Here is a 72,089-nt window from a genome sequence, read left to right on the forward strand (position 1 = left end):
TGCCCAAAAATCAGCTAAGAAGGATATTGAGATGTTCTAAAGAGACGTTGACATATACTTTCAGTACCTGCACGATCATTTGAGCAACAAATAATAAGTAGACTAATGTATGCATGTATTATATTGCATAATATGATTATAGATGACGAGAAAAATATGATTTTTTTAGTACAACGAAAATGAGAATTTATCAACATTCAAAGGAGTAGGTATTGGAATGCTGGAGTACATGGTGAACAGAGGGGAATTATATGACCAAGTTGGACACCAGAACCTCCATGCTAATTTGGTTGAACATATCTTCAATACTCAAGTGAATCCCGTTGTCGACGAGTTTGAGGACGAATTGTTTGACGATATAGATGACGAATTAGACATGTTTGTAGATGATTCACGTGAGAATTATGATGACGTTATGAGCGACGATGATTAGATGTCATGTACTATTCTACTATATTTTGATTATGTGTTTTATTATTTATGTTTTTTTTGTATGTATTTTTTTAATTAATGAAGTAGTTTCCTTTTATTAATTTTATATAATTATAGTTTATTTAATTAAAACAAATCAAAAGTATGGTGGGTGTGGTACCATTTCCTATTAGCTTGTGGGGTGAAGGAGGGTGAAGAAAATGATGTGGCGTTGACGTGGTAAACCAAAAACGAGGTGAGTTGTGGTACCACATTCATCGGTCTTATACTATCATATTCAGTTTTTACATTTTAAAATAATAAGAAATAACATGTAATGTTTTACATTTTTACATGTCCGTCACTCGTAGTCTCTGCATCATAGGTGGTTGTTCGGAAGGGTTTGACAACGTAACAGACAGCTAGGCAGTTACTACGCAACACACATTGGGGTGGTGCAACAATGGAACGACTAGTAGTCTACGACTAGTGGTGTTACGGAACAACTACCCGACGAGTGGTAATAACGACAACTACAGTAGGTTTGACAGTAGCGTTAGGACGACTGGTTCTCGTAGTTGTATTGCCCTAACGCAACGACTCAAACAACTACAATTTAATTTGAAAATACTACATAAATATATGTAACTTTAACCAATTCTTAAAGAGTCTAGATTTGCTACTAAGAATCGGTTAAAGACACTCTTAAGAATTGGTTAAAGACTCTCTGTGCTGAATTGTGTTAATTAAAGAAATATTTCATCTTCATCATCGTAAAGATGATGATCTAAGAATTAGTTGATCTTCCATTGCAATCGCTGGAAAATCAGACATAAAGTTCATTAAATAAATTTCAAACAAATATTCAACTTTATAATCTAGGAAATAAAAATTATACAACAAAAATATATTAGACTTCATGACTTGAAAAATATTATTTCAAATTTCTTTTTATTTCTTCGTTGATTCTATGAAGAAGATGGTTGATTCTATGAAGAAGATGAATTGGAAAATCATGTGATAGCAGATAAAATATATCTTTTACCGATTTGTACTATAGCTATAATTGTGTTGTGGATTGATTAATTTCATAAGTGGAAATAGCAAGTCCCACTAATTAAGGATGTCATTTCTATGGTATTATAAAACATCTCTAGACACAATGTGGAAATCAAAGATCTAGTCGAGAATGTTCACTAAATCGTAGAAATCAAAAGAATCGTTAGTAATATAAGTAATACAATTTTATGATACTTATTATTTCTTTTTGTGGAACCATATTTTCTTCATCTTGACCGAATGCTCATATCATTTCTTCTTTTCCTTTAACCAGTAGAAGCTTAGTATTTGATCTTTTGATTTCGTCAACTAGTTTCTTTAGAGATTTCTAATTGTCAAAAGTTCTTCTATTCCTTTCTTACACTCAAAAAATTATTATAAAGTTTACATAATTCATATTTATTTTTTAAGAACTATACAAGTGATTCATATTTTTGTGTGTCAACATTTTTATCTTCATAAACATGATAAATTTCTTTATAAAGCTTTTCAACAAAATCAACTATTTCAAGAGCATTCCAGGATCAAGATAATCATTGAAAGACTTTTTCTCTATGAAAACTTCCCACAAGTTTACAATAAAACATTTACATACTTTTCAAAGAGTGCAACCCAAATATGAAACTTTTTATGGTTTATGAAATGGATACATGGGAGCTTTAAAGTATATAAACAGTGAAGTACTCCAAGATCTTTATACTAAAATATTTTAAAATAAATTTCCAAGAACTTTAAATTTTTATAGAATATTTCCGAGTATAATTGCAAGTGCTCCTAGCTGGAAAGATACTTAATGATAATAAAAATCTCTTATAAAATCTCTCTAACTATTCAATAAACTAAGTTAGCAACCCGTAAGTGAGGATTCATGCAAGATGATGAGAGATGTCCTTAGGACATTATTTTTCAAACAACAATATGGATCCCTCTATTTGCCTGTACATGTGAAGCTATCATCAATGTTCTATATAGCATTGAGTTTGGGACAAATGTTTATCAGTATCACCATGGATGTACGTGCGAGCATTTACTCATGTAGTATTTTACTTATTTTTCAATATGAATGATTTTAAGAGTGCTATAAGTATTTCAGAAATCCTTTACTTATTTGTTGTTTAGTTCGTGTATTTATTTATTTGATATTTATAGTCTTAAACTCAATATGTATCACTAGATTTATAGCCTAATATATTCATATGATGTTTATTGTTGGTGATTTTAGTGTGTCACCAAGACATTTTGTGTGATTGGAACTACATGTGAGCTAAGGGGCTTATCATTTGTACTATATATTATATGTTTGGTAAATGCGGAGTGCGTGCATATGTGTCGACTACTCCAAGACCACCTGAACATGAGGAAGGTGTTGATGAGACACTTGAAGAACCTAGAAGTGGCAAAATCCAAACAATGACGACTACATCTGCAAAGGTCACATCTTGAACGGTATATCTGATGCTCTATTTGATATCCGTGGTGATGCTTTAACTGCTAAGGACTTGTGGGACACCCTTGATTTGAAATACACCATTGAGGATGCTTCTAGCAAAAAGTTTCTGGTTAGTGATATTAATAACTTTAAGATGGTCGATTCAAGGTCTATCACTGACAATGGAATCCTTGGTATTTATGGTCAATTTAAACCGCACAACATAAATATAAAATGAATCAATTGTTGCGTCAAGTGTAATTGACAAACTTCTACTGAAACGTCCTAAAAATTACAATAAATTTAAACTTTTGAAAACATTTATATTTATAATAAAAAACATTAAATCCATTAATTAACCAAAATCGTTAAGTTTCAAGTATTCAAATAACATCACAAAATCAAAACATACTTTCAACAATATTAATCAATTTATAATTCAAAATAACAACGAAAAACTAATATTCTTAAAATCTCATATTAAGTGTTTCTTACAAGGACTCAATCTTCAACTGTGCTAGTGTACAATCAAGCTAAACCATCATTCGTACCTGATGTACATGTAATAATTATTTTATAAAGGAAAGGATAAGCACGAAGCTTAGTGAATTCCAACACAACATAATAATAGAAATATTACACCCTACTCCTACATTCCATTCCATCAACAAATATCCAAACATCCATATAACATTTAAACATCAATATCCTACATCTTGTGTCTACTTACGAATAAATCCCAAACAACACCGAGAAAAGGACTCGATATTCATCCGTCGAGTCCACGAACTTGGTGTTTCCGCCTTCGGTCCCCCTGACTTGGCACAACGGCCTTTGGTCAGTCGGCTCGGTTTTCAGCCATCAAGCCCAAATATATAATACATATAAATTTCACATAAAAAATACATCAAACATAACTAATGCTATAATTATTATTTAACTAGCAATCATATAGTTCCTAGTCCCATCCGACCTAACAGTAGGCATGTAATACCCTAAAGGTATGAAGGAGCAACTCAACTCCAATGGTCAAACAACCTTCAAGTAGCCCAAGACACCCTTCACACCAGGTCAACCTTCAAACTTCATAATAAAGGAAAAACATAGTTAAGTTATAGTTATTTGATACCCCAAAAATACAAATGGCTCATGGGTTAATTTTCCAGATTTTTACATAGAAGTTGTGGTCTGTTTGGGGCTTGGTTTTTTCCACCTTAAGCACCTTATTTTTAAAAATTGTTTTACATGAATGAATTTAAGGTCATCAAATTTAAAATTAGTATTCATACACCTCCGTACAATTTTTTTACAATTTTTGGTGATTTTTACAAAATAGTCTCGCAAAAAACTTCATTATGGACTAGTGGGTAAATTGTTGATTTCACCCTAGTTAGAGGCATTTCTGGACATTGGTAAAAACTAATGAATTGTATAGGACTCAAAAAGGAAACTCTGGGCTTTAGTTTTGAGTAAAAAGGGTTTCCCATGACAGATATATGATCTCTCAAATATATGAATAGATTAGGGAAAAATTTTGAAATCACAACTTTGTCTTTTTAAGGTCAATTAGCTTCTTAACCTATTAATACCTATCCAATGTGTCTTAAAGTCAGCCAAATGAGTCTTTAATAGTAGAGTACTTCATTGATACATTATTTCAAGAAAATATCAACGCATTTCCTTGAAGTTTCTTGCTGAAACATCAAAATAAAGTATGATGCCTAGATTGTAACTTTACCGATTAGGGTTTAAAATTTGACACCAAAATGACATGGAACACTACCTAAGACCTAATTGAAGTTGGAACACATTCACCCACTTCCACCATGGCAGTGGTGATTAACGGGATGCTACCATCTTCGTGATGGTGGTGATTTCGAATAAAAGAAGAGGATAAGAAGGATTGAATTGATTAAAAGTTACTTGGATGACAACCAAGCGCATCGAAACACCCTTATCTTCTCCAATACCAATCTCAGCCTCCCCTTTCCTCCCTTTCTTATTTTCCGGTTGGCAGCCTCCTTCCCTTTGCATCTCTCTCTTTTTCGCCGCAAGATACACATACACACACTTCACGTATTTTTTTATCTTCTAGGCAGGTTTATGGCTAAAAAATGGGCACGAGGCTTTAAAAAAAGAGTTGGTTCGTGAATGGATGAAAGCCTCTTCATGTCAAAAATATAAGTTTAAGTTTGTGTTTCCAGTTTACCCCCTAACATTTTCCATAATGGCAGTTTAGTCCTTCCAAACAAATATCTTTGCAACATAAGGTTTTCAAAGCTACCAAATTTTTTCCTCTCTTCAGAAAATAATTAAAAAACCTCGTTTCCCAATTATTATTATTATTATTATTATTATTATTATTATTATTACTATTATTATTATTATTATTATTATTATTATTACTATTACTATTATTATTATCATTTTTTAATTTGTATTTATACTTATTTTCCATTATTAATTATAAATCGAAAACGGGGCGTTACAACTCTCTCCCACTTGAACCAAACTTCATCCTCGAAGTCACAACTAGAAAACAACTCTAGATAATGTGCCCTTATCTCCATCTCTGGCTCTCAGGTCCAATTCCAAACCTTTATGATGCCGCCACTGGACTCTTACTAATCTTATCAATTTGATGGGTCAAAATTAACTCATCTGGCAACTCCAAGCGATACTCCACCTTCTCTACCCGAGCAATGACCTTGTAATGACCTACATACTGAGGCTCCATATTTACCCCCTTATAGAACCGCATCACCCCTTACCAAGGTGAATCTATCAACCAAATGTAGTCTTCTATGTAAAATTCTAGATCTAAATGCCTCATGTCAGTATAACCCTTCTGTCGACTCTGTATGTTCACCAACCGCTTCCATATCATCTGACTCAACTCATCTGCCTATATCACATTATTCGTGGTCCCTAGCACTCGATGAACAACATCGTCTAACACATTGGTGTGCTACACTTCTTTCCATACAATAGAACGAGTGATGATATGCCAATACAAGATTGGAAGTTATGCTAAATCGTAACTGAGTACCCATTTTACTCCCAAACTCTTTCTTAAAAGCAAGATGTGAACTGCATGTCCTTATTAAAGACCATAAAACTAGCATTATGTACCTAATGTAGATATATGTTCATTAACTCCAGTATAGGAACACAGACATGAGCATAACATGCAAGTAACCCCATATGTTCTGGTCAACAATCAGAATTACACCTAAAACTCTTGGAATTAGGCATTCTCTTCCATGAATTTCACTTCCTGCACCTATTCCAATAACTCTAATAGAGGAGTAAACAGTATCATTCGTATACAACACTACTGAATGGGCTCACTAGATGACTTTTGAATAAGTACATCAACAACTACATTCTCTTTACTAGGATAGTAAGGTATCTTTCCATAGAAATCCTAAACCATGCCTAGAGAAAAACTCTCATAAATCAAAAGTATATGGCCTAAGATTTACAATACCGACCCTCTAAGGTTGACAATCATTCCTACTCCTTCAGACACGAAACTGAGTAGTCTTTTAACAAGAAACTCTACCACTCTCAAATGAAACAATTTTTTAATCAACACCTCCTCAACATCTCATTAGGGGTATTGGTTCTAACATGCATCCATACTACTCTAATACTTTAGTTGTTTTCCTAACAAATCAATACTTTTAGTTACATGAACGAGGCATATCAAATACACTGCCTAGCGATCTTCCATCGATGCACTCAACTCACACTCTTACATTGTTTCTCTTCGTACCCAAGATCTCATACCTTGCATCGAACGGTACACCATGGTACTATTGAATTAGGTGTCTAAGCTAATAACTGAATTAGTATAATCTTGAATTATTAGAAAAGTTCTTTTTGGTTTGCCCTCATAACCAAAAATAGCTAGAAGTGATATTAGAAGAAAGAGAGATAAATAATCTGTTAATATATATGTGATTACTATATTAATTAGAAATATATAATTGATATGTTAATTTGTTATGTAATTAATAAATTAACATGATACCAATTGTTATATAATTGATTTGTTAATTTATATAATTAATAAATTAATAAGAAATCAATTAGAATTAATTAATTATTAATCAAAATTAATCTGAAATTAATTTCGGATTAATTAAAATTAATTAAAGGTGCAATGGGTGAATTGTAATTATTCAATAGTTGAATAAAAGAAACAATTATGGAATTATCTAAAGCGTGGATGGTTTTGGGAGCCTCCTTAGGGTTTCTAGAAGCCTCCTACATGCAGATAAGTAATTGATTTGAATAAGAATTAAATCTATTATTTAATTATTCAAATCTTGTTTTGTCCCTAAGTTACCTAACCTATAAATAACACCCCTTATAGCCTCAATTTCGTTCATGCTCTTCCCAAAAGGCTTAGGAACGAAAATTATACCTCTCTTCACTCTATCCTCTTCATTCTAGGGTTTTTAGTGTTTTGGGTGTGAGCCATTAGAGACACGAGATTTTTGGTGCTCGCTTTCCAAGGTTAGCGATTTGTTTACTACAACAAATTAAAAGTATGTAACCTTAATTCTTGTAATTTGATTTTACTAGGAGTTCATTAGGGTTCAAATTATTTTTATGTTCATAGAATGTTACATTCAAAGTGTTAAAGGCATAGATCCTTTAGGTTGCACATACCCTTAATCGTCAAGTGAAATTCTGCAAGCACATAGTTATGGTAATCTATAAAAACCATTAGGTGCCCGCATCAATCAATAAGCAAATACTCAGGGTAAGTAGTCTAACATAGATACAATACCAACCAATTGTAGGCTCATAACCAACCATTATGGTTTATAAGCATGTAACCATCATTCCATAACCTGTAGGTTTCCAATTAACATTCTTTTATCTCACGACACCTCATCGGTCTTGCTATCACCCCCATCGGCCTATAGGTATAATACCATAGTCCTACAACCCATAATAGTAGTAGCTAAGAATAAAATAAAGTATCAACCCTATGAAGGAACAGTACCCATTTTTTGTACCATGCCTCGAACCTCCGAGACTTTATTTGGCAATAACATGTAAATGGAGTTTCTCCCCATTTCTAAACCAAGACCTAACCAAAGTAAAAATTTCATCCCCATTAAGCAGTCCTGGCGAGCATGTCCCTTCCATTCATACGTGTCGCATTTCAACTTGCGATGCACAAACACGAGGGTTCTTCCACCCTTACCCCAGATGTTGTGGTTCTTCTAACATCCATTTCTTGGCACAACATCGACAAATTTCTCGATACTTGTCAGTAGACTCGGGCCCCACCCCCACTTTCTCTTTCCCAGTTTCATATCCAATCCAAGGTCTCTCTTTTCGAGTCATCTCAACACTCATTTTAGCAGTCTACACATCTGTAATCAGATACTTAAACCTGACAACCAACCTATCAAAGCAACTTATCATCTTCTTAGCTATCCACCAATAATGGTACCAGACAACTCCTTTAGTAAGATCTACAATAGCTACCTCAAGTCTTCCCTACCATAGTGAGGTTTTCACAGTCTCTAGACTGTTATCCTGGATGGGTTGCTCTCCTCCACTTGGAATCTAACAAACCTCTGTCGATGCCATATAATTCGGATTTGAAGTGATCAATCATATTACAAAGCTAAGTGGACCTTCTTGTTCATGTAGCTCTACTATGGAATACCCAAAATAAAACTAATACAAAACCCCACTTGATGCTTAAATGGTATCTTCAACAAATCTTCAACGGACACGTCCACGAAACTCTCTGATGACCTGCTCTTTTCTATCACTTCCTATTCTTTGTCACCAAATGTACTCTTCACAATTGCTAAATACTATACACGATAATGTAAAGGGTATCTTTGATGCTTATGGCAATACATATAGCCCTTCTTTGACTAAGTATCACCCTGAATCAATTGTTCTCCCATGGTTGGGTTTGAACCTATACTTGTTTGTTAAGACAAACAATCCCGACACCAATATGCCCATCCAACTATTTCTGTTATCACACGTAATTCCTGCATCACTAATAAACCAACCGGTAACCTCCTACTAAGGACCTCTAAAGTCCAACCTCGATAACCATAGGTAACCATCACCGTCCTGTCATCGACAATCTTAACCACAAGGGAATGGATTAGACATCAAAAAGAAAATCACGACCTAACTAATCATCAAAGCATAAGATATAAATGAGTTGAAGAACTACTATTAGTAATAACTAAGGCAACCGAGTAACAATTTTTCGATGCTACATATACCTACTCACGAAACTTCCCAAACATAGTCACACTATAACTAGTACATAGTCCATTATATATACCCAAACGTATGTAACAGATATATGATGATGGCAACATAAATCACAAATAATACATACATACCTACCTCCAAAAAAGTGCATAGACACTGGGACCTATGTCACCTCTACCTCCAAAAAAGTGCATTTGGTCCTAGTGTAACCAAGTAAAAATTTCATCCCCACTGAGCAGTCATGGCGAGCATGTTCCTTCCATTCATACATGTCACATTTGAACTTGTGGCGCACAAACACGAGGGTTCTTCCACCCTTACCCCAGATGTTGTGGTTCTTCTAACATCCCCTTCTTGGCACAACATCGAAAAATTTCTCGATACTTGTCAGCAGAGTCGGGCCCCACCCCTGCTTTCCCTTTCCCAGTTGCATATCCAATCCAAGGTCTCTCTTTTTGAGTCACCTCAACACTTATTTTAGCAGTCTGCACATCTGTAATCAGCTACTTAAACCTGACAACCAACCTATCAACGCAACTTATCACCTTATTAGCTATCCACCAATAATGGTACCAGACAACTCCTTTAGTAAGATCTACAAGACCTCGACATTAATCCAATCACTCAGTGACATTTTGTCTGAGCAAATCCCCGAACTCTCTACTCTAAGTCGCTTAGTCGTCATTCTGTTTAATATAAATAGTGCTCATCACCACATATTCAAATTGTTATCATTACAATACTCTCTACATACTATCTTACGGTTATCCCCGTCCGTCATTCCCAACTACATACAACATCACTATCATAATTATCTCAAGTATCTTATTGGCACTCTGTACAATAATACATCCCATCGTATGGATCTTGTATTCGCCATCCTAAATAAAATAGGAAGACTTAAGATTACTACAACTTAATATTACACCAATAATCATAGCAATGTTACCACTCTCATCTCCTTGGATCTCCCATGACTTCTCCTGACCTAAAAACACGGATTCTGTGCTTCAGATAGTAGCAGCTCCGCTACTATCTTTCACCCCTATGAACGTTCGTTCTGAGATCCATTCCAAACTATTCAATTTGCTCATTGCTGATGATTTCTATCATATGTATTGTCTAAACTAGCAATTTGTTTTCTTTCCCAGTGCAATGAATTCATTTCTTCTCATTCCTCTACTCTAATTCACAAGGAATCTCCTCTGAACCTAACGTGTCGTCTCGTGAATGCACAGTCATACATAATGTGAAGCGAGATAGTCAATCGAATATCAAATTCCATGCCAGAATGGTTGGACTCAAACAAGAGCCGCGCACTAGGATAAATCAGGCATTCTAAGTCTATTTAGGTCATATTGCATACAACCTAAAACATTCAATTAATGTCCTATCAGTGCTAGCATAAATTCGAAGTCGCATATAATAGGCATTCAAAATGACATGAAAGTAACAGGCTATCTAAAGTACATGCATCTTATGTTCTAGAAAGCAATAATTCACATCAAACAATTAAATCCTTTTCCTTTGGCTTCAGCTGAATGTACACGTTGTGTCCTCGATCCTTGTCACCAAAATTCCATTTTCTTTTACAAATTTTTAATGAAAATATTTCCAAGCCACAAACTGAGTTCAAACACATTGAGATGTGTCTGATTCACCGAAGTTGTGCTCTAATACCAACTTGAAACGTCCCAAAAATACAATAAATTTAAACTTTTGAAAGCATTTATATTTATAATAAAACCATTAAATCCATTAATTAACCAAAACCATTAAGTTTCAAGTATTCGAATAACATTTCAAAGGCAAAGCATATTTTCAACAATATTAATCCATTTACAATTCAAAAACACAGTGAAAAACTAATATTCTTAAAATCCTATATCAAAAGTCTGTTACAAGGACCCAATATTCAACCGTGCCAGTGTACAATCAAGCTACCCCTCATTCGTACCTGATGTTTTAACATCCAGACTCCCAGGTATATTATTTATATATTTATTTTGAGAATTAATGAGCAAATCGACGAGTTGATGCCTCAACTCGTCAAGTAGATACGTATTTGACCACGTGGGTTTTACCACCAACTCGACGAGTCGGGGAGACCAACTTGGCGAGTTGGCTGTGTGAGGAAAACCTAATTTTCCAGGGTTGAGTCCTATTTAAAGGGCATTAAGGCCTCATTTTCGCCTCACCAGCCACCCCACTCCCCTGTGTGAAACCCTAATCGATCAAATTGATTTGTGATAGAGAGAGAGAGAGAGAGGTTAAATTGAGTGTTTTTGTGTATCTTTGAAAGGAGATTTGGAGAGCTTGACGTGTAGGAACAAAGAGGGGATGTAGATCCATAGTTCTTCAGTGATTAGCTTATGTGCAAAGGTAAAAAGCTTCTATCTTTACCTTTCCTTTATAAGATCTTAGTTTAGGGAGGTTTTTAGGGTTTTATCCTATCCGTATTTGGGCAATGAGTTATTTGAGCATATCATGAGGTTGAAACCTCAGATCTGGACTGTAGGAGGACTTAAGAGCCCAAAGATCTGAGCTTTATTGAGCTAGAGGCAAGCTTTTGTGCATCTAACCCTTGTTAGAGTTTGTATTGGCATTATGAGCCTAATATGCCATGCATGAACGTAAAAGCTTGCAGCTTTACGTCACATTCGAGCTTTATGAGGCTAGATATGGAGTGTAAAGTGGTAGATTTGCATTAAAACGTATGAATGAGAAAAGAGGTTGAATGGACTCGTCGAGTCAATGAGCTGACTCGATAAGTCGGATAGGGTTTTCCCCGATGAGTCTGGACATGGGTAACTCAACGAGTTGATGAGACAAGTCGATGAGTTCAGTTGGATTTTTGCGACATTTCAGAGGAAACGAGGAGACTCGATGAGTCACATAGATGCACTCAGCAAGTCAGGTGAACATGGACTGTTGACTTCTGTTGACTTTAGGGTTTGGTCAAGACAAGGATGATGGGGACCATGGAGGGATAAAATGGTCTTTTACCCATTCCAAGAGTTTGAGAGAGAAAATAACTTAGTTTATTTTGAGTCGTGATTTAAGTGTTAACTGGAGATAATTATCCTATGTGTTAGGCGGAGGCTAGTTCAAGATTCGTGTACGAAGGTATTTTCTTGCTTGTTTACGAGGTGAGTCTTCTCATTATACTCGCCTAGAGTGGTAATCTTTGTGTGACCGGAGGGTCTTATGTGCTTACATTGAGTATTGTGATATCCTGCATTATGTATTTGTGATTTATGATGTGTATTATACTAAGCTTACTATGTCAGGACCGGAGGGTTCCACTGAGTCACATTGACCGGAGGGTCTTATTCGAGTATAGCCATGAGAGGCTAATGAGATGTGTGACATCCCCATAATTCTCGGCCAGAAAAGACAGATTTAATTTATGATTTTTAAAATAAAATCAGAGAAATCTTTTTAAAAGATGTTGCGGAATTGGTCCCCAAACAACATACGATAAAATTTTATCAAAATCCTTCATTAAGAAGGTATATATTTTCCATACATATCAAAACCTCGGGATGTCATGTTCCGATATAGATCAAAAGCGTAAACAAGACATTATAAGCCTTTCAACAGTTATTTACAACTACTAGCCTATAATCCAAAAATCTCTTGTCATCCTCTGACTATGCTCGGGGTCCACTACATGTAATCATAAAACTGAGTGGGTCAGGCTTCGGAGCCTGGTGAGCATATAGGGTTTTCAACCCATAATAATAATATACTTACTAAGTTCACCAATCAACAATAACCCTGATTACCCATTCCCGTTGTCCTCACTTCGTGTCCCTAAACACCTATCACAAGGAACCTAGCCTAAGGATTATCATCGGGATGGACACTACTGATAAGGGGATTACTCGGCAATAAATGTCCTAAAGGCAACCATGTGGGGTTGGAGTACATCTGGTGAGCACACAGTTCAAATAAACACAAAGTTCGAATAAACACCTATAGGTTGCGAGCCTGCTAGTGTTCCACTGGACTATCTAGAAAGTCTGTGGTCGTCATCTATACTCCGCTAGAGGACTAGATCATCAATATCATCTATAACGAGGCCTCTCATTATTTCATATTATCACACAGCAACTATTATATCTACCCATGTTCTACCCAACACATTTTGTAGATAAAAACATATACAGTTTAAAACTTGTATAAAACATCAATTCAACAGTCACCTCAATTAAACAATTAGTATATTTACACATAACACGTATTTCAAGGTAAATACTTCATATCTATGTGTAAATTGAAAGTAACTACACACTCACATATTTTGGTGAAAATTGGGCAGCAATTCGTTTCCTAAAACGATCGTTTCTAATAAAACCGGGAGTTTTATTGAGAAACCGGGCTCCGCAAAAGTCGGGTTTCGAAACCGAAAAGATAAATTTTCCGGGCTTCTCGAGCACTTCGTGGCGTATTCCGGGGCTTATAATCGATACTGGGGCTTCGAGGGGTGATAATATGAAAGAAATATGGAGAAAGGGGCTAAAAATGACAAGTTTTCAAAATACCCCCGAGAGGTCTCGCACCCTTCTATTTATAGGGAAGGGCTTCTGATCGGACGGCTGAGAAGGAAGTACACGTCGCAGATCCGAGGGCTCGCATGCGAAGGCTCGCATGAGGGCTGTGCGTGCGAAGAATCGCTGGCAGTCTGTGATTGGTCCGAGGCATGTGTCCGATGCGCAGGTGGTCAGCAGGTGCGAGGGTCTCAGTGGCACTCGCTGATTGGACTGCGGAGTCGTCTTACACGTGCGAGGCTCGGAACACGCGACAGCAAGGCGAAGCTTCGACTGGGGAGCTGGCTGCTTCGGATTGGGTCTCCTCCTCGGTCGAATCAGAAGAGGACACGTGGCTTCGCATGACTCAGCAGTTTCGGTGACTCAGCAGCCTGGTGACTCAGCAGCCTATAGTGACTCAGCAGGACACGTGTCACATTCTAAGCGAGGGTGACGTGGCAAAGTGTGACTATGCGAAATTTCTCGATTTTAGCGCCAAAACTTCTATAATCCATAACTTTCGCATACGAGCTCCGTTTTTGATGTTCTTTATATGCACACGTAGCTAAAATTACGATCTACATCTTCAGTTTAGACTTCGACGGCTAATTTTAACTTTAAATTTTATATTATTATTTTTAACAGACCGGGACAGGAAATCCGTTAAAAATTCATAACTTCTTCATCCGAAGTCCGTTTTCGTCAGACTTTTTGCTGTTTACTGCTACGCTGAAACTTCGAAAAATCATAACTTCCTTATACGAAGTTAGATTTGGGCGTTCTTTTTATCGAACTTCTCGGTTTAACGAATACTACGACTTTCGTTTAGATTACTAAGGCTAAAAAGTAGTTTATCGAAAATTCACTTTTTACGACATTCAGCACCGTGCCGGTTTTGTCGCGAAACTTCGACAGGTCATAACTTCTTCGTTATAACTCGGATTTTGGTATTCTTTATATCGCCGAAATCCTTGTTTCGACCACTACAACTTTATGTAAAGATATCAGACTTATCTCACACTTCATTTTTGACGCTTATTTTTATTCTTAATTAATTAAGCCCTAATAATTAAGCATAAAACACATAATTCACATAATTCCTTTTCATGTCTTCAAAATGAGTTACAAAGGTTAACCAAGACTATCAACTCAATATAAATTCCTAGGATAGAAACACGAGTGTTACAATTCTCTCCCCCTTAGGATGATTCCGTCCCCGGAATCACATATCACCAAACAACTGCGGGTAGCGACTCATCATGTCACTCTCCGTTTCCCAAGTGAGATTTGGTCCATTCGTATGTTTCCAGTGCACAAGCACTAAATCGACCATCTTGCGTCGTAAATTCATAGTCTTATGGTCAACGATCGCCTCAGGTTCCTCGATCAACCTCTTGTTTTCATCCAACCTTAACTCAAAAATCGGAATTATGTCGGGCACATCTCCTGTGAACTTTCTCAAATAACACACATGAAAGGTGTTATGAATACCCTCTAGTTCTTCCGGTAACTCTAGCTTGTAAACTTGATTCCCGATTCTCTGAAGAACTTTAAATGGTCCAATAAACCTTGGACTCAACTTTCCTCTCTTACAAAATCTTATAAGTCCCTTCCATGGCGAGACTTTAAGTAAAACCAAATCTCCAACATCGAAGGATATCGGTTGTCTTTTCTTGTCAGCATAACTCTTTTGTCGATCTTGAGCAGCTAACATCCTTTCCCTTATCACTTTCAACTTTTCAGCAGTCTCATGGACTATTTCAGGTCCCATAAACTGCTTTTCCCCAGCTTCTAGCCAGCATGATGGCCTTCGACACTTTTCCCCATACAAAGCGTGATAAGGTGCCATCTTAATGCTTGAGTGGAAACTATTATTATAGGAGAATTCTACTAAAGGTAAGTGTTCATCCCAGTTACCTTGGAATTCTAGGGTACATGCTCTCAGCATATCCTCCAATGTTTGAATCGTTCGCTCGCTCTGACCATCGGTTTGCGGATGGTAAGCTGTATTCAAACACAACTTGGTACCCAATTCCTCTTGTAGACTCCTCCAAAACCTTGAGGTAAAACGACTATCACGATCGGACACAATCGTTAACGGAACACCGTGAAGCCTCACAATTTCCTTCACATAAGAATTCGCAAGTTTATCCACAGACCATTTCTCTTTGACCGCTATGAAATGCGCACTCTTAGTGAAGCGATCAACGACCACCCAAATCATGTCGTGACTGTTCCTTGTTCTAGGTAGTTTAGTCACAAAATCCATGGTGATGTCTTCCCATTTACCCATGGGTACGGGTAAAGGTTCTAAACTCCCATACGGTTTCTGATGTTGTGCTTTAACCCTAGCACAAATTACACACTCGGCCACATACTTAGCAACATCGAGCTTCATCGTCGGCCACCAATAATAGGGTTTTAGATCCCTATACATTTTTGTACTGCCAGGATGAATTGAGTACATGGTCTTGTGAGCTTCTTCCATCAGAAGATCCCTTATTCCGCCTGTCTTAGGTACCCAAATTCTATCTTGAAATACCTTCAACCCTTGGTTGTTTGTACCGAACACTAACATTTTGCCCAAACGTTCTTCCTTTCGGTCATTTTTCTCTAAAGCTTCCTCTTGAGCTTTCTTTATACTTTCCACAATTGTCGAGACAAATTCAATTCTCAACGCTCTTGGCCTTTTCTTTTCAAGGTTTACCTTCCGACTGAGAGCATCAGCAACAACATTTGCTTTACCAGGGTGGTAAAGTATCTCACAGTCGTAGTCCTTGAGTAACTCTAGCCAGCGTCGTTGCCTCATGTTCAATTCCTTCTGATTAAAGAGATATTGAAGACTCTTATGATCAGTGAAAAGTTTACACTTTGTGCCATAAAGATAATGCCTCCATATCTTCAAGGCAAATACTACCGCTGCCAACTCCAGATCACGAGTGGGGTAGTTCTTTTCATGTTCCTTCAATTTCCTCGATGCATACGCGATCACTTTATCCCTTTGGGTTAAAACACAACCTAACCCAACTCCAGATGCATCGCTATAAACTGCGAAGTCATCAACTCCTTCAGGCAATGAAAGAATCGGTGCTTCACACAATCTCTTCTTCAACTTCTCAAAGTCTTCCTTATGCTTCTCATTCCAAGCATAAGTAGCTCCTTTGTGGGTCAAAGCTGTTAATGGAGTAGCAATCGAAGAAAAGCCTTGGATAAACCTTTGGTAATATCCAGCTAATCCTAAAAAGCTTTGAATCTCCGTGGGACTTTTTGGTTATTCCCACTTCATTACAGCTTCAATCTTTGTTGGGTCAACCATTATTCCTTCTTGGTTAACCACATGACCTAAAAATTGGACTTCTTGAATCCAAAATTCACACTTGGAGAACTTTGCATATAGCTTCTCCTTTTTCAGGACTTCTAGCACTTCACGTAGATGCTTTTCATGTTCCTGCTTGCTTTTCAAATAAATCAAGATATCGTCTATGAATACTATCACGGATTTATCTAAGAATGGTTTACAAACCCTATTCATCAAATCCATGAAAGTTGCTGGGGCATTGGTTAGTCCGAACGACATAACTAAAAATTCATAGTGTTCATATCTCGTTCTAAAAGCATTCTTTTCGATATCCTGCTCTCTCACCTTTAGTTGATGGTATCCCGACCTAAGATCGATCTTCGAGAAATAGCTCGAACCCTGGAACTGATCGAACAAGTCATCGATCCTTGGCAACGGGTACTTGTTCTTTATCGTCACTTTGTTCAACTCTCTGTAATCGATGCACATCCTCATGCTTCCGTCTTTCTTCTTTACAAATAACACAGGGGCTCCCCAGGTCGATGAACTAGGTCGAATGAAACCTTTGTCCAATAACTCCTGAAGTTGTGTCATAAGTTCTTTCATTTCGGTTGGCACTAATCGATAAGGTGCTTTTGCTATCGGCGTCATTCCTGGTAACAAGTCGATACAAAATTCTACTTGTCGATCAGGGGGCAATCCGGGAAGATCTTCGGGAAAGACTTCCGGATAATCACACACCACCGGAATATTCTACACCTCCTTCTTTTCCATCTTAGCATCGATCACGAACGCTAGATATGATGTACATCCCTTGGCCAAACACTTTCTGGCTTTCATTAGGGAAATGATTCCAAAATTTACTATGCGTTTGTCTCCAAACACCATAAATGACTCTTTCCCTGGCGGGTTTACTTTTACTATCTTCTTTCTACATAGTATTTCTGCATCATTGGCGCTAAGCCAATCCATTCCTAAAACTATGTCGAATCCATTTAACTCGGTAGGCAATAATTCCTCTTGGAACTTATTCTCATCCAAGTCAATGAGGATGTTTTTCATACGATGGCTAACAGGTACAAACGTGCCACTAGCAATCTCGACTAATAAGGCATTAACTAGCCTATCTATAGGCAAAGCTAGCTTTCTACCAAACTCATGTGATATAAAGGAGTAATTGGCTCCAGAATCAAACAAAATTTGGGCAGGCAATTCGTTTACGAGAAAGGTACCTGAAGCGACATCGACTTCTTCTTTCGCAACTTCGAGCGTCATCTGGAAGGCTCTCGCCTTCGGCTTTGGTGGTATGTTGGGCCTTCCCGCATCTTTCTTCTTTGGGCAATCCTTAGCAATATGCCCTTCTTCACGGCACTCGTAGCACACCCTCTTGTTGGTGGTGCACTCATTGGCATAGTGCCCCGTTTTCCCACACTTGTAGCAGGTTACTTCCTCGCCACATTTTCCCGAGTGCTTCTTCTTGCACTTCTCGCACCATTTAAATTCATTTCCTCCCCTGAACTTCTTTGAACCAAACTTGCTCTTTTTGTTAGGTTTAGCAGACCCTTCAAATTTCCTCTTCTCGCCAACCTCGACTTTGCCGACAGCTCTTCCCTTAATCATGTCCTCCACAGACTTGGCAGCCCAGATAGCTGCCTCCAAAGTAAGTGCCTGACGTACTGGCACCGCGTACTCCCATGGAAGTCCCTTTGCGTACCTGTCTATTTTTGCCAACTAATCTGGGACAATACGCAAAGCAAACTCCATTTTGTCTGTGAAGTTATTTGTATATTCGTCAACGATCATACTCCCCTTCTGCAACGTTAGAAATTGGTTTTCTAACTCAAGTACGTTTTGGGCCGAGCAGTACTTGCGCTTGAAGTGCACCAAGAACTTTGCCCAAATTAATTGCAGTGGCTCATTAGGGCTTAGGGTTTTCCCCAAAGTGCTCCACCAACGAGCAGCACTACCCCTGAACTGACGTACTGCAAACGTAGTTTGTAACTTGCCTTAGCAATCACAAGTCATGAAAGCCAACTCCATTTCCGAGATCCAGTCCATTACTCCGACAGGATCTTCTTTTCCATTGAAGGTCGATGGCTTGCAAGTCATAAAGTCCTTATACTTGCACCCATTTCTCTCCATTCTACCCTCGTGGTTATTCCTCCCAACCACAAGCGGTTTACTATGACCAACCGATCTACTGTTGTTCCCTTCTTCAGATCGATCGTCATTTAGTTCACATTGTTCAACAGGAACTGAAGGTTCATCCCTGTCGTTCAGCAGCATTTGCCTCAATTCCTCCCTCTGTTCAGCCAACATGGTCTGAATCATAGTTCGTACTCCAGCCATGGTGATGGGTTCGGGTGCAGCTCCTACTATAGGCACCTGTTCCACCACTTGAGGTTGAGGTTGTTGGTTTCTGTTTGCATTTCCAGCTCCACTCCGAGTTCTTGCCATTACAATCTATATACCGAATAAGGAGAATTTAGGTCTTTATCCTTGTTAGAAATTTTAATTCCCTTATCACTCCGAAACGTTTACATGTTAGTTCTAATCTCGTATTTCATACACTTAGAATCCTACACACATAAGGTTTCCAGATCCGGTCGGCAACAGACCATAAATCCGAACAAATAATGGCACACATGGCAAACACATAGCATTTAGCACATAAGGGCATTTTAGGCATCATCCCTAAAATAAACTAGTGCTCGTGTCTAACATATGGTTGACACTCATCTCACAATCATCACTTAGCATTCTAAGTTCAAGTCTAGAAATTCTACAATTTCTTAGTTCGCTTAAACTAATGCTCTGATACCAACTGTGACATCCCCATAATTCTCGGCCAGAAAAGACCGATTTAATTTATGCTTTTTAAAATAAAATCAGAGAAATCTTTTTAAAAGATGTTGCGGAATTGGTCCCCAAACAACATATGATAAAATTTTATCAAAATCCGTCATTAAGAAGGTATATATTTTCCATATATATCAAAACCTTGGGATGTCATGTTTCGATACAGATCAAAAGCATAAACAAGACATTATAAGCCTTTCAACAGTTATTTACAACTACTGGCCTATAATCCAAAAATCTCTTGTCATCCTCTGACTATGCTCGGGGTCCACTACATGTAATCATAAAACTGAGTGGGTCAGGCTTGGGAGCCTGGTGAGCATATAGGGTTTTCAACCCATAATAATAATATACTTACTAAGTTCACCAATCAACAATAACCCTGATTACCCATTCCCGTTGTCCTCACTTCGTGTCCCTAAACACCTATCACAAGGAACCTAGCCTAAGGATTATCATCGGGATGGACACTACTGCTAAGGGGATTCCTCGTCAATAAATGTCCTAAAGGCAACCATGTGGGGGGTGGAGTACATCTGGTGAGCACACAGTTCAAATAAACACAAAGTTCGAATAAACACCTACAGGTTGCGAGCCTGCTAGTGTTCCACTGGACTATCTAGAAAGTCTGTGGTCGTCATCTATACTCCGCTAGAGGAGTAGATCATCAATATCATCTATAACGAGGCCTCTCATTATTTCATATTATCACACAGCAACTATTATATCTACCCATGTTCTACCCAACACATTTTGTAGATAAAAACATATACAGTTTAAAACTTGTATAAAACATCAATTCAACAGTCACCTCAATTAAACAATTAGTATATTTACACATAACACGTATTTCAAGGTAAATACTTCATATCTATGTGTAAATTGAAAGTAACTACACACTCACATATTTTGGTGAAAATTGGGCAGCAATTCGTTTCCTAAAACGATCGTTTCTAATAAAACCGGGAGTTTTATTGAGAAACCGGGCTCCGCAAAAGTCGGGTTTCGAAACCAAAAAGATAAATTTTCCGGGCTTCTCGAGCACTTCGTGGCGTATTCCGGGGCTTATAATCGATACTGGGGCTTCGAGGGGTGATAATATGAAAGAAATATGGAGAAAGGGGCTAAAAATGACAAGTTTTCAAAATACCCCCGAGAGGTCTCGCACCCTTCTATTTATAGGGAAGGGCTTCTGATCGGACGGCTGAGAAGGAAGTACACGTCGCAGATCCGAGGGCTCGCAGGCGAAGGCTCGCACGAGGGCTGTGCGTGCGAAGAATCGCTGGCAGTCTGTGATTGGTCCGAGGCATGTGTCCGATGCGCAGGTGGTCAGCAGGTGCGAGGGTCTCAGTGGCACTCGCTGATTGGACTGCGGAGTCGTCTTACACGTGCGAGGCTCGGAACACGTGACAGCAAGGCGAAGCTTCGACTGGGGAGCTGGCTGCTTCGGATTGGGTCTCCTCCTCGGTCGAATCAGAAGAGGACACGTGGCTTCGCATGACTCAGCAGTTTCGGTGACTCAGCAGCCTGGTGACTCAGCAGCCTATAGTGACTCAGCAGGACACATGTCACATTCTAAGCGAGGGTGACGTGGCAAAGTGTGACTATGCGAAATTTCTCGATTTTAGCGCCAAAACTTCTATAATCCATAACTTTCGCATACGAGCTCCGTTTTTGATGTTCTTTATATGCACACGTAGCTAAAATTACGATCTACATCTTCCGTTTAGACTTCGACGGCTAATTTTAACTTTAAATATTATATTATTATTTTTAACAGACTGGGACAGGAAATCCGTTAAAAATTCATAACTTCTTCATCCGAAGTCCGTTTTCGTCAGACTTTTTGCTGTTTACTGCTACGCTGAAACTTCGAAAAATCATAACTTCCTTATACGAAGTCAGATTTGGGCGTTCTTTTTATCGAACTTCTCGGTTTAACGAATACTACGACTTTCGTTTAGATTACTAAGGCTAAAAAGTAGTTTATCGAAAATTCACTTTTTACGACATTCAGCACCGTGCCGGTTTTGTCGCGAAACTTCGACAGGTCATAACTTCTTCGTTATAACTCGGATTTTGGTATTCTTTATATCGCCGAAATCCTTGTTTCGACCACTACAACTTTATGTAAAGATATCAGACTTATCTCACACTTCAATTTTGACGCTTATTTTTATTCTTAATTAATTAAGCCCTAATAATTAAGCATAAAACACATAATTCACATAATTCCTTTTCATGTCTTCAAAATGAGTTACAAAGGTTAACCTAGACTATCAACTCAATATAAATTCCTAGGATAGAAACACGAGTGTTACAATTCTCTCCCCCTTAGGATGATTTCGTCCCCGGAATCACATATCACCAAACAACGGCGGGTAGCGACTCATCATGTCACTCTCCGTTTCCCAAGTGAGATTTGGTCCATTCGTATGTTTCCAGTGCACAAGCACTAAATCGACCATCTTGCGTCGTAAATTCATAGTCTTATGGTCAACGATCGCCTCAGGTTCCTCGATCAACCTCTTGTTTTCATCCAACCTTAACTCAAAAATCGGAATTATGTCGGGCACATCTCCTGTGAACTTTCTCAAATAACACACATGAAAGGTGTTATGAATACCCTCTAGTTCTTCCGGTAACTCTAGCTTGTAAACTTGATTCCCGATTCTCTGAAGAACTTTAAATGGTCCAATAAACCTTGGACTCAACTTTCCTCTCTTACAAAATCTTATAAGTCCCTTCCATGGCGAGACTTTAAGTAAAACCAAATCTCCAACATCGAAGGATATCGGTTGTCTTTTCTTGTCAGCATAACTCTTTTGTCGATCTTGAGCAGCTAACATCCTTTCCCTTATCACTTTCAACTTTTCAGCAGTCTCATGGACTATTTCAGGTCCCATAAACTGCTTTTCCCCAGCTTCTAGCCAGCATGATGGCCTTCGACACTTTTCCCCATAAAAAGCGTGATAAGGTGCCATCTTAATGCTTGAGTGGAAACTATTATTATAGGAGAATTCTACTAAAGGTAAGTGTTCATCCCAGTTACCTTGGAATTCTAGGGTACATGCTCTCAGCATATCCTCCAATGTTTGAATCGTTCGCTCGCTCTGACCATCGGTTTGCGGATGGTAAGTTGTATTCAAACACAACTTGGTACCCAATTCCTCTTGTAGACTCCTCCAAAACCTTGAGGTAAAACGACTATCACGATCGGACACAATCATTAACGGAACACCGTGAAGCCTCACAATTTCCTTCACATAAGAATTCGCAAGTTTATCCACAGATCATTTCTCTTTGACCGCTATGAAATGCGCACTCTTAGTGAAGCGATCAACGACCACCCAAATCATGTCGTGACTGTTCCTTGTTCTAGGTAGTTTAGTCACAAAATCCATGGTGATGTCTTCCCATTTACCCATGGGTACGGGTAAAGGTTCTAAACTCCCATACGGTTTCTGATATTGTGCTTTAACCCTAGCATAAATTACACACTCGGCCACATACTTAGCAACATCGAGCTTCATCGTCGGCCACCAATAATAGGGTTTTAGATCCCTATACATTTTTGTACTGCCGGGATGAATTGAGTACATGGTCTTGTGAGCTTCTTCCATCAGAAGATCCCTTATTCCGCCTGTCTTAGGTACCCAAATTCTATCTTGAAATACCTTCAACCCTTGGTTGTTTGTACCGAACACTAACATTTTGCCCAAACGTTCTTCCTTTCGGTCATTTTTCTCTAAAGCTTCCTCTTCAGCTTTCTTTATACTTTCCACAATTGTTGAGACAAATTCAATTCTCAACGCTCTTGGCCTTTTCTTTTCAAGGTTTACCTTCCGACTGAGAGCATCAGCAACAACATTTGCTTTACCAGGGTGGTAAAGTATCTCACAGTCGTAGTCCTTGAGTAACTCTAGCCAGCGTCGTTGCCTCATGTTCAATTCCTTCTTATTAAAGAGATATTGAAGACTCTTATGATCAGTGAAAAGTTTACACTTTGTGCCATAAAGATAATGCCTCCATATCTTCAAGGCAAATACTACCGCTGCCAACTCCAGATCACGAGTGGGGTAGTTCTTTTCATGTTCCTTCAATTTCCTCGATGCATATGCGATCACTTTATCCCTTTGGGTTAAAACACAACCTAACCCAACTCCAGATGCATCGCTATAAACTGCGAAGTCATCAACTCCTTCAGGCAATGAAAGAATCGGTGCTTCACACAATCTCATCTTCAACTTCTCAAAGTCTTCCTTATGCTTCTCATTCCAAGCATAAGTAGCTCCTTTGTGGGTCAAAGCTATTAATGGAGTAGCAATCGAAGAAAAGCCTTGGATAAACCTTCGGTAATATCTAGCTAATCCTAAAAAGCTTCGAATCTCCGTGGGACTTTTTGGTTATTCCCACTTCATTACAGCTTCAATCTTTGCTGGGTCAACCATTATTCCTTCTTGGTTAACCACATGACCTAAAAATTGGACTTCTTGAATCCAAAATTCACACTTGGAGAACTTTGCATATAGCTTCTCCTTTTTTAGGACTTCTAGCACTTCACGTAGATGCTTTTCATGTTCCTGCTTGCTTTTCAAATAAATCAAGATATCGTCTATGAATACTATCACGGATTTATCTAAGAATGGTTTACAAACCCTATTCATCAAATCCATGAAAGTTGCTGGGGCATTGGTTAGTCCGAACGACATAACTAAAAATTCATAGTGTTCATATCTCGTTCTAAAAGCATTCTTTTCGATATCCTGCTCTCTCACCTTTAGTTGATGGTATCCCGACCTAAGATCGATCCTCGAGAAATAGCTCGAACCCTGCAACTGATCGAACAAGTCATCGATCCTTGGCAACGGGTACTTGTTCTTTATCGTCACTTTGTTCAACTCTCTGTAATCGATGCACATCCTCATGCTTCCGTCTTTCTTCTTTACAAATAACACAGGGGCTCCCCAGGGCGATGAACTAGGTCGAATGAAACCTTTGTCCAATAACTCCTGAAGTTGTGTCATAAGTTCTTTCATTTCGGTTGGCACTAATCGATAAGGTGCTTTTGCTATCAGCGTCATTCCTGGTAACAAGTCGATACAAAATTCTACTTGTCGATCAGGGGGCAATCCGGGAAGATCTTCGGGAAAGACTTCTGGATAATCACACACCACCGGAATATTCTACACCTCCTTCTTTTTCATCTTAGCATCGATCACGAACGCTAGATATGATGTACATCCCTTGGCCAAACACTTTCTGGCTTTCATTAGGGAAATGATTCCAAAATTTACTCTGCGTTTGTCTCCAAACACCATAAATGACTCTTTCCCTGGCGGGTTTACTTTTACTATCTTCTTTCTACATAGTATTTCTGCATCATTGGCGCTAAGCCAATCCATTCCTAAAACTATGTCGAATCCATTTAACTCGGTAGGCAATAATTCCTCTTGGAACTTATTCTCATCCAAGTCAATGAGGATGTTTTTCATACGATGGCTAACAGGTACAAACGTGCCACTAGCAATCTCGACTAATAAGGCATTAACTAGCCTATCTATAGGCAAAGCTAGCTTTCTACCAAACTCATGTGATATAAAGGAGTAATTGGCTCCAGAATCAAACAAAATTTGGGCAGGCAATTCGTTTACGAGAAAGGTACCTGAAGCGACATCGACTTCTTCTTTCGCAACTTCGAGCGTCATCTGGAAGGCTCTCGCCTTCGGCTTTGGTGGTATGTTGGGCCTTCCCGCATCTTTCTTCTTTGGGCAATCCTTAGCAATATGCCCTTCTTCACGGCACTCGTAGCACACCCTCTTGTTGGTGGTGCACTCATTGGCATAGTGCCCCGTTTTCCCACACTTGTAGCAGGTTACTTCCTCGCCACATTTTCCCGAGTGCTTCTTCTTGCACTTCTCGCACCATTTAAATTCATTTCCTCCCCTGAACTTCTTTGAACCAAACTTGCTCTTTTTGTTGGGTTTAGCAGACCCTTCAAATTTCCTCTTCTCGCCAACCTCGACTTTGCCGACAGCTCTTCCCTTAATCATGTCCTCCACAGACTTGGCAGCCCAGATAGCTGCCTCCAAAGTAAGTGCCTGACGTACTGGCACCGCGTACTCCCATGGAAGTCCCTTTGCGTACCTGTCTACTTTTGCCAACTAATCTGGGACAATACGCAAAGCAAACTCCATTTTGTCTGTGAAGTTATTCGTATATTCGTCAACGGTCATACTCCCCTTCTGCAACGTTAGAAATTGGTTTTCTAACTCAAGTACGTTTTGGGCCGAGCAGTACTTGCGCTTGAAGTGCACCAAGAACTTTGCCCAAATTAATTGCAGTGGCTCATTAGGGCTTAGGGTTTTCCCCAAAGTGCTCCACTAACGAGCAACATTACCCCTGAACTGACGTACTGCAAACGTAGTTTGTAACTTGCCTTAGCAATCACAAGTCATGAAAGCCAACTCCATTTCCGAGATCCAGTCCATTACTCCGACAGGATCTTCTTTTCCATTGAAGGTCGATGGCTTGCAAGTCATAAAGTCCTTATACTTGCACCCATTTCTCTCCATTCTACCCTCGTGGTTATTCCTCCCAACCACAAGCGGTTTACTATGACCAACCGATCTACTGTTGTTCCCTTCTTCAGATCGATCGTCATTTAGTTCACATTGTTCAACAGGAACTGAAGGTTCATCCCTGTCGTTCAGCAGCATTTGCCTCAATTCCTCCCTCTGTTCAGCCAACATGGTCTGAATCATAGTTCGTACTCCAGCCATGGTGATGGGTTCGGGTGCAGCTCCTACTATAGGCACCTGTTCCACCACTTGAGGTTGAGGTTGTTGGTTTCTGTTTGCATTTCCAGCTCCACTCCGAGTTCTTGCCATTACAATCTATATACCGAATAAGGAGAATTTAGGTCTTTATCCTTGTTAGAAATTTTAATTCCCTTATCACTCCGAAACGTTTACATGTTAGTTCTAATCTCGTATTTCATACACTTAGAATCCTACACACATAAGGTTTCCAGATCCGGTCGGCAACAGACCATAAATCCGAACAAATAATGGCACACATGGCAAACACATAGCATTTAGCACATAAGGGCATTTTAGGCATCATCCCTAAAATAAACTAGTGCTCGTGTCTAACATATGGTTGACACTCATCTCACAATCATCACTTAGCATTCTAAGTTCAAGTCTAGAAATTCTACAATTTCTTAGTTCACTTAAACTAATGCTCTGATACCAACTGTGACATCCCCATAATTCTCGGCCAGAAAAGACCGATTTAATTTATGCTTTTTAAAATAAAATCAGAGAAATCTTTTTAAAAGATGTTGCGGAATTGGTCCCCAAACAACATATGATAAAATTTTATCAAAATCCGTCATTAAGAAGGTATATATTTTCCATATATATCAAAACCTTGGGATGTCATGTTTCGATACAGATCAAAAGCATAAACAAGACATTATAAGCCTTTCAACAGTTATTTACAACTACTGGCCTATAATCCAAAAATCTCTTGTCGTCCTCTGACTATGCTCGGGGTCCACTACATGTAATCATAAAACTGAGTGGGTCAGGCTTCGGAGCCTGGTGAGCATATAGGGTTTTCAACCCATAATAATAATATACTTACTAAGTTCACCAATCAACAATAACCCTGATTACCCATTCCCGTTGTCCTCACTTCGTGTCCCTAAACACCTATCACAAGGAACCTAGCCTAAGGATTATCATCGGGATGGACACTACTGCTAAGGGGATTCCTCGTCAATAAATGTCCTAAAGGCAACCATGTGGGGGGTGGAGTACACCTGGTGAGCACACAGTTCAAATAAACACAAAGTTCGAATAAACACCTACAGGTTGCGAGCCTGCTAGTGTTCCACTGGACTATCTAGAAAGTCTGTGGTCGTCATCTATACTCCGCTAGAGGACTAGATCATCAATATCATCTATAACGAGGCCTCTCATTATTTCATATTATCACACAACAACTATTATATCTACCCATGTTCTACCCAACACATTTTGTAGATAAAAACATATACAGTTTAAAACTTGTATAAAACATCAATTCAACAGTCACCTCAATTAAACAATTAGTATATTTACACATAACACGTATTTCAAGGTAAATACTTCATATCTATGTGTAAATTGAAAGTAACTACACACTCACATATTTTGGTGAAAATTGGGCAGCAATTCGTTTCCTAAAACGATCGTTTCTAATAAAACCGGGAGTTTTATTGAGAAACCGGGCTCCGCAAAAGTCGGGTTTCGAAATCGAAAAGATAAATTTTCCGGGCTTCTCGAGCACTTCGTGGCGTATTCCGGGGCTTATAATCGATACTGGGGCTTCGAGGGGTGATAATATGAAAGAAATATGGAGAAAGGGGCTAAAAATGACAAGTTTTCAAAATACCCCCGAGAGGTCTCGCACCCTTCTATTTATAGGGAAGGGCTTCTGATCGGACGGCTGAGAAGGAAGTACACGTCGCAGATCCGAGGGCTCGCAGGCGAAGGCTCGCACGAGGGCTGTGCGTGCGAAGAATCGCTGGCAGTCTGTGATTGGTCCGAGGCATGTGTCCGATGCGCAGGTGGTCAGCAGGTGCGAGGGTCTCAGTGGCACTCGCTGATTGGACTGCGGAGTCGTCTTACACGTGCGAGGCTCGGAACACACGACAGCAAGGCGAAGCTTCGACTGGGGAGCTGGCTGCTTCGGATTGGGTCTCCTCCTCGGTCGAATCAGAAGAGGACACGTGGCTTCGCATGACTCAGCAGTTTCGGTGACTCAGCAGCCTGGTGACTCAGCAGCCTATAGTGACTCAGCAGGACACATGTCACATTCTAAGCGAGGGTGACGTGGCAAAGTGTGACTATGCGAAATTTCTCGATTTTAGCGCCAAAACTTCTATAATCCATAACTTTCGCATACGAGCTCCGTTTTTGATGTTCTTTATATGCACACGTAGCTAAAATTACGATCTACATCTTCCGTTTAGACTTCGACGGCTAATTTTAAATTTAAATTTTATATTATTATTTTTAACAGACTGGGACAGGAAATCCGTTAAAAATTCATAACTTCTTCATCCGACGTCCGTTTTCGTCAGACTTTTTACCGTTGTGCTCCTAATGACGAGACCTTCAATTCTCGTTTAGGTTGTGTTGGCGAAAAATCGCTCGATCTAAAATTCGAGTTTTTAGCTGTCTACTGCTACGTTGAAACTTCGAAAAATCATAACTTCCTCATACGAAGTCAGATTTGGGCGTTCTTTTTATCGAACTTCTCGGTTTAACGAATAATACGACTTTTGTTTAGATTACTAAGGCTAAAAAGTAGTTTATCGAAAATTCACTTTTTACGACATTCAGCACCGTGCCGGTTTTGTCACGAAACTTCGACAGGTCATAACTTCTTCGTTATAACTCGGATTTTGGTATTCTTTATATCGCCGAAATCCTTGTTTCGACCACTACAACTTTATGTAAAGATATCGGGCTTATCTCGCACTTTAATTTTGACGCTTATTTTTATTCTTAATTAATTAAGCCTTAATAATTAAGCATAAAACACATAATTCACATAATATTCACATAATTCTTTTTCATTTCTTCAAAATGAGTTACAAAGGTTAACCTAGACTATCAACTCAATATAAATGCCTAGGCTAGAAACACGAGTGTTACAAGATGTGTGTGGTATTTTGGGGAACTCACTAAGCTTCGTGCTTGATTGTACACACGAGTGTTATATGTTTCAGGTACTTCTCAAGATCATGGGAAGACGCTAGCTTGATTGTACACACGAGTCGAAGATATGTTTTGGAGGATCATGGATTGTGTTTTAAACAATTTATGAACATGTGTTTTGATAATTCGATATTTATGGGGATTTCGTGATTGTGTTAATGAAATAAATGAGATTTCTAAATGAAAATTTACAGTGTTACAATTTGGTATCAGAGCCTTAGTTTGAGGGATTCAGATGTACTTTCGGGTATGTCTGGACTCAAACTGAGGATTTGAGAAAATTTTCAAAAGAAATGATTTTTCAAAAATGAGAAAGAGTTTTAAGAGAAAACGAGTTGGAGCAGTGTGTATAATACGCCAGAGCCTGAACGGTGATTTCCCAAAATACCCTTACTTATTTGTGTTATGAGATATGTATGAGATGTTAGGGATGCATGATAGAGGATAGGCTAGGTATTTCATATTTTAGGGCTAGAGTTGCCTAATTTGTGATACCTTAGCCTAGGAATTGTTGCTATCTGTTGTTTGTGTTGGAATAGTGTCTAAGGCTGTAACTATATCCGGTTGTGCATGGTCCTTTTGGGTTGCCTTCACCATAGCAACTTGATAGGATGATTTAATAAGAGAGAGTAAATATTATTAATATATTATGGGAATAATATAATGAATAATATATTGTTATTTGATTAATATAAGTCATAGAATTAATTAGAATTAATTTGGTGACTTAAAGAGATTAATTAAATAAAGGGGTATAAACTGTCAATTGTTTGATAGTTAAACTTTAAACTGTAAATCCATTTGGATATACTATGGACGGATTCTAAGAGCTTTAGGGTAGCTAAAATCGTCCATATGCTTATCTAGGAATGGATTTGGATAGCCTTAAGAGAAGATTATCTGATAGGGACTTATCTGTAATCCTTAAGGAGTCTACAAGTATAAATAGACCCCATGGCTGATTGAATTCGTGAATAAGCCTGAAGTAAGGAACCTCTGGTCGAATTCCTCCCCTCTCCTCTCTCATAAATCATCCTCCTTGCTATTGGTGTTTGTAAGCCATCAGAGGAGTGACATTTGTGACTCTAGAAGCTCCAAGACCTCAAGATCAACAAGGAACTCAAAGGTATGGTTCTAGATCTATTTCAATGTTGTTATTTAGCCTAATTAGTTATTAGAAGTCTTGGATTCAAAGCATGTTTATTAGAAAGCCTAGATCCGAGCATTAGGGTTTTGCATGCGCACATAGGAAAGTTCTTATGGCTAAAACCCATCAGTGGTATCAGAGCCTAGCTTGGTTTTCTGTAAATTGTTGCTTGATTAACTGGAACAAACCTGAAAAATTCGATTTTTAGGTTTCTGAGTCATGGACTCGGCGAGTTCCAAGGTGGACTCGGCGAGTAGGCCTGACTCGGCGAGTCCCTTTGTGCACTCGGCGAGTCCAGGCGTCAGGAATGGCCAGATTCGGGATTTCTTTGTAATTATCTTATCCAAACTTACCATAAACTAATTAGATCAATATTAATTCGTTTTTCTGATATATATAAATGTTATCTTGATCTAGTTAAAGGTAATTATCAACTAATTAAATATTTAATTTCCTTATATGATAATTAATTAATTATTTTGATTATTTTGGTAATTATCTTAAAAGAAATCTTGAATAAATCAAATATAGATAATTAGGATATTAATTGTTAATTGGAATTATTTGTTATTTGATCCTCCATGTTTTAAATGTTTAAAACTTGCCCTCAAGTTTTGAAATTTATATTTGTGATTAAAAGTTTTAATTTAGACAACTTAAATTTCAAAACCCTAGATTTTAAAAGGTTTAAAATACAACCCTATACTAATATAATATTACTAGTATAATATATATGTATAACTAAATGCTAGTCTTACCGTTAGTAGGCCTCATTCACGAAGCCAATCTATAAGGTGGGTATAAGGTTGCGGCCTATAAAATGGCGCTTAATGGGTGTACACTCACACCCACCGCTTGCTTGATTGGTGGAGGGTCGTTAGCCGAACGGGTAGGATAGGGCAACCTCATCCTCTCATTAAAAGTATAATAAGAAATAAAAAGTAACTACACATATTTTAAAATTCCCAATCTTAGTTACTTTAGGAAAAGTGAATTGATGCAATCCCATGAAATTACACTTTGCACCTTGCTAAGAAGTTAGTGGAGCGTGTGTGGTTTACCGGCACACTAATTGGTTCTAAGCGAAGGTGGCAAAGGGTGATTCATTGTTTATCATAGTTCGATGGAGCGTGTGTGGTTTACCGGCACGTCGAATAGGTGATCGTTACAATGAAGGCACCATGTGAATTTGCATGGTAATTCACACCCGCTTTGTGATCCTCGGCGTCCCAGTCACAAACTAGAGGGGCATATCGAGATTTAAACATGCCATTGAATAGTTTCAATGAATCTCATCCGAACCTAGGAATTCTCAAAAACACTTAGGACTAATAGTTTAGGTTTTTGTGATGGAGAATTAGTGAATCGTCATTCACTTACCTTTAATGTATTTGCATGTTAGATTACGGCATCCCTTTTCTAATATGTAAATGTCATTGTTGGATCCTAGCCCTAATTTTTCTAATTGGGTGATAATTAGGGATTCTTATTCTAATCTATCTTTGTCCTTTTCTAATTATAGATGTCGAACGCTAACAACGTCGCTGCTAGTTCTTTCACGTTGATGAGCCTTTGCCAAAAGGTCACCTTCGATGGAACGAACTTTAGCGAATGGATAAGATACATTCACACCATTGCTCGCTATGCGGACAAGGAGTATGTCCTTGATGAGAAGCTCGAGAAAATCAACACCGAAATCGCTACTCCAGCCGAAATCACCGCCTTTGAAACTCATGAGCGAGATGCAACGAAGGTACATTGCATCATGATCGCTACCATGAACTCCGAATTCCAAAAGTCCTACGAGGACATGTACCCGTACGAGATGCACCAAGACTTATTGGAGAGGTACCACCAAAACGCGAGACAAGAGCGGTATGAGATTTTCACTAACATGATTTCCGCGAAGATGGGTCATGGAGAATCTCTTACCGTGCACTTGCAAAAGATGCAAAGGTATGTCGACCGCCTTCGCAAGTTAAATGTTGACTTCGGGGAAGACTTGGCGATCGACATGGTGCTTCACTCTTTGCCTCCGATGTACAACCAATTTAGGATGACCTACCACATGAACAAAGAGGAGGTCACCCTAAGCAAACTCCAAGGTCTCTTGAGAGTCGCTGAGAGAAACTTCAAGGACAAGTCTGTTGCACCTACTCCCAATCCGCCCGCTTCTCCTGTCTTGGCTATTGGTCAAGGAAAGGGAAAGAAGAGGAAAGCTTCATCGAAGAACTATCGCAAGGCGAAAGCCCGAGATGGTGCCTCTTCTAGTGGGACCAAAGTTGATCCCGCTAAACCCTGTCCTAACCCGAAGGAGGCAGAGTGCCACCACTGCCACAAGATAGGACATTGGAAGAGAAGCTGCCTAGAGTACCTGCAAGCAATCAAAGAAGGAAAGATCAAGCCATCTTTCGCAGGTATATACACAATTAAATCTAACGATTCTAATCATGCTATTTCTTGGGTCCTTGATACCGGTTGTGGTTACCACATTTGTTCTAATGTGTAGGGACTAAGAAGAAGTAGGGATGTGGAGCAAGGAAGGATAAATCTAATCATGGGGAATAGAAGATCGTCGCCGGTGACCAAGATTGGAGTGTATTCTTTAGTGCTTAGGAATAGTTTGGTTTTAGATTTGAACAATTGTTGCTATTCGCCAGAAATGGCTAGAAACATCATTTCATTTCATGGTTTGTATAGACAAGGATTTAGATTTTCTTTTAATAATGAGAATGGTTCTATTTTGGCTTATCTAAATGGTGTCTTTTACTTTGAAGCTATACCATGTAATGGAATATATGAAACCGTTATGATTGTTGATAACTTAGGAAATGATGTTTTGAATATTGATTCTTCCACTAGTATGGATAAAGCATCCTTGTGGCATTGTCGTCTTGGACATGTCAACAAGAAACGCATAGCCCAACTCCAAAAGGATGGAGTGTTGGAGTCATTCGACCTTAGGGAAGATGACACATGCGAATCTTGTTTACTTGGAAAGATGACTAAGTCACCCTTCACGAGTACATGTGAAAGGGGCGAGGGTCTATTGGACCTAATACATACCGATGTATGTGGACCATTTAGATCAAACAAGAAGGATGGGAACCGCTTCTACGTGACTTTTACTGATGACTATAGTAGATATGGGTATATCTACTTAATCAAGCAAAAGTCAGAAACCTTTGAAAAGTTCAAAGAGTTCAAGAATGAAGTGGAGAATCAATTGGGCAGGAAAATCAAGATGCTTCGATCCGATCGAGGAGGAGAGTACCTAAGTCTTGAATTCTACGATTATCTCAAGGAGTGTGGAATAGTTTCGCAATTGACGCCTCCTAGGACACCGCAGTTGAATGGTGTGGCAGAAAGGCGCAATCGAACCTTATTGGATATGGTTCGCTCTATGACGAGTCGTGCTTCACTACCTATTTCTTTCTAGGGGTATGCCTTAGAGACTGCTGCCCATATCCTTAACCGAGTCCCTACCAAGAAGGTTGCCAAAACACCTCACGAGATGTGGACAGGGAAAGCTCCCTCGTTGGCACATATCAAGGTTTGGGGTTGCGAGGCTTTCATAAGACGAGATACTCACGACAAGCTTGAACCTCGAAGTGAGCGTTGTATTTTCATCGGCTACCCGCAGACATCCTTTGGATATCTCTTCTATAGACCGAAGGACAATGTGGTCTTCGTTGTGAGGAGAGGAGTTTTCCGAGAGCGAGAACTCATAAGCCAAGGAGACAGTGGGAGGCAAATCGAGCTTGAAGAGATTCAAGAGTCGATAGATGAAGGAACCTCTGCCGTTGGCACTCAACCCGAGGAGGAAACTCCGGTTGAACCAATTGACGAATCCTTACCTCTTAGACGTTCCGATAGAGTTAAAGTTGATCCCAGTATTATGGCCTTCGTATTACTACCGAAAGGGACACGTATATTTGTGATGGTACACTAATAAATCTTGATGAACCTAATAGCTATAAGGAAGCCATGGCAGGCCCGGAGTCTGCAAAATGGAAAGAGGCAATGGATAGCGAGATCCAATCCATGTATGATAACCAAGTTTGGAATTTGGTTGATTATGTGCCCGGACGTAAGACCGTTGGGTGCAAATGGATCTTCAAGAAGAAGACCGACGTGGATGGAAACGTACACACATATAAAGCGCGATTGGTTGCGAAGGGCTTTACTCAAACTCCTAGAGTTGACTATGATGAGACCTTCTCACCAGTTGCGAAGATTAAATCTATTAGAGTGATGCTAGCTATTGCCGTATTTCATGATTATGAGATTTGGCAAATGGATGTCAAGACCGCTTTTCTTAATGGGAAGTTGGCTGAGGACGTTTACATGGCTCAGCCCGAGGGGTTTGTGGATCCGAAGCATCCGAATAGAGTGTGTAAGCTTGAGAAGTCCATTTATGGACTTAAGCAAGCGTCTCGCAGATGGAATCTTTGCTTCGATGAGAAAGTCAAAGAGTTTGGATTTGTACGAAGCGAAGACGAGTCTTGTGTATATGTCAAAGCTAGTAGGAGTATAGTAAGCTTTCTCGTTCTATATGTCGATGACATATTACTCATAGGAAACGACATCCCGACTCTGCAGGAAGTTAAGTCCTGGCTCGGGAAGTGCTTCGCTATGAAGGACCTCGGAGAGGCTTCTTACATTTTGGGAATAAGGATAGTGAGAGAAAGAAGTAAGAGACTAATTGGACTTAGTCAGAACACTTACTTGGAGAAGGTACTAAAACGTTTTAGTATGGAAAACTCAAAGAAGGGAGAATTACCAATATAAAGCAATGCCAAGTTGAGTAAGACTCAAAGTCCGAGTACCGAAGCTGAGATAGCAGAAATGAGCCGAGTACCATACGCTTCCGCAGTTGGCTCAATCATGTACGCTATGACTTGTACTCGCCCTGATGTAGCCTTCGCTTTGAGCATGGTTAGCAGATATCAAGGGAATCCTGGCAAAACACATTGGATTGCGGTGAAGAATATACTTAAGTACCTTCGGAGGACGAAGGAATGGTTCTTAGTCCTCGGAGGGAGTGATGACTTGAAGGTGCGAGGGTATAGTGACGCCAGTTTTCAGACCGACAGGGACAACTACCGTTCGCAGTCGGGCTGGGTCTTTACCCTAAATGGAGGAGCAGTGACATGGAAAAGTTCCAAGAAGAAACCGTAGCTGATTCAACGTGCAAATCAGAGTACATTGCAGCGAGCGAAGCGAGGCAATATGGCTAAAGAACTTCATCAGTGATCTTGGAGTCGTACCTGCCATAAAGGAGCCCATGGAGATTTTCTGTGATAACGAAGGTGCGGTTGCCTTATCCAAGGAACCGAGGGATCATGGTAGATCAAGACATATCGACAGAAAATATCACTTCATTAGACATCGTGTAGAAGAAGGACAACTCGTAGTGAAGAGGATATCATCAGAAGATAACCCAGGAGATCCGCTTACGAAGGGACTGAGTAGGGTTAAGCACTTGCAGCATGCTAGGAGCATTGGGCTGAAGGATGATATTAGCATAGATTAGATAGTATTAGAAACGTGTAATAGATAAATGCAATTAACATTTGATGATTAAATAAAGGAGTTTTATTTATGAGTAATGTTACTGTCTTATGTTAATCGTTTAACTATTGTTTCACTTTGCATGTTTTGACTTCCAGAACAATTGAAATTATTAGGAATAATAGAATTGTTCAAATTGTCCACAATCGTTCATATGTTGGAAGTAGATATGAATGAAGATTGTCATGAACTGGTGTGTAGATTGTCTAAATGGTGTTAGACATAGCAAAGGGTTGCTGCAACGTTCATGAGTGCTTGTGAACTAGTTTTGAGCATTGGAACAAACCCGCGCTTGCTGGAATCACCTTATGGAATAAGATATAAAAGGGTGATCGCAAGACGATAATACCATATAGTCTTAAAACCTAGATATATGGTTTGTTATTTGTTAATTGGTTGTACATTGATAATGCGAAAACGCATCAGTAACTCGGTGTTATAAAACGCATTGTTGTGTATAGTTGGTTAATGAATAAGTAAATGCATATAAGTCGAAGTTTATCTGTAACTTTTATCTAAGAAGGTAAAAGCGATATCTCGGCCGCTCGATGATTTGATTTGACTTATGTGCCGGGCCCGGTCAGAACTGAATTGATGTGTTCGATTAAGTTCTATGTCAAATAAATCAGAGATCGAGAAACCTAAATGCTTGACTAACCATTCCATAGGATTGTCAGCATGATATCTAACAGAGGACTGTACGATCCCTTATCTAAAGGACAAGATTGATTAGATCAGAGTTTGACAGCGTCTTTGAGAGCTACGATTGCAAACCGAATTGTACTTGTATAGTTACTAGACTTATCCAAGTGGGAGACTGTTGGAATAGTGTCTAAGGCTGTAACTATATCCGGTTGTGCATGGTCCTTTTGGGTTGCCTTTACCATAGAAACTTGATAGGATGATTTAATAAGAGAGAGTAAATATTATTAATATATTATGGGAATAATATAATGAATAATATATTGTTATTTGATTAATATAAGTCATAGAGTTAATTAGAATTAATTTGGTGACTTAAAGAGATTAATTAAATAAAGGGGTATAAACTGTCAATTGTTTGATAGTTAAACTTTAGACTGTAAATCCATTTGGATATACTATGGACGGATTCTAAGAGCTTTAGGATAGCTAAAATCGTCCATATGCTTATCTAGGAATGGATTTGGATAGCCTTAAGAGAAGATTATCTGATAGGGACTTATCTGTAATCCTTAAGGAGTCTACAAGTATAAATAGACCCCATGGCTGATTGAATTCGTGAATAAGCCTGAAGTAAGGAACCTCTGGTCGAATTCCTCCCCTCTCCTCTCTTATAAATCATCCTCCTTGCTATTGGTGTTTGTAAGCCATCAGAGGAGTGACATTTGTGACTCTAGAAGCTCCAAGACCTCAAGATCAACAAGGAACTCAAAGGTATGGTTCTAGATCTATTTCAATGTTGTTATTTAGCCTAATTAGTTATTAGAAGTCTTGGATTCAAAGCATGTTTATTAGAAAGCCTAGATCCGAGCATTAGGGTTTTGCATGCGCACATAGGAAAGTTCTTATGGCTAAAACCCATCAGTTTGCCTTGAGTATGTGCTGAGTAGGAGCATTGAGCAGGAATCACATAGAAAGAGTTTTGAGTCGAGAGATAATCTAGGGGAGATACCTAGGTGAGCTTGTGAGAGGTCTACTGAGAGAGTTGGCTGATATTCATGAGACATAAAGTACTTGTGATTTGGAATCCTTTGAGGAGGACTTAGGGTGACTATAAGTTGGTGTGGAAGGTAGTATTGGGCCCATATTACTGAAAACACTGGATCTGTAAGCATCCCAAGTAAGAATCCTTATGATACTAAGAAGCAAGTAGGGGCGGGTAATCGAGTGTGAGTATACTCGAGTTAGTCTCTAATGTTTTTCATGTTGTGTTTCAGAGACATCATGGTGGGTACAAGACACAAACCCGAGAGTAATAGGACTAGTGACGAGGAGATCCGCACGATGATTCATGAGGAGGTGGCCGCAGCCATCCGAAAGGAGATACTGGAGATGTTTGGGTCTATGAAGACCACCCTGATTGAGACATTTGATGAGCGGTATGCTACTATTACTGAGGTTGTTTCTGCTGTAATCACCGCATCCATTTCCACTTCTAGGCCACAGGGAGGTGACTCGTTGTAGCTACAGGAGTTCAGCAACATGAAGCCACCAGAGATTGATGGGGAACACAATCCGATTTCTTCGATGATATGGATCTCCGACATTGAGGGATGTTTTTACACGTGTTCATGCCCAGATCACTTGAGAGTTCGGTTTGCGATGAACCAACTTCGCTTGGGAGCGAAGGACTGGTGGAAGTTTGTGACTTCCAGTTTACTCCTGCTGACCATGTTGCAGTGACATGGGAGAGGTTCACACAGTTGTTCCGAGATGAGTATGTTCCCCCGGTGGAGAGGGAATGTTTGTCACAGGAGTTTCTGTCTCTCAAGCAGAAGACAGAGTTAGTGACTGAGATCATGAGGATGTTCCATGAGAGGGCGTTGTTTTTCCCTGAGCACGTGTCTACTAAGTAGGCATGTGTGAGTCGATATCTGAGCATACTGAGGAGGTATATACGGGAGTTCGTGGCGAACTCGTCATACCAGACATTGGCTGAGCTTCAGACCAATGCTAGGCACAAGGAGATTGAGCTAGAGCTACATACCAGATAGGAGGAGGAGTCCCACGGTAGGGACAGGAGACCAGTGCAGTTGCAGCTAGCGACGAAGCGGGCTTAGCCCGCTGATACGAGAGTTGGGGCCGGAAGGGCTGCCCAAGTGGTAAGAGCGGAAAGAGTCATGAGGGATCATGTCGGGCGGGGATTTGCTACAAATGTGGAAAAGAGGGGAACATGGCAAAGGATTCCCCAAGGGGTTTGCAGTTTGCTTTCACTGCAACCAGACCGGCCATCAGAAGGCCGTGTGCCCTCACCTTATTCAGGGGTCAGCACAGGGATCAGCACGGGGATCTACACCTGCTGCTTTACATGCTACTGAGAGTCGGCCAGTGAAGGTCGAGACACCGAGGGTTCGTGAGAGAGCCTTTCAGCTGATAGCGGAGGAGGTCCATGCAGCACCTGATGTCGTGCCCAGTACGTGTTTTCTTATTTATATTATTTTTGAGATATGTTGTGCTTATATTGTGCTGTGTATAGGTACTTTTCTTATGATTCTGTACCTGCTTTGGTGTTATTTGACTCGGGTGTGAATCGATCTTTCGTGTCTTTAGCTTTTAGTCGTCACATCAGTATCCGACATGAGGTGTTGAGTCGACCTCTGTGGGTTTCTATAGCCAACGAGCATGCGGTTTTTGCTACTGATGTGATTCGGGGATGTGCACTGGAGATTTTTGGTGTTGAGTTCCCGATAAACCTGGTACCAATCATGATGGGTGATGTCTGTGTCATAGTGAGCATGGACTGGTTGAGTCGGTTTGGAGCTGTTATCGACTGTGAGCTTCAGATGGTGTTACACCCCCAAACCGAGATAACGGAAACATTCGGGGGCGAAGGAAGTCATGTACAGTATCATAACAATGCACAATAGTAAAAAAAGAAACAACATCCATGGCATTAATAATATAGTTAATATGTGTATGTTCTGTGTATAGCTGTATGACACCAAAAATGTATAGCAAAAATAAAAGACGAGTCTTGAACATGATCTGTCTTCCCAAAACCTGATCCTGTTTACCTGTCTACTGGTTCCCTGATAATAGAAGTTATTTTAAAAGAGAGTATCAACATTTAAGTTGGTGAGTTCATAAGTAATTTAATGTCAAGTGTTTGCATTTGATTCATGAAAATGTTTATATTTGTTTAGTGAAAATGTTTGTATACTTCCTAGAAAATCCTATATTTTCTTCTTAAATGAAAAGTAGTCTTCTTCCCAAGACCAAACTGTTTGTATGTTCTTTTCTCTTGAAAATAGTGTAAAATTTATATTTGTTCGTGAAATAGTATGAAATGTAAGTTTTCCATATTTGTAAACCATCTTTACTAGAAAAATTGGATGCATTTCTCATGTAAGAATATCACAGTATGAATGTAATGGAAAAATGAAGATTTTTAGAAGTAATGTATAAAATACACTACTGATGCATTAACTACCTTGAAACCAAACTTGTTAATTAAGGTCAAAATGTGATTAGGTTATAACCATACTTGATTGACTAGTATAAAACACGACGTTCTTCAGGCGTCCAAAATAATATGACATTTGTTACTCGTAGGCCTGCAGGCCCCACTGTAGCTAGCAGCAAGGTGTGGGATCGTCAATACAGTATAGATCTATAAACAAACTCATGCTCTCCCTCCATGAATCTATGGTTACAAAACGTGACGTAGCAAGAATATTGCTATGCCATGAATAGTATCTGACATTTTACTTATCCTGCTCTTGTTATAGTATGTAAGTTCCATTTTGTTCTTGTAAATGAATAGTATACTTTGTACTGTATAGTAATAGTATGTATGTATTGACTCATGTATGTTTCTCTGTTCTAGAAAATAGTATGTATTGATCCTCTAAACTACACCTATTATAGTTTACAAGTATGTTTGTTTGAACTGTTGCAGATTTAGAGAAAAGACTCAATTGTCTATCACATGCAACTGAGTTAAGTATGTTCTTTGAAAATGGGATTTAATATTCATGTATATATTTAGCAAGTATAATTATGATTTAGCCGACAGTCGGACTAGTGATCCTACCCTGAGTCCACAACCAAACAAGGAACATGAGTTATAGTATTTAGGAATAGTCCTAAGTCCGTTAAAGCATACTTATGTATAAATATATAAATGAATATGATTTTGATATAAACAGAATTCTAAGAATAGTTTAAAAGAGTTTTCTAAAATGATTTTGACAATATTTAAGCAATAAGAAATCCTTTTGTTTGTTTCCACATGTACAAGTAGAACATAATTAAATTATGTTCTACTTGCATCCCCCCCCCCCTAAAAGCATTTAAAAAGGTAAATTGTAAGGGTATGAACTCACCCTATGTGAGTGATTCAATTGAAGGTTCGATATAGGTAGTTATTTCCACGAGTGAAGTCTCGTAACAAAATCAAGTCTTAAACACAATTCACGAAGTATATATGTGTACAATTAGTGAATATATAAGCAAGTATGTTATGGAAACACCTTGGGATGTAATATTTACTTACAAAAGAAGTGTTAGAAACGAAATCAAGGGGCTGTTTAGAGTTTACGGCCAGCTCTTGGGTTTACGGCCCATGAAGATCTTGGTGTTCTTGGTGAAACCAAGAAGATTCAAGGGTTTTTGGTTGAAGAACCCAGAAATGGATGATGATTGATCGATGAAATGAAAAACACTTGGTGTTCTTGAGTTCACGGTTGAGTGTTCTTGAAGAAATGCAGGAGATTAAATGGTTTTCGGCCCAATGACCTTGATGAATGAAGAACACTTGAAGATCCAAGCAAGCTCCTAAGAAGATTCAAAGGATTGAAGGATGATAGTTGAGAGAGAGAAGGTGTTTTTGGTTGGTGTTCTTGAGTATGAGGGGTGTCTTTTCGGCTGGAATTGAAGAAGTGAGGAGGAGTTCACGGTCCATCCCCTATATAGGGTCAAAATTGATGGGACACCTTCGTTGCAAACAACACAGAATGGATAAGACTGAGGGTTCTCGACTGTGAACACTCACTTGTGGCTGCAAACGCTCGCTTGCGGCTGCGAAAGCTCATTTACGGCTGCAAACCTTGTTTGCGGCCCATGTGAGGGTCTACGGTTCAGACAAGGTTCTCGGTTCCAAATGTTTTCCTCCTTAAACACACAACACCTTTGAATACAAGGTCTATACACCTATAACTAATTAATCCTACCATATTAAGATAATCAAAGAGATAAGTTTGACCTTTATTTGATATGTTTGACTTTTGTTGACCAAGATTGACTTTTACAAGATTAAAAATTACAGGTTGTCACATTATCCCCGTGTTAGAGGGAATTTCGTCCCGAAATAAGTCTAAGAGATTCATATGGACTAAGGAAAAAGATAAGGATACTTATGTTTCATTTGATCCTCCCGCTCCTAAGTGAATTCAGGTCCTCGCTTTGCATTCCAGCGAACCTTTACTATCTGAATACAGCTTTGTTTGGTTTTCTTGACTTCCCTATCCATGATCTCTACCGGTTCTTCCATCAAGTTGAGGCTCTCATCGATCTCGATTTCATCGAGTAGGATAACAAGAGTCTCATCAGATAGACACTTCTTTAGGTTCGATATGTGGAAGGTAGGGTGTACGTTGCTAAACTCTTGAGGTAGTCGGAGTTTGTAAGCTACCGGGCCGATTCTAGCGAGAATATAAAAAGGCCCAATGTACATTGCACTTAGCTTACAACGCTTTCCAAAATGGATCAAGCCCTTCCAGTGTGAGACCTTTAATTGAACAAGGTCACTAACCTGAAATTCCAAAGGTTTTCGTCTTTTGTCAGCGTAGCTTTTCTGTCTATCTATAGAGGCTTTCAATCATTCATGAATCTGAACAATCTTTTCTGTCGTTTCCCGGATGATTTCCGGACCAGTTAGAGTGCCTTAAGGAACTTGTCCTTTAGCTAGTTGCGTGTCACCCACCTCAGCCCAGCACAGAGGGGATCCACACTTCCGGCCATAAAGGGCTTCAAATGGAACAACTTTGATACTGGTGTGGTAGTTGTTGTATGAAAACTCGACCAATGGTAAATGAATATCCCATGCTTTACCAAAGTCGATCACACAAGCACTTAGCATGTCCTCCAATGTTTGTATAGTCCTCTAACGTTGTCCATCAGTTTGTGGGTGGTAGGCTGTACTCATGCCCAGCCTAGTTACTAGGGAATTCTGTAGCGACTGACATAATCTTGAGGTGAATCTACTGTCTCTATAAGAGATAATAGATATGGGAACACCATGCAGTCCTGCTATCTCCCTAATGTATGTTATAGTCAGTTTCTCCATCTTGTCGGTTTCTTTGATTGGCAGGAAGTGTGCGGACTTGGTTAACTGTCACACCCTCGAACCAGACGGCGAAAACGTTCGGGGGCTTGTGCGTGACTTCATCTTGAAATATCATTACAGTAAATATAATTGAAACATAACATCATCATCATCATCACACATGTAATATAACAACATTCATTGTTTACATCGAGTATTGTATTTGAATATTACATGCCAAAATAGTATGATGAAACAAAATATAACACAATATCCATTAGTTTGTTTCGTTCATCCTGCTTCAACGGTTTCCTGAGAATACAAGTTATTTTGAAAACGGTCAACATAAAAATGTTGGTGAGTTCATAAGCATGTTTATGAAAATGATTTGTATAACTTTAAAAACCACCAGAAAATTCGATATTTTCTGAAAACTGTTTAGTGTGTTTGTGTTAGATCTTGTATTAATTCATGTATGTTATTGTTTATTTGACTAAAAAGGTAGAGAGAATGTAAGAGCATCTAAGAGAATGTTCCCAGACAACCCGATGTTTCCTGTATAAAAAATGGTCTTCCGTAAACTTCATAACGTTAATTCCTCTATGCGGGCCGTCATAACCATACTATATAATGACAATTTCACCTGTCTTGGCGTCGTTAGACGCCGGTTTTGACTTTGATTATAAGGTTTTCGACACCCTAGACTGAGTTAGTCTAACTGTAGAGAATAGCTGAGGTGTGGGGTGTCATCCCCGTATAGATCTATACACAAATCCCCGTTCTCCCTCCAAGAGACTCTGGTTATAACTACAGGCTACGATCGTACACTTACTAGGTGTCAACCGACAAAACTCACTAGATCCTTAATCGAATTTACGCGAAGAAAAAGGTATAAACTTCTTCCAGGCCCAATGATCCATGTAAGTGGACCACTAAGGCATCGCTAAACATGTAAATCATTTGAAGACCCAATTGGAATGAGATTATATAACATGGGCCCGAAATATATACGAAAGGACGACTAAGGCCCATTTCACATGTAAAGTATTTACAGGCCCAAATAGCACACGAATAGTATCCAAGGTCCGTCGCACATGCTAATGGGTCAATGAGCCCCAATAAACATATAAATAGTATATATGGATCTCCGACATTGAGGGATGTTTTTACACGTGTTCATGCCCAGATCACTTGAGAGTTCGGTTTGCGATGAACCAACTTCGCTTGGGAGCGAAGGACTGGTGGAAGTTTGTGACTTCCAGTTTACTCCTGCTGACCATGCTGCAGTGACATGGGAGAGGTTCACACAGTTGTTCCGAGATGAGTATGTTCCCCCGGTGGAGAGGGAATGTTTGTCACAGGAGTTTCTGTCTCTCAAGCAGAAGACAGAGTTAGTGACTGAGATCATGAGGATGTTCCATGAGAGGGCGTTGTTTTTCCCTGAGCACGTGTCTACTAAGTAGGCATGTGTGAGTCGATATCTGAGCATACTGAGGAGGTATATACGGGAGTTCGTGGCGAACTCGTCATACCAGACATTGGCTGAGCTTCAGACCAATGCTAGGCACAAGGAGATTGAGCTAGAGCTACATACCAGATAGGAGGAGGAGTCCCACGGTAGGGACAGGAGACCAGTGCAGTTGCAGCTAGCGACGAAGCGGGCTTAGCCCGCTGATACGAGAGTTGGGGCCGGAAGGGCTGCCCAAGTGGTAAGAGCGGAAAGAGTCATGAGGGATCATGTCGGGCGGGGATTTGCTACAAATGTGGAAAAGAGGGGAACATGGCAAAGGATTCCCCAAGGGGTTTGCAGTTTGCTTTCACTGCAACCAGACCGGCCATCAGAAGGCCGTGTGCCCTCACCTTATTCAGGGGTCAGCACAGGGATCAGCACGGGGATCTACACCTGCTGCTTTACATGCTACTGAGAGTCGGCCAGTGAAGGTCGAGACACCGAGGGTTCGTGAGAGAGCCTTTCAGCTGATAGCGGAGGAGGTCCATGCAGCACCTGATGTCGTGCCCAGTACGTGTTTTCTTATTTATATTATTTTTGAGATATGTTGTGCTTATATTGTGCTGTGTATAGGTACTTTTCTTATGATTCTGTACCTGCTTTGGTGTTATTTGACTCGGGTGTGAATCGATCTTTCGTGTCTTTAGCTTTTAGTCGTCACATCAGTATCCGACATGAGGTGTTGAGTCGACCTCTGTGGGTTTCTATAGCCAACGAGCATGCGGTTTTTGCTACTGATGTGATTCGGGGATGTGCACTGGAGATTTTTGGTGTTGAGTTCCCGATAAACCTGGTACCAATCATGATGGGTGATGTCTGTGTCATAGTGAGCATGGACTGGTTGAGTCGGTTTGGAGCTGTTATCGACTGTGAGCTTCAGATGGTGTTACACCCCCAAACCGAGATAACGGAAACATTCGGGGGCGAAGGAAGTCATGTACAGTATCATAACAATGCACAATAGTAAAAAAAGAAACAACATCCATGGCATTAATAATATAGTTAATATGTGTATGTTCTGTGTATAGCTGTATGACACCAAAAATGTATAGCAAAAATAAAAGACGAGTCTTGAACATGATCTGTCTTCCCAAAACCTGATCCTGTTTACCTGTCTACTGGTTCCCTGATAATAGAAGTTATTTTAAAAGAGAGTATCAACATTTAAGTTGGTGAGTTCATAAGTAATTTAATGTCAAGTGTTTGCATTTGATTCATGAAAATGTTTATATTTGTTTAGTGAAAATGTTTGTATACTTCCTAGAAAATCCTATATTTTCTTCTTAAATGAAAAGTAGTCTTCTTCCCAAGACCAAACTGTTTGTATGTTCTTTTCTCTTGAAAATAGTGTAAAATTTATATTTGTTCGTGAAATAGTATGAAATGTAAGTTTTCCATATTTGTAAACCATCTTTACTAGAAAAATTGGATGCATTTCTCATGTAAGAATATCACAGTATGAATGTAATGGAAAAATGAAGATTTTTAGAAGTAATGTATAAAATACACTACTGATGCATTAACTACCTTGAAACCAAACTTGTTAATTAAGGTCAAAATGTGATTAGGTTATAACCATACTTGATTGACTAGTATAAAACACGACGTTCTTCAGGCGTCCAAAATAATATGACATTTGTTACTCGTAGGCCTGCAGGCCCCACTGTAGCTAGCAGCAAGGTGTGGGATCGTCAATACAGTATAGATCTATAAACAAACTCATGCTCTCCCTCCATGAATCTATGGTTACAAAACGTGACGTAGCAAGAATATTGCTATGCCATGAATAGTATCTGACATTTTACTTATCCTGCTCTTGTTATAGTATGTAAGTTCCATTTTGTTCTTGTAAATGAATAGTATACTTTGTACTGTATAGTAATAGTATGTATGTATTGACTCATGTATGTTTCTCTGTTCTAGAAAATAGTATGTATTGATCCTCTAAACTACACCTATTATAGTTTACAAGTATGTTTGTTTGAACTGTTGCAGATTTAGAGAAAAGACTCAATTGTCTATCACATGCAACTGAGTTAAGTATGTTCTTTGAAAATGGGATTTAATATTCATGTATATATTTAGCAAGTATAATTATGATTTAGCCGACAGTCGGACTAGTGATCCTACCCTGAGTCCACAACCAAACAAGGAACATGAGTTATAGTATTTAGGAATAGTCCTAAGTCCGTTAAAGCATACTTATGTATAAATATATAAATGAATATGATTTTGATATAAACAGAATTCTAAGAATAGTTTAAAAGAGTTTTCTAAAATGATTTTGACAATATTTAAGCAATAAGAAATCCTTTTGTTTGTTTCCACATGTACAAGTAGAACATAATTAAATTATGTTCTACTTGCATCCCCCCCCCCCTAAAAGCATTTAAAAAGGTAAATTGTAAGGGTATGAACTCACCCTATGTGAGTGATTCAATTGAAGGTTCGATATAGGTAGTTATTTCCACGAGTGAAGTCTCGTAACAAAATCAAGTCTTAAACACAATTCACGAAGTATATATGTGTACAATTAGTGAATATATAAGCAAGTATGTTATGGAAACACCTTGGGATGTAATATTTACTTACAAAAGAAGTGTTAGAAACGAAATCAAGGGGCTGTTTAGAGTTTACGGCCAGCTCTTGGGTTTACGGCCCATGAAGATCTTGGTGTTCTTGGTGAAACCAAGAAGATTCAAGGGTTTTTGGTTGAAGAACCCAGAAATGGATGATGATTGATCGATGAAATGAAAAACACTTGGTGTTCTTGAGTTCACGGTTGAGTGTTCTTGAAGAAATGCAGGAGATTAAATGGTTTTCGGCCCAATGACCTTGATGAATGAAGAACACTTGAAGATCCAAGCAAGCTCCTAAGAAGATTCAAAGGATTGAAGGATGATAGTTGAGAGAGAGAAGGTGTTTTTGGTTGGTGTTCTTGAGTATGAGGGGTGTCTTTTCGGCTGGAATTGAAGAAGTGAGGAGGAGTTCACGGTCCATCCCCTATATAGGGTCAAAATTGATGGGACACCTTCGTTGCAAACAACACAGAATGGATAAGACTGAGGGTTCTCGACTGTGAACACTCACTTGTGGCTGCAAACGCTCGCTTGCGGCTGCGAAAGCTCATTTACGGCTGCAAACCTTGTTTGCGGCCCATGTGAGGGTCTACGGTTCAGACAAGGTTCTCGGTTCCAAATGTTTTCCTCCTTAAACACACAACACCTTTGAATACAAGGTCTATACACCTATAACTAATTAATCCTACCATATTAAGATAATCAAAGAGATAAGTTTGACCTTTATTTGATATGTTTGACTTTTGTTGACCAAGATTGACTTTTACAAGATTAAAAATTACAGGTTGTCACATTATCCCCGTGTTAGAGGGAATTTCGTCCCGAAATAAGTCTAAGAGATTCATATGGACTAAGGAAAAAGATAAGGATACTTATGTTTCATTTGATCCTCCCGCTCCTAAGTGAATTCAGGTCCTCGCTTTGCATTCCAGCGAACCTTTACTATCTGAATACAGCTTTGTTTGGTTTTCTTGACTTCCCTATCCATGATCTCTACCGGTTCTTCCATCAAGTTGAGGCTCTCATCGATCTCGATTTCATCGAGTAGGATAACAAGAGTCTCATCAGATAGACACTTCTTTAGGTTCGATATGTGGAAGGTAGGGTGTACGTTGCTAAACTCTTGAGGTAGTCGGAGTTTGTAAGCTACCGGGCCGATTCTAGCGAGAATATAAAAAGGCCCAATGTACATTGCACTTAGCTTACAACGCTTTCCAAAATGGATCAAGCCCTTCCAGTGTGAGACCTTTAATTGAACAAGGTCACTAACCTGAAATTCCAAAGGTTTTCGTCTTTTGTCAGCGTAGCTTTTCTGTCTATCTATAGAGGCTTTCAATCATTCATGAATCTGAACAATCTTTTCTGTCGTTTCCCGGATGATTTCCGGACCAGTTAGAGTGCCTTAAGGAACTTGTACTTTAGCTAGTTGCGTGTCACCCACCTCAGCCCAGCACAGAGGGGATCCACACTTCCGGCCATAAAGGGCTTCAAATGGAACAACTTTGATACTGGTGTGGTAGTTGTTGTATGAAAACTCGACCAATGGTAAATGAATATCCCATGCTTTACCAAAGTCGATCACACAAGCACTTAGCATGTCCTCCAATGTTTGTATAGTCCTCTAACGTTGTCCATCAGTTTGTGGGTGGTAGGCTGTACTCATGCCCAGCCTAGTTACTAGGGAATTCTGTAGCGACTGACAGAATCTTGAGGTGAATCTACTGTCTCTATAAGAGATAATAGATATGGGAACACCATGCAGTCCTGCTATCTCCCTAATGTATGTTATAGTCAGTTTCTCCATCTTGTCGGTTTCTTTGATTGGCAGGAAGTGTGCGGACTTGGTTAACTGTCACACCCTCGAACCAGACGGCGGAAACGTTCGGGGGCTTGTGCGTGACTTCATCTTGAAATATCATTACAGTAAATATAATTGAAACATAACATCATCATCATCATCACACATGTAATATAACAACATTCATTGTTTACATCGAGTATTGTATTTGAATATTACATGCCAAAATAGTATGATGAAACAAAATATAACACAATATCCATTAGTTTGTTTCGTTCATCCTGCTTCAACGGTTTCCTGAGAATACAAGTTATTTTGAAAACGGTCAACATAAAAATGTTGGTGAGTTCATAAGCATGTTTATGAAAATGATTTGTATAACTTTAAAAACCACCAGAAAATTCGATATTTTCTGAAAACTGTTTAGTGTGTTTGTGTTAGATCTTGTATTAATTCATGTATGTTATTGTTTATTTGACTAAAAAGGTAGAGAGAATGTAAGAGCATCTAAGAGAATGTTCCCAGACAACCCGATGTTTCCTGTATAAAAAATGGTCTTCCGTAAACTTCATAACGTTAATTCCTCTATGCGGGCCGTCATAACCATACTATATAATGACAATTTCACCTGTCTTGGCGTCGTTAGACGCCGGTTTTGACTTTGATTATAAGGTTTTCGTCACCCTAGACTGAGTTAGTCTAACTGTAGAGAATAGCTGAGGTGTGGGGTGTCATCCCCGTATAGATCTATACACAAATCCCCGTTCTCCCTCCAAGAGACTCTGGTTATAACTACAGGCTACGATCGTACACTTACTAGGTGTCAACCGACAAAACTCACTAGATCCTTAATCGAATTTACGCGAAGAAAAAGGTATAAACTTCTTCCAGGCCCAATGATCCATGTAAGTGGACCACTAAGGCATCGCTAAACATGTAAATCATTTGAAGACCCAATTGGAATGAGATTATATAACATGGGCCCGAAATATATACGAAAGGACGACTAAGGCCCATTTCACATGTAAAGTATTTACAGGCCCAAATAGCACACGAATAGTATCCAAGGTCCGTCGCACATGCTAATGGGTCAATGAGCCCCAATAAACATATAAATAGTATATAGGACCTATCACACATAAAAATGGGCCACTAAGGCCCAATAACATAGAAAATGATCGAATTAAATCCGTTTGTTGGTTTATCATTGGTTTTGGTTCAAGTATTCACTAAAATAGCATAAAGAAAGAAGAACACATATAAAACTCATTCCTAGGCCCAATAAACATATAAGTGGGCCACTAAGGCCCACTATACGTGTCTATTATTTCTAGGCTCAAAAGAAATATGAATGTCTATCCTGAGCCCAATATACATGTAAGAGGACACTAAGGCCCACTAAACATGTATATTATTTCCAGGCCCAATAAGGATATGAATATCGTTTTTAACCCGTTTGTTATTGTTTTGTTTATTTTAGCTTGATTATGTACAAAGTTGATATAAAAAGCCCACCTTTTTGTAAAAATGACGTTCTTGGCCCAATAAGTCAAAAATTTACAATTAAGGCCCAATTTTTGTAACAACACATTAATCTCCAATTTTGTTAAAAAAAAACTTGTGTTGATGACAACTTTGTGATAAAAATAACATTTTAAACCCATTTTTGTCAAAAATATCATTTTTGGCTTGATTTTTGTGGAAATACATATTTTTCTGGTTTTGGGCTTTTCCGACCTAGTTTTTGTAAAATTTGTAGAAAAATAATCGTAAGTCGAAATTTGGATCCGTAAACTCTGGAAGTTTGGAAAACTTGTATACTTTGTTCACAATTTTTGTAATAATTTTTGATGGCCTCAAACTAGTGTGAAATTACTCATCTTCACAGGTTGGCCCGAAATTATTTCAAATATGATAGGCAGTTTTGTAAAATTCACCAAAAATTGTAGACAAATCGTATGAAAACGTGAGGGTATTCATTTTAAAGGTATAAATCTGAACTTTATCCATGTAAAACAGTTTTGAAAAATACTTTCATTAAGAGGGTCAAAACAGTCCGAGATTGGACCAAAACTTTCCTGTCAAAAGCTGTTTTTGAGTATAAGTTATAGATCTTTGAGCACAACACTCATTTTTGCTATTTTAAGTGTATAATTCCCATATCTACAAGTTTATATGTAATATTTGTGATAAAACATACTTTTCTCAATGTTCTTATGAAGATCCAAGTGATAAACTTCAAGTTCTTAACATATTTTTAAATTAATGAAGTAATCAACACATAATCACCAAATAATCCATGGAAAACACACATAGTCATGCATATACACATAGATCTACACAAAGCAACTTGTATTCTCCCCCAAAAACAAGTAAAAACCAAAAACAAGGGGGTATGAACTCACCTTGGGGGTTTTTGAGATGTAGATGAAGAAGGAGAGGTATTTTTGAGTCCTAGCTTGTGTCTTGAAGGGATCTCGAAATGATGGTTGTTTCTAAGACCCATATTCATGAAAATGGAGTTGTAAGAAGGATGATCTTAGTATAAAATTGAAATAAAACATCTAGAGTTTACTATGGACTTACCAAGAAGCTTAGTAATTGGTTCTTGTTGATGATGAACTTGAAATTTCTTGAGGGAGGAATGGATGTCTTGAGAGAAAATGAGATGAAAGTGAAGCTGGAATGAAAATTTGTGGTGGGGAAAGGCCTTTTGGCCGTGATTTATAGGGAGAGGGAAGGAAGAGATAAGATAAGTACATTGTTACATGGTGGGTAAATGGTATGGTTATCCTCCAAACAAAAATGAGGTGTCATGCATTAAGCTAGTTAACTAATTTCTCCTCTTTTTTTTTGTTTAAATAGATAATGGGCCGAGAATTGGGCTAAGGAGATGGGAGGAAGATTATCTTGGCCCATTTCTAGTCTTGGTTCGAATTTATGAGGCCCACTAATGACTTTTCGGCCTATTGTGCCTTTAGGGAAATTCACGGCCCAAAATGGCATAAAAGAATGCATTTTTGGCTTATTAGAGTTAATTGGATTAGTTATGGCCCAATAAGGCCCATTAGAAATAATATGGATCATTTTAGGCCCAAAGTAGTCAAGTTGAAAGTTTATTGGTTCGTTAGACCCAATAAGAGACTCCTAGTCCATAATAATCTTGAACCGGAATTTCTAAGGTTTCCAACCCTTAGTTGAACATATGAGATGTATTTGAACGAGAATAGATTATAGGCTTTTACAATGGATGATGCTTACATGGGAATAGAATTTCCTAGCAAAATGCCAGTTGTGACATTAACATATCAACGATCACCCATATTGTATCGAGAACACCCGTTGTCTTGGGCAGCTTAGTTATGAAATCCATTGTAATCCGCTCCCACTTCCACTCAGGTATCTCCAGTTATTGTAGTAAACCTGAGGGCTTTTGATATTCTACCTTAACCTTGGCTCAAGTAAGACACTTGCCCATGAAGGTAGAAATCTCTACTTTCATGTTAGGCCACCAATATAACTTCTTGAGGTCCAGATACATCTTTTATAAACCTGGATGAATGGAGTATCGAGTATTATGCACTCTGTTCATGACAACATCTTTGAATCCACTGAGTCTCGATGTCCAGATTCGATCCATGAGGTGTAAGGCTTCATTACCCTTGACTTCTAAGTTCTTATCCATCCTTTTCAAGTTTTCACCTATCATATTTTTAGGTTTTATGGCTTCCTGCTGAGCCTCCATAATTTGTGTGGACGGATGTGAATGGATTGTCATAGTCAATGCCTTGACTCTACGACCTGAGTATTCTTTCCAACTTAGGACGACAGCTACTACATTGGCTTTACCAGGATGATAACGAATTTCACATTTGTAGTCATTTAGTAGCTCGACCCACCGTCGTTGTCTCACGTTGACTCTTTTCGGTCGAATATATGTTGGAGGCTTTTGTGGTATGTAAAGATAGTGCTTTTCATACCATACAGGTAGTGTCTCCAGATTTTTAGAGCAAATACCACTGCCCCTAACTCAAGGTCATGTGTAGTGTAGTTAACTTCGTGTGTCTTAAGCTGTCTTGAGGCATAGGCGATGACCTTTCCCCATTGCATAAGAACACAACCAAACCCTTGGTCGGATGCATCGCAGTATACCATGAAATCTTATATCCCTTCTGGGAGGGACAATATCGGTGCGTTGCATAAGACGTGCTTCAGCTTTTGGAACACCTTTTCTTGTTTCTCTTCCCAATCAAAGGTCACACCTTTCTGGGTCAGTGTAGTAAGTGGTTTCGCGATCCTTGAGAAGTTCTGAATGAATCTGCGATAGTAGCCGGCGAGGCCTAAGAATTGACGGATTTCCGTAGGTGTCCTTAGTGTCGACCAGTTCTCGATGACCTTAATTTTAGAAGGGTCTATGTGAATTCCCTCTTCGCTAACCACGAGACCCAAGAATTCGACTCTTCGAATCCAAAATTCGCATTTAGAGAACTTCGCATAAAGCTTCTCTGCTCAAAGTGTTTCCAAAATCTGTCCTAAGTGATGACTATGTTCCTCCTTACTGCGTGATTAGATAAGTATGTCATCGATGAATACCATCACGAACATGTCTAAGTAAGGACGACACACCCGATTTATTAAGTCCATGAACACAGCGGGCACATTGGTTAATCTGAAAGGCATCACTACAAACTCATAGTGACCATAACGAGTTCGGAAGGTTGTTTTGGGAGCATCTTCCTCTAACACTCGTAACTGGTGATACCCGGATCTTAATTCAATCTTTGAAAAGTAGCTCGCTCCTTGAATTTGGTCAAATAAGTCGTCTATACGTGGTAGACGGTATCGGTTCTTAACAGTAAGTTTGTTTAACTCGCGATAGTCGATGCACATACGGAACCATCCATCCTTCTTCTTCACGAACAAGACCAGTGCTCCCCAAGGTGAGAAGCTTGGTCTAATGAATCCCTTGTTGAGAAGTTCGTTCAGTTGACTGGATAGTTCCTGCATCTCTGCTGGTGCTAGACAGTAAGGCGATTTGGCTACAGGGGTAGCTCCTGGAATTAAGTCGATTCTGAACTCGACTTGACGTTGAGGTGGTAATCCTGGAAGATCTTCGGGAAAGTCGCGAACTTCTGGAATGTTCTTTATATCATTCACCTTTTGACTTGTATCGACTAGGTGAGCAAGGAAGGCATGATATTCCTTTCGTAAGTACTTCTGGGCTTGAGTACTCGAGATGATTCGAAGGTTCGTGTCTGGTTTGTCGCCATAGATAACTAGGGTTTTGCTATTCGATAGATTAAGAGGACCTGCTTTCTCAAAACACAGGATGCCAGCATGATGAAGACTCAGCCAATCCATGCCAATAATGACGTCGAAACTTTTAATTGAGACAGGCATCAGGTCGATTTGAAATGAAAATCTATCTAGAGTGAGGGTGCATCCTATGTATATATCATTAGTGCTCTCAGTCTTCTCGTTAGCTATTTCTACGGTGAATGTTTCTTTTAGTGCTTGCGGTTGTTGATTATGTAAGTGTTTAAATTTTTGATTCACGAAACTCCTCCCCGCTCCACTATCAAATATTATGCATGCATAAGAGTTGTCGAGAAGAAACGTACCCGTGACCACCATAGGGTCTGCCACAGCTTCCTCATGGCCTATCGCCAAAACTCTCCCTACTCCACCAGTATTCCCCACCTTTGGACAGTTCCGTTTGTAGTGTCCAACTTCACCGCACCCGTAGTAGGCCTGACCTACTCCAACACCAGGGATCAGGGTGATTGGTATTGCTGGTGCCTTATAGAAATGGGTAGTGTGCCCCTTCCTATTTCAGTTAGCACATTGCATCTCTTGGCAAGGTCCATTATGGTGGAAGTTGCACTTGTTGCATTTTGGCAGACTTCCAGCGTACTACTTTGCTGGTGCATGGATAACAGGGGTTTTGCGGCATGAACATCCACTATCTACTATTTCTTGGCAGAGTTCTACACTAATTGGTTCTTCTTTTTGTCCCAAAACTTTCTCTTATTGTCGCTTGCTTTGGCCGGTTCTGGGACAGCAGTGGTTGTTGCTTTTGGACGGACTCCATGGTCGATGAGTCTTTGAGTAAATCACTTGACACTTTCAAAAGTAGAGGGGTTTGAAGATAATACGTTCCCCTAAAATGGAGGTACCAGTCCCCAGATGTACCTCTCGGTCTTCTTGCTCTCCGTGGGGACCATTCCTGGACATAGAGCCACCAGATCACTGAACCTAGTCGTGTAGGCTACTATGTCAGAACCTTTCATTGTATGGCTCCAAAGTTCCTGTTCAAGTTTCTGAACTTCGCCCCTCGGGTAATATTCCCCAGACATAGGATCCTTCAGTGTATCCTAGCCCATCACGTTAGCCACTTTAACATGGCCATTCCACCATGTGAGGGCTCTGTCGGAGAAGGTGCAGGCAACAAATTTTACTTTGCTTCCTTCAGGGCCGGAGCTGATCTCAAAGATAGACTCTATTTTCTCAAACCATTGCGACAGATCAATGATTCCCCCATTCATGTTAAAGGCTTTGGGTTTGCAATTGGTAAATTCCTTGTATGAACACTCCCTAGGGTGTCCATGACTATCACCTTAGGTAGAGTTAATACCCGTTCCACCTCCACTAGTGCCACTAGTGTTGATCTAAACTAAGGCCGCCGTTATAGCCACGGTGACTGTAGATTGAAAACCCACATGATCGAATTGAGGTGGAGGAGGTGGTTGAGTTTGTGTTATTGGCGAATTACGTCTGTTCGCTTTACGAGGAGGCATCATTCAACTATAAGTTTACAAAGATGAAGATAATTGTAAGTATTCAATAGTGAGTATAATGAGAGTGTTCCCTGAACTAATTTACCATAGTTCAACATGTAATTGTTTGCAATAGAGATCTACCACTAGAAAGATGAAAGAATTTGGATAGAGATTTCTCAAGAGGATTAGATGCTTGTCGATATCATTGGTATTATAGATGTACAGAGTTCGGGAAAATTGACCTTGTAATAGGTCAACAACATACAAATATAGAGAAAACTTTGACAACACATAGACCTGATGAAACTTGAAAGTTCAAGGTCTAATCATAAGTAGGAAAATAATACTAGAGTCTAAAAGTAGACTTAATTTATATCCAAAAGAGTGAGTAGAGTATGCTCTACTTGTGCGGAGTGTTGTTCTGGTTAGTACTAGATTCTGCCAAGGATTCAGCCAACTGGTGTTCTGTTTCCCACACATGCCTTTCCAATGCAACTTGGCTCTGTCAAAGCTCTTTAACTTTGGATCAGTTGGCATTCAGTTCCATCTGTAGTGCATCAGTATGAGTCCTTGTCAACTCCTGGTCATCGGTCAGATGGTGGAGGTGAACTATGTTGAATCATGAGTTTGCCCTAATTTCCATGACTTGGTCGACGGTTGCTCTTCCTTCTTCAGCATTGCGAGCAACAAGATGAACCAAGATAGGGAGGATTCGGTCAGCTGAGCCTCCCTCGCTCAATTTGTAGAAGCTTCGGTCTCCATTATAAGGAGGTGTTTGTCCCTGTCCATGGCTTCACCTTCCTAAGTTTGCTGCCCATAAAGGAGTCGGGCCTTGGAAATCCTGTCGGGGGTTAGGATTTTGGGCAACTTGAGGTGGATTATAGACCTCGGATTCTGAGTCAGAGTCTTCTTATGCTTCGTCTTCATTCTCTTCCTCAGAACTCTCCTCAGGGTCTTCTTCTACTGGGACAATAGGGTTGTCTTCTTCTGGTTCATGCTCGAGCCATCCATCGTTCCCTTGATCGGGAAAGTATGGGTCTCCTGACAGATGAAATCCAACCATGTTATCTATGCGAGAATATGGGTGTAAGAGACATATAATAGATTTATTACTAAAGATATTTATAGGATGATCCTTACTAGTTACTTCAATACTTACGTAGTGCATACCAGTTATATATCACTTAAGATAGGATAGACCTTCGAATAAGTGATCCAACCCTAAGACCACAACCAAACATGGAACAGGAAGTAAAGCAAAGATCACAGATTCTAAGTCTATAACATCTTGGTCACATATAACCTAAGCGTGTCCACTCAACAAATATAGACCTGCTAGTAAGGGTCTTTTTAGTTTTCACATATGTAATTATAGTACCACAAAATACTCCTATAGTATTTTAAGTTTATGTTATGTTCTAGTGTTTCTTGATAGTAAGGTTGGTAAGTTTTTAGACTTGTTGCAACACCACAACCATTCTTAGACATATGCTAATCACTTCTCGGATAGATATAGTTGATCAGGCTATATCAATCCTAGACCTGATTATATATCCCCAAGCCCACTTGTGATGTTCAACAATCGCAATACTTTTGTTCTGTTCTAATATGACCTTGTTCTGGTATGTATGCATGTATGTATACTTTAGTAAAATATCTTATTATTTATAAAGTATAACTCTTGGTCAGAGTGTCTTAATCCCTTTGTGTTTATAGTTGTATATCTTTCATGGGTTGATATACTTAGTTCAATATAAACAATGCTCTGATACCAATCTGTCACACCCCCAAACCGAGATGGTGGAAACATTCGGGGACGGAGGACGTCATGTACAGTACCATAACAATCCACAATAGTAAAACAGGCAACAACATCCATTGCATTAATAATACAGTTAATACATGTGTGTTCTGTGTGTAGTTGTATGACACCAAAAATGTATAAAAAAACTAAAATAAAAGACGAGTCTTGAACATGCTCTGTCTTCCCAAAACCTGATCTAGTTTACCTTTCTACTGGTTCCCTAAGAATACAAGTTATTTTGAAACAGAGTATCAACATTTAAGTTGGTGAGTTCATAAGTATTTTAGTGTCAAGTGTTTGCATTTGTTTCATGAAAATGTTTGTATTTGTTTAGTGAAAATGTTTGTACACTTCCTAGAAAATCTTATATTTTCTTCTTAAATGAAAAGTGGTCTTCTTCCTAATACCAAACTGTTTGTATGTTTGGTTCTCTTGAAAATAGTGTAAAATGTATGTTTGTACTTGAAACAGTATGAAATGTATGTTTTCCATATTTGTAAACCATCTTTACTAGAAAAATAGCATGCATTTCTCATGTGAGAATATCACTGTATAAATGTAATGGAAAAATGAAGATTTTTAGTAGTATTGTATAAAATACACTACTGATGCGTTAACTAGCTTGAAACCAAACTGGTTAATTAAGGTCAAAATGGGATTAGGTTATAACCATACTCGATTAACTAGTATAAAACACGATGTTATTCAGGCGTCGAAAATGATATGACATTTGTCACCCATAGACCTGCATGTCCCACTGTAGCTAGCAGCAAGGTGTGGGATCGTCAATACAGTATATATCTATACACAAACTCATGCTCTCCTTCCAGGAATCTCTGGTTACAAAACGTGACATAGCAAGAATATTGTTATGCCATGAATAGTATCTAACATTTTAGTTATCTTGCTCTTTTTATAGTATGTAAGTTCCTTTTTGTTCTTGTAAATGAATAGTATACTTTGTAGTGTATAGTAATAGTATGTATGTATTGACTTATGTATGTTTCTCTGTTCTAGAAAATAGTATGTATTGATCCTCTAAACTACACCTATTATAGTTTACAAGTATGTTTGTTTGAACTGTTGCAGATTTAGAGAAAAGACTCAATTGTCTATCATATGTAACTGAGTTAAGTATGTTCTTTGAAAATGGGATTTAATATTCATGTATATATTTAGCAAGTATAATTATGATTTAGCCGACAGTCGGACTAGTGATCCTACCCTGAGTCCACAACCAAACAAGGAACATGAGTTATAGTATTTAGCAATAGTCCTAAGTCCGTTAAAGCGTACTTATACATAAATATATAAATGAATATGATTTTGATATAAACAGAATTCTAAGAATAGTTTAAAAGATTTTTCTAAGATGATTTTGACAGTATTTAAGCAATAAGAAATCCTTTTGTTTGTTTCCACATGTACAAGTAGAACATAATTAAACTATGTTCTACTTGCATCCCCCCCCCCCTAAAAAGCATTCAAAAAGGTAAATTATATGGGTATCAACTCACCCTATGTGAGTGATTCGATTGAAGGTTTGATATAGGTAGTTATTTCTACGAGTGAAGTCTCGTAACAAAATCAAGTCTTAAACACAATTCACGAAGTATATATGTGTACAATTAGTGAATATATAAGCAAGTATGTTATGGAAACACCTTGGGATGTAATATTTACTTACAAAAGAAGTGTTAGAAACGAAATCAAGGGGCTGTTTGGAGTTTACGGCCAGCTCTTGGGTTTACGGCCCATGAAGATCTTGGTGTTCTTGGTGAAACCAAGAAGATTCAAGGGTTTTTGGTTGAAGAACCCAGAAATGGATGATGATTGATCGATGAAATGCAAAACACTTGGTGTTCTTGAGTTCACGGTTGAGTGTTCTTGAAGAAATGGAGGAGATTAAAGGGTTTTCGGCCAAATGATCTTGATGAATGAAGAACACTTGAAGATCCAAGAAAGCTCCAAAGAAGATTCAAAGGATTGAAGGATGATAGTTGAGAGAGAGAAGGTGTTTTCGGTTGGTGTTCTTGAGTATGAGGGGTGTCTTTTCGGCTGGAATTGTAGAAGTGAGGAGGAGTTCACGGTCCAGCCCCTATATAGGGTCAAAATTGATGGGACACCTTCTTTGAAAACCACACCGAATGGATAAGACTGAGGGTTCTCGGCGGTGCACACTCACTTGTGGCTACAAACGCTCGCTTGCGACTGTGAAAGCTCGTTTGCGGCTACGAACCTCGTTTGCAGCCCATGCGAGGGTTTGCGGTTCGGACAAGGTTCTCGATTCAAAATGTTTTCCTCCTTAAACACACAACACCTTTGATACAAGGTCTATACACCTATAACTCGTTAATCCTACCATATTAAGATAATTAAATAGATAAGTTTGACCTTAATATGATATGTTTGACTTTCGTTGACCAATATTGACTTTCACAAGATTAAAAATTACGGGTAGTCACAGATGGTGACCATACGAGACCCTAGTGGGGGAGTACTTACGGTGTATGGTGGGGGTACCAGATCTGGATCAGCTTTTTGCTCTACTTCCAGAGCGAGGCAGAGTCTACAACAGAGTTGTATGGGTATTTTGGCGTATGTGACGGATACGCGGGTTGCTATAGAGAGGACGAGTTCTATCATTGATGTTCCGATAGTGTGTTAGTTTTTGGATGCTTTTTCCGAGGAGTTGTCGGGTGTGCCTCCCAAGAGGCAGGTGGAGTTTCGGATTTATTTTTTCCAGGAGTGGCGCCTATTGCTAAGGCATCTTATCGCCTTGCGCCACCGGAGATGTAGGAGTTATCCTCACAACTCCAGGAGCTGTTGGGAAGGGTTTTATCAGACTGAGTAGTTCACCATGGGGAGAGCTGATTCTTTTTGTCAAGAAAAAGGATGGTTCACACCGGATGTGTATTGATTACCGGGAGTTGAACAAGTTGACTGTCATGAACCGTTATCCACTACTGAGGATCGACGATTTATACGATCAGTTACAGGGGGCGTTTTGGTTCTCTAAGATGACTTGAGATCTGGATATCATCAGGTGAGATTTTTCAAGGAGGATATCCATAAGACGGCCTTTAGGACTCGTTATAGGCACTACGAGTTTGTGGTGATGCCTTTCGAGCTCACCAATGCACCGGCAGCGTTCATGGATCTCATGAATCAGGTGTACAAGCCTATGTTGGATTGATCGGTGATCGTGTTCATCGATGATATTCTGGTGTACTAGAGATCTAGATAGTAGCTCAAGGAGCATCTTAGAGAGATCCTTGGAGTATTGAGGACGGACAGGCTTTATGCCAAATTCTCCAAGTGTGACTTATGGTTATGAGAGATGCAGTTCCTGGGACACCTCGTTAATCAGAAGGGGATATTGGTGGACCCGGCCAAGATTAAGGCAGTTATGAGATGGGAGGTGCCGAGATCTCCGATCGAGATCAGGATTTTTCTAGGATTAGCCGGCTACTACCAGAGGTTTATCAGAGATTTTCCTGGGGGACCCGAGCAGCAGGCCTCATTTGAGACTCTTCACCAGAGATTGTGCGAAGCTCCAATGTTATCCATCCCTGAGGGAGTGGAGGACTTTGTAGTTTATTATGATGCTTCTATATCCGAGATGGGTGTAGTGTTGATGTAGAGGGGACACATGATAGCATATGCATCGAGACAGATGAAGCCTCATGAGATGAGGTATCCCACTCATGATTTAGAGCTGGGGGATGTGGTGTTTTCCCTCAAGATCTAGTGCCACTACCTGTATGGAGTCCCGTTTACCATATATATGGACCACAAGAGCCTAAAGTACCTCATGGACCAGCCCAACCTAAATATGAGACAAATGAGATGGTTGGATACAATGTAAGATTATGACTATGAGATCTTGTATCATCCGGGCAAGGCTAATGTGGTAGCCGATGCCTTGTGCCATAGAGCAGCGAGTGCTCCAATCCGAGATGTGTGTATGAGGATGAAGGTGATGACTCCAGTCTTAGATACCATCCGAGAGGCCCAGGTGGAGGCTGTGAGACCGGCGAACCGCAAAAGGGAGCCGACGATCGAACAAGTTCCCAAGTTTGAGATGGATAGTCAGGGGCTTATGACGTTCCGTAGGCGGATGTGGGTCCCCAATACAGGTGGAGCTCGGTGCATACTGATGGAGGAGGCACATAGATTGAGATTCTTGATCCACCCAAGGGCCACTAAAATGTATTTGGACCTAAAGAGAGATTATTGGAGGCCCTGTATGAAGAGGGATGTGGCATGGGTTGTTGAGAGGTGCTTGACCTGTTGCTGGATTAAGGCAAAGCACCAACCTCCACATGGCCCTTTACAGCCCCTAGAGATTCCCTAGTGGAAGTGGGAACAGGTTTCCATGGATTTTATCACCAAGTTACTGAGGACTGCACGTGGGGTTGACGCGATTTGGGTGATTGTATACCGGCTAACGAAGAGTGCTCACTTCCTCGCTATCAGTGAGAGCTCTTCTTTAGAGAAATTGGTCGAGATCTACATACGAGAGGTGGTGGCACGACATGTATTGCCGACATCGATAGTGTTAGATCGAGATGTGCGATATACTTACAAGTTCTGGAAGAATTTTCATGTGGATTTGGGTACTCAGTTGCACTTCTGTACCGCATACCACCCACAGACAGACGGGCAGAGTGAGCAGACGATTCAGACACTTGAGGACATGATGCGTGCATGTGTTATGGACTTCGAAGGATGTTGGGATACCTATTTGCCCTTGGATGAGTTTTCATACAGCAACAACCATCATCCCAGTATTGGTATGCCTCCCTTCGAGTTCTTATATGGGAGGAGGTGTCGGGATCCCATCTGTTAGGGAGAGGTAGGGCAGCAAGTGATGGGTGGCACTGAGATAGTGCTAAAGACGACCGAGCAGATTTAGCAGGTCATATAGATGTTACTGATAGACCAGAGTCGCCAAAAGAGTTACGCAGACTGGCAACGATCCGAGCTAGAGTTCACGGTTGGAGATTTTGTCTTCCTGAAGGTATCCCCATGGAAAGGGGTGATCTGATTTAGGAAACGGGGCAAGCTGGTCCCTAGATACATTGGTCCTTTCAGAGTGACTGACAGGGTGGGCAATGTAGCTTATCGGTTGGAGCTACCTGTAAAGTCGAGCCATATTCATAACGCCTTCCATGTGTCTCAATTGAGGAAGTGTGTAGCCGATGAGACGGTAGTGGTACCCTTAGAGAACATTTAGGTAGATGCAAACCTGAATTACATTGAGAGGTCGATAGTGATTTTAGATCAGAAGGTGAGGTGTTGAGTAATAAATAGGTGCCCCTGCTTCAGGTCCAGTGGAAACATTGGAAGGGATCCTAGTGGACTTGGGAGCCGGAGTCTGAGACACACGAGTAGTAACCAGATTTATTTTCGGAGCATGACGTTAAGGGCGAAGTCTGATTCTAGTAGGGGAGAATTGTAATATTTGGACTCCCATACATATTATTTATATATTTATTTTGAGAATTACTGATCGACTCGATGAGTTGATTCCTCAACTCGTCGATTAGAGACGTATTTGACCACGTGGGTTTTACTACCAACTGGACGAGTTGGAGAGACCAACTCGGCGAGTTGGTGCTATGTGAGGAAAACCTAATTTTTCCGGGGTTGAGTCCTATTCAAAGGGCCTTAAGCCCTCGTTTCCGCCTCACCAGCCAGCCAACTCCCATGTGTGAAACCCTAATCAATCAGATTGATTTGTGAGAGAGAGAGAGAGAGAAAAAGAGAGAGAGAGAGAGAGAGAGAGAGAGAGGTTAAATTGAGTGGTTTTGTGCATCTTTGAAAGGAGATTTAGAGAGCTTGATGTGTAGGATCAAAGAGGGGCTGTAGATCCTGAGTTCTTCGGTGATTAGCTTTAGTGCAAAGGTAAAAAGCTTCTATCTTTATCTTTCCTTTGTGAGATCTTAGTTTAGGGAGGTTTTTAGGGTTTTCTCCCATCCATCTTTGGGCAATGAGTTATTTGAGCATATCATGAGGTTGAAACCTCAGATCTGGACTATAGGAGGACTTAAGAGCCCAAAGATCCAAGATTTATTGAGCTAGAGACAAGCTTTTGTGCATCTAACCCTTGTTAGAGTTTGTATTGACATTATGAGCCTAATATGCCATGCATGAACGTAAAAGCTCACAGCTTTACGTGACATTCGAGCCTTGGGAGGCTAGATCTCAAGTGTGGAGTGGTAGATCTGCCTTAAAACGTCTAAATGAGAATATAGACTGAATGGACTCGCCGAGTCAATGAGCTGACTCGAAAAGTCAAACAGGGTTTTCCCCGATGAATATGGACATGGGTAACTCGGCGAGTTAAGTTGGATTTTCACGACATTTCAGAGGAAACGGGGAGACTCGATGAGTCGCATAGATGCACTCAACGAGTTGGGTCAACATGGACTGTTGACTCGAGTGTTGATTTTGGGTTTGGTCAAGACAGTGATGATAGGGACCATAGAGGGGTAAAATGGTCTTTTACCCATTCCAGTAGTTTGAGAGAGAAAATAACTTAGTTTATTTAGAGTTGTGACTTAAGTTTTAATTAGAGATATCTATCCTATGTGTTAGGCGGAGGCTAGTTCAAGATTCGTGTCTGAATTAAGGTATTTGCTTGCTTTCTTACGAGGTGAGTCTTCTCATTATACTTACCTAGAGTGGTAATCTTGGTGTGACTGGAGGGTCTTCTTTGCTTACATTGAGTATTATGATATCTTGCATTATGTCTTTGTGATTTATGTCATGTATTATATTGAGCTTACTGAGTAAGGACCGGAGGGTCCATCCAAGTTGTGGGACAGGAGGGCTCCACTAAATCACATTGACCAGAGGGACATATTCGAGTATAGTCATGAGAGGCTAATGAGATGTATGTGGTATTTTGGGGAACTCACTAAGCTTTGTGCTTACCGTGTTATGTGTTATGCGTTTCAGGTACTTCTCAGGATCACGGGAAGGTGTCGGTTTGATTGTACACACGAATTGGAGATATGTTTTAGAGGATCATGGATTGTGTTTTGAATAATTTATGAACATGTGTTTTGATAATTCGATATTTATGGGGATTTTGTGATTGTGTTAATGAGATAAATGAGATTTTTAAATGAAAATTTTGCTTGAAGATGTACGGTGTTACAGATGTACCTATAATAATTCTTTTATAAAGGAAATAGTAAGCATGAAGCCTAGTGAATTCCAACACAACATAACAATAGAAATGTTACACCCTACTCCTACATTCCATGCCATCAACAAATATGAAAACATCCATATAAGATATAAACAACAAGATCTTACATCATGTGTCTATTTGGGAACAAATCCCAAACAAAACCAAGATAAGGACTTAGTGTTCAGCCGTCGAGTCCACGGACTTGGCGTTTCCTCCTTCGCTCCCCTGACTTGGCACAACGGCCTTCAGTCAATCGTCTTGATATTCAGCCGTCGAGCCTGAACATATCATGCATACAAATTTCACATAAAAAATAAGTACATCAAAGATAACTAATGCTACAATTATTATTTAAGTAGTAATCATATAGTTCCTTGTCCCACCAGACCTAACGGGAGGCATGTAATACCCTAAAGGTCTGAAGTGAGGAACTTACCTCCAATGGTCAAACACCCTTCAAGTAGCCCAAGACACCCTTTACACTAGGCCAACCCTCAAACTTCCTAATAAAGGCAAAATATAGTTAATTTATGTTTATTTGATACCCCAAAAATACAAATGGTTCATGGGTTAATTTTCAAGATTTTTACATAGAAGTTATTGTTTATTCGGGGTCTGTTTTCCCTCCTTAAGAGCCTTATTTTTAAAAACTATTTTACATGAATGAATTTCAAGTCCTCAAATTTAAAACTAGTATTTGTACACCTCTATATGATTTTTCTACAATTTTTGGTTATTTTTACAAATTGTCTCGCAAAACAGTTCATTACAGACCAGTCTTGGTAAATTGTCGATTTCACCTTACTTAGAGGCATTTTTGGCCTTCGGTCAAAACTAATGAATCTTAGAGGATTCAAGAAGGAAAATTTGGGATTTCTTTTCGACTAAAAAGGGTTTCCCATGACCGATATATGATCTCTCAAAGATCTAGACAAATTATGGTAAATTCCTGAAATCACAGCTTTGTCTTTTTATAGTCAATTAGCCACTTCATTAATACATAATTCCATGAAAATCTTAACCACTTTCCTTGAAGTTTCTTGCTCAAACATGAAAATATAGTACGATGCCTAGATTGTAACATTACCAATTAGGGTTTAAATTTTGACACCAAAACAACTCGTAACACTACCTAAGCACCAATTGAAGTTGGAACACCTTCAACCACTACCATCATGGCAGTGGTAGTTGACGGTTCGCCACCATCATGGTGGTGGTGGTGATTTCTAGTAAAAGAACAGGATAAGAAGGATTGGATTCATTAGAACTTACTTAGATGAGAAACACCTTTATCTTCTCCAATACCGATCTCAGCCTCCCTTCTCCTCCCTTTCTTCTTCTCCATTTGGCAGCAGGAAACCTTCCTCCCTTCGCTTCTCTCTCTTTCGCGCCGCAAGATACACATACACACACTTCACATATTTTTTTTTTTATCTTTTTTGTAGGTTTAGGGCTAAAATTGGGCACGAGGCTTTAAAACAAAGAATTGGATCATGAATGGATGAAAGCCTCTTGACCTCAAAAATATGAGTTTAAATTTGTATTTCCAGTTTAGCCCCTAAAGTTTCCATAATGGCAGTTTAGTCCTTCCAAACACTACAAGAAAAATACCCTTTAATGACACGCAAACAATGACACACAGTGATTTACGATACGCATTTTTTGTGCGTCCTACAAATAATGTCAGCCTTCCAAATCTCGAAAGATAGAGGATACGCATTTATGCTTGCCCTAAAATTATTGTCCCACAAAAAAAATTACGAACACGGAGGGCGTTTATTTTTAAATGTTCGTCCTTTGTGAATGTCGCTTTATATTTTTTCTTCAAAACGCGCGTTCTCAATGGGGGGAAATAAAATCTCTTAAAATTCTTAAATTTTTTAATAGCCCGCTTCAAGATCCCCTTCATTCTCTTCTCCCCTTCTCCTACAAAACCTAATCATGATACCAAAACTGCTATACACCTCCGACAACTCATAACCCTATTCAACAAATGCTACATATGCCGACTCTCAAACGAACTCTCTCGGTGCTCTCTGACCTATGCAACAATCGAAGATCTCATAGTTCATTCCAGAAAAAAAATAAAGAAAATGTCAATCGAAGCAGAAGGACGGGCATTTTACTCTTCATTTACTTAACTCTTTCTCAATTTCCGCCTCAACCCTGAAAGAATCGGCGAAAGGCTACGGTTTCCATCCGAATCACACCTCCTCCATCTACTTCTATCCTAGAGCCGACGATTTAGGGCCTTACAACTTCTCATTCCTCATAGCGCTAAAGATGTTGCTCGTGATTCTTTGTCATTCTTACAAGCCCTAGGTCGGATTGAACCTTGCTTTCCTACATGCTCCGATTGTTATGGTTGCACAGATGGTGGTTGTAATGGTTGGGAATGTCTCTAAAAGGCCAACCGGTTCTCTATCCTTTGCAAAGAGACCTTTAGGGGCTCGAATTGCCACCGATAAGACTTTTTTTGGTGGTAGTGTTGGCATGTCGGATCAGGATATCGAACAGCGGTTAGCGGCTGTGTCTGTATTCGCTCTCAGCAATTCTTCGGAGGAATTTGTTGTGGTTTCGGGTCAAAACCTGTGAAGTCTCTAGAGCTATTTTGTTTCAAGGAAGAAGATGACCAGACACTCCTTGGACAAATGAAATCCATGGATCCTAGAATGCGCCCTGGTTCCAAATCATCACTTCATTTAGCACTTAGCACCCGGTTTCAGACAGAACAAACGTAGCTTTCCATCATCAACAAAACCCATCTCCGATCTGATCATAAATCTTACACCAGCAAAAACCCACTCCAACAGGTACTTCTGTTTACCTCTCTGTGGGTTAAATAATTTCATTGGAATTTGGTTCAAAACTAACACCACCGGAGTTCATCTTCTTCCCATTTACGATCCCATATCCCATTGATTTCAACTTGTTTCAAAGAGTAAAACCATAAATTCTACTGTAACACTGGTATCAGATTGGTATCATTTAGCTATTAGAAATGGGATTTGTATTTGATTAATTTGGGCTTATGGTTAATTGATTCACAGGAAGTGGACACAAAATCAAATCGGGAGTATTCCTTCCTGTGGCGACAAACAATCCCCCCTTCTATTGAAAACATGGTAAAAAGACGATTTTATCCCTCCTATTTTTGATCATAGAAAGTGAATATCTGTTTGTTTCTCAGGTATACCACTCTACATTTATCGACGAGGAAGGAATTATGAAAGCTTGTGGGTGCCCTTTACTTCCTTTAAAAAGCCACATAAGAGGACCTGCTCGAGTTTCAGATCAAGGTCAAAACTTTTTGTATCTTCTAATAGTAAATAGTAAAATACTAATAAAAGAAATATTATATATTTTTAAAAAGTCACATAAGAGGACCTGCTCCGGGATTCAACAACTTCTCAATATCCTTCTCATTTATGTGTTGAAAGAGATCTAGCTTTAGATGGATCTGCATTAAAGGGAGCTGCAGGAGATGTAATTTAAATAAACCTTTTTCAATTTTACTTGAGATAATATATGAAGTTTTTATTATTTTTTAGTTTTTCAGGCTTACTTTATAACGAATATGGAACCAATACAATTTTGGGAGTTCATGTCACTTATTCTTGTAGGTCTTGGTTATGAAAGGTATATTCTTCTTATTGGTTTGTTTTCATGGAAAGATTAAGCTCCACTTTGCCTTTATTTATGATTTTATGTAGTTTGCAGGCCAAGAATCAAGATTCCTGCATCTGTGATGATGGCTATTGCATAAATGGTGGAACGTACTTACTTTGTCTGTTAAATCCAACATCTGCCTCAGCACCACCATGTACATGCGTATAAAGGTAACTCAATTAGTTTTGTAAATTGTAATTCAGCTTTATCTATCCTTCCTATAGATATTGACTTTTTATGATCATTTAGCTACATGGTCATTGTTTCTAGCATTTGACATGGTTTGATGTGTGATTTTGCCATTATGCAGCTTGTGAAGGGGCAGAAGTGGTTTTCCATATGGCTGCACCTGATTCCTCCATTAGTAACTACCAGCTGCATCATTCAATGTTTTTTTAACAGTTGTTTGGCCTAGGAGTAGCTAATATTGTTGGGTCCGTTTTCTCAGCATACCCTACAACAGGTAAGAAAGGAACAAGTGATATAACTTAATAATAGTAATACATGCTAGGTTTTATAAATATTGAAATTCTTCTAAAAGGACCAGTTTGGAATTAAATATGTTTTATAGGCTCCTTTTCAAGGTCAGCAGTTAATAATGAAAGTGAGGCGAAAACCGGTTTGTCAGGATTTGTCATGGGCATTATCATCTGCTCTGCTTTATTATTCATGACACCATTGTTTGAATTTATACCTCAGGTACATATAATACAGTTATTAAAACTTTTTATTTTCTATCTTGACTTCACTTCACCTCTTGTTGACTTTTTTTTACAGTGTGCTCTAGCAGCCATTGTAGTCTCTGCTGTAATTGGGCTACTAAGTTTCCTTATTTAATATTGTGTAGGACCCATGGATATATATATTTTTGTACACATCCTAAGTTTTAATTATTATTTAATAATAATAATTACAGGTAAAAAGAAAGATAATAAACATAGTTAGTTAATTTCTAAGAGAGTATTAACTTTTGTTTTTGGATTTACAGGTACTAAGAACATAATTGATGCTTGTACTAAACTTAATGTGAAGAGGCTTATCTATACAAGTTCTCCTAGTGTGGTTTTTGATGGGATACATGGAATACATAATGGAGAAGAATCATTGCCATACAAGTCCAGATGTGAGTTTGATGATTTGTATTCCCATATTTTATTAAACTTAAAATTACTTAGTTTTGTAAACTGGCATTTTTTATTTTTTTTAAAACTTTAAGTCTTGAAAGTGAAATGATATATATATATATATATATATATATATATATATATATATATATATATATATATATGGAATCTGAATGGAAAATAATATGATATTTTATTAGTTTTATTTTGTTTCTTTTTTTTATCTTAATAGGCTTAATGGGTTAAGCACTTAATCCAGAAAGCTACATATACTTGTTTCCTTTTGACTTAATTTGGACATAATGACTTGATGAGTTAACCAAAAAAGCCTGCTACATATTTTAGATAGGGGTATTATGGGAAAATCCTACGAATAAAGGGCTTATTAATGGGAGGGGCGTTTTGGGTAATTCTTTATATATTTTGTTTGTTGCAACAGAGTATATAAGTAGGTAGAAGGATTAAGGGATGGTTATCTGTCATGATAAATGAAGATTTTCACTGTCACTGCCTTCTCTGCTATCAGGAATATACATATTTCATTGTCTTTTTTCCTTTTTTAAAGGTAAACATCCATCAATTTTGAATTAACTCTCTCTTTTATCAAATATCATGTTCTTCATTTTAGAGAACATTAATCTCTGTTAGTTTTTATTTATTTATTTATCCTGTTATGTGTTGGATTATAGCAGTGAAAGGAGCATTAAAAATAAAAAACAAAAACAAAAATATAATTCTCTCCTTATTATCATATGTCTAATATATTTTGTACTTCAATTTGCAGAAAGATCATCAAGCAATAGATATCCTTTTAACAAAGATCGATATATATCAGCTTTTTGCTTTCAAACATTGTTGGGGAAGAAGGTTGAAACTTGCTCTTTGTGAAGGTAATTCTTTTTTCTTAATGTATTATCCTCTATATTCTTGATATTTTCCCACTTTTTAAATCTTTTGTCAAATTCTCACTTTTGGATATAGAGCTTGATGAGAGAATGCGTGACCTAAATCTTTTATCAAATTCTCACTTTTGGAGGTGGCCATAAGAAAAGGTAAGCAAAGGGTAATTTGGTATTTGTTGCTGTTATTGTGTATTACAATACTTCCATGTATATATGTATAAAGTTTGTTCTTTTTCAGATTTGCCTTTTACCATTGATTTCCTTATTGAGGCATTGTACTTTGAAAATGCTAATTCTTACCTTTTGTCCATGTAGGATCCACCAGGAACAGGAAAAACACAAACAATTCTTGGGCTTCTTAGTGCCATATTACATACCAACTGAGTATCTAAGTCTCTTAGTAACTTTGTAAGACATTGATTACTTGAGGGTATTTTTAGTAACATTGTAAGAGATTGATTACTTGAGGGTACTTATGGTATATAATGTTATATTCTTTTGTTAACATGGTCCTTAGTGCAATGAATTATCTTTATTGTTTATGGTATTTTATTTTGTATTATGAGACTTTTAATGTGTTATTTAATTTGAAAATTAGTAAATCTATCAAAAAAGTATTTTATTCCTATTATGAGAAATTAAATGCAAATTTAATTTAAAAATTAATAAATATATAATTTTTTTAAACATTTAAATTTACGATACGCAAAAATGTGTGTCATCTTCATTTATGACATGGCCTTTCTTGACAGGGGCTTTCTTGATACGCATTGCGTGTCATTAACACGCGCGTCGTAAGGTTACGACACGCGAATGCGTGTCGTCTTCCTTTATGACAGGGCCTTCCTTGATACGCATTGCGTGTCGTAAACGTGCATCGTAAATGAGCGTCGTAAATGCGCGTCGTCTATAGACGACGCGCAAAAGCGTGTCGTCTCTCTTTATGACAAGGCCTTCCTTGACGCGCATTTGCGCGTCGTCTGAACCTTTTACGACGCACAATGAGCGTCGTAAAAGGCTGTTTTTCTAGTAGTGAAACAAATATCTTTGCAACATCAGGTTTTCAAAGCTACCAAATTTAGTCCTCTCTTCAGAAAATAATTACAAAACCTCATTCCCAATAATAATAATAATAATAATAATAATAATTATTATTATTATTATTATTATTATTATTATTATTATCTTCATCATTTATTAATTTGTATTTGTACTTATTTTCCATTATTAATCATAAACGGAAAACGGGGCGTTACATCCACATCTTGGAATGATTTCAAACATAACCTAAAACATCAAAAGGAGGAACTTTCATTGGTTCAACTTGCTAGTCATATTCGTATTGAAGAATCTCTTCGTACGAAGGAAGTTGACAAATCTAATAAAACCAAAGGGAAAGTT

General features: G+C 39.0%; 1 long non-coding RNA gene across 1 annotated transcript; it reads left to right on the forward strand.

Annotated features, from left to right (window-relative positions):
- The first annotated feature begins 70,770 nt into the window (after positions 1-70,770).
- Positions 70,771-71,193, forward strand: LOC128127525 (uncharacterized). Its single transcript, XR_008225331.1, has 2 exons — positions 70,771-70,838; positions 71,004-71,193. It is a non-coding gene; the product is annotated as an uncharacterized LOC128127525 (long non-coding RNA).
- The last annotated feature ends 896 nt before the right edge of the window (positions 71,194-72,089 follow it).

The sequence above is a fragment of the Lactuca sativa genome, chromosome 8 (genome assembly GCF_002870075.4).
Source record: "Lactuca sativa cultivar Salinas chromosome 8, Lsat_Salinas_v11, whole genome shotgun sequence".
Classification (NCBI taxonomy): Eukaryota; Viridiplantae; Streptophyta; class Magnoliopsida; order Asterales; family Asteraceae; genus Lactuca; species Lactuca sativa.